Below are 60,948 nucleotides of genomic sequence, written 5' to 3'. Positions count from 1 at the left end.
ACCATTTTATTAAGCTTAGAAAATACCTATAAGTGTCCCAAAAATCAAATGTCAATGAAAATCTATAAGGCGTTTGAAATATCAAGAAAGATTGGTATTTACTTGTCAAATCTAAAGGTAGGGGCAAGCACTCGGTCAATTCAGTGAATTCAATTAATTAACCGTATTAACCAAAAAAATTTGGTTAAAAAAACTCATTAACCATACTGATCAAAGTTTAGAAAATTACATTATATCACCAATTATTTCATTTTATCACATACATTATGATTTTTATTATTTTATATATATTTTTTTAATTGTTTCCCCAAGCAATCAATGACAAAAGAATCATCATTAATTAGCTAAAAAAATAGCGGCCCAAAAAGTGACCAATAATTTTTCTTAAAATTTAAAGTATATTTATCATTGTTCTACGTAAAAAGCCAACACTTTTTCCAATTCTACTTTCAAAAGTATATGCCAATTTTTTGTTAGAAATATTTTTTGATGGCTTTAAAAAAATTCTAACTAATAGAAATATTTTTTGTTAGAAATTATTTTTGCCCTTTGGAAGGTATAATTGATATCATTTAACCAACCAAATTGGCTTAATGGGATCTCATGGAGAGCCAAAATTCTCCATTAATTGTATCAAAACAAATTGAAAAGCATAGGTTATCTTAGCATGGCATTAAAAGAGTGATATAAAAAATGGAAAAAAAAGAAAAAAAAAAACAATGACCCGTTTGATATCGTTGTAAAAAAAATTAAATGCAATTATACCTTTTTAGCAAATTATTTTGATTTCAAAATTCACTTTTTACTGCTCCAATAATAATCCTGTTGAGAAGTGGTGAAAATTTTGAATTATTTTTCTAACTTTTCAAAAATGACAAACCCTAGAAATATTTTAATTTTTGCTTTAGTTTAAGTCACGTGATAATTTTATTGAAAAAAATTACGTGCAAAGTGACTAATTCCCAAAAATGAAATTTAAATATGCATAATTATAACCTTTCAACAGTCATTTACTCTATATGTATTGAAAGCTGATAGTAGGGCTTCAAAATCAAATATTAATTTTAAAAATGTGACAACAATGATAAATTGACAAGCTTGATTGCTATAATAGAAAATTAAGAGTTAAGTTGTGATAATTTGGTTCATACATGATGATATTCTTCTACTAAAGTAAAGTCATTGTATTTCATGACTTATAAACATGCTACTTTATACATCAAATATATCACATCTTAGGTAAGTTGCTTGTTAACTTTGGTGATTCCAAGGTCATGGATTCAATTCCTCCTTAAGAGTCTATCCCGATGAATTATCAAGGGTGCGTCAATGGGTGGACGACTTTCACCCCATCGGGTTTGGTGCCACACGATAGTGTCTAAAGTGGCACGATGGTTGCTAGAGTTTATGAATCCTATGTTAATTTTGTAGACAAATGAACTTTCTTAAATTTTTAGCTTCTTGTGGTGGACTGTGTGGCACTTGGGCATGAAGGATGACTTTTGTTCGATAAAAGTCAAAAGTAAGGTGATATTCACTGAGAGATTCGCCAGTGAATTTATTCACTTTAAAATTTAAGGGAAAAATGAGTGGCTTCTATATGTGGATGGACCCACGACCTAATAACCTTAAACTTTTATATGCATACTTGATAGTTATGCATCGTAGGACATAGTTGAGCTCAAGTCGGACTCACCTCAATGTACTCAATATTTGGACCTCTAATGAGATTTCAAAATTCCACGAGCCTCTTTGAAATTTAATAAAAATAAAATAAAGATAAGCCAATAACGAGGTATATGCTTTACAAAAATTATACAGAAAGGGAGATATTTGAAAATTTTAAATTCATAAAGATAGAATATGAAATATATATATTAAACTTTAGGGATATTTGCGTATTGATTAATAGAATTGCTTTAGAATCGGACAATGGTGAAAATCAAAACAACATTGAAAGATAATGACTATAATAAAACAATTTAAAATGTATTGATTTCAATAAAATTTAATTAAAATATAAAATTTTAATGACTATCCATGAAAGTTACTCTCAAACTTGTCGAAATAGCATATTTACATTTTTTTTAATTTTTTTTTATTGAGGTAGTACCACAAAACAAATAAATAAATCAATAAATAAATACAAGGAATTTTCTCACTAGAGTAACCAAACAAAATCCATCTAGCGCGGCGAAGGCATATGGCCAACTCCCCTTCCCCCAACTGCAAACCAAATGCCCCCACTGAACCCACACTTCAAAAACCGCCCATCTGCCTCATTCACTCTGCGCTGCCCACCCATAAATCTGCCCCGGCCGCCACCGCCTAGGCCTCCTCGCCTCTCTCTTATCGCTGACAAATGCACGTCCATGCGCCAGCTCAAGCAAATCCACGCCCAAATGATCGTCACCGACCGCATTTCTGACAACTTCGCCGCAAGCAGACTGCTTTCCTTCTGCGCTCTCTCGGAGTCCGGCGATGTCAGCTACGCTTTGAGGCTCTTTCACAACACCCAAGGCCCCAACTCGTTCATGTGGAACACCCTCATTAGAGCTCAAGCTGGTGGTCCGAATCCTTGCGAGGCTGTGTTTCTCTATGTGAAAATGAGGAGGATGGGGGTCGTGCCCGGTAAGCACACCTTCCCTTTTCTTCTCAAGGCTTGTTCTAATATTCCATCGCTTGAGTCTTGCAAACAAGTCCATACCCATGTTTTGAAATTTGGGTTAGAATTGGATTTGCACGTCGTTAATGGGCTGCTGCGGGGTTACTCGGTTTCAAGCGAGTTGGGTGATGCCGTCCAAGTGTTTGATGAAGTGCCGCAGAGAAATTTGAGTATTTGGACAACGATGGTAAGCGGGTATGCTCAGAATTTTTGTTCGAATGAGGCGTTGATGGTATTTGATCAAATGGTGGAGCAAGGGTTCGAGCCCAATGGGGCAACTCTGGCTTCCGTGTTGTCTGCATGTGCTCGGTCGGGGTGTTTGGAGCTGGGAGAACGAGTTCATGCGTTCATGGAAGCAAAAGGGATAGAAGTGGGAGTGATTCTTGGGACTGCATTGGTACATATGTATGCTAGGAATGGGGCAATTTCTATGGCTAAGAAAGTATTTGACAGTATGCGGGAAAGAAATATTGCAACTTGGAACGCGATGATTTGTGGGTTGGCAGCTCATGGGCATGCAGAAGCACTTCATCTCTTTCAGATGTTAGAGAGAGAGCAGGTTGCACCAAATGATATAACATTTGTGGGGGTTTTGTCCGCTTGCTGCCACCAGGGTTTGGTTGATGCTGGTCGCAAGGTTTTTTATTCAATGAGACAGGTTTATGGCCTGGAACCCAAGATAGAGCATTATGGTTGCATGGTTGATATTCTTGGTCGAGCTGGGAGGCTTGAAGAAGCTGAGAAGCTGATTAAAGGAATGGCATGGAAAGCTGATGTTGTGATATTGGGAGCTCTGTTGTCAGCTTGTAAGAACCACGGCAACATTGAGATTGCTGAAAGAGTGGTGAAAGAAATTCTGGTTTTAGAACCTTATAATCATGGGGTTTATGTGGTTTTATCTAATATGTATGCAGAGGCCAGACAATGGGAGGATGTTCAGAGGCTGAGGAAGGTGATGAAAGAAGAAAATCTGTGGAAGACGCCTGGGTGGAGCCTTGTGGATGATGATAGTTAAGTTTGTGTATGCATATACATCACAGAAATCATTCAATTGACCAAGATAAATAACAAAAAAGCATATTGTGAGTAATGTTCTGGATTATAATTGATCAACGAGATTCTAATTGAGACTGGTCACAAGATTTTTTATTCAATGAGAGAGGTTTATGGCCTTGAACCCAAGATAGAGCATTATGGTTGCGTGGTTGATCTTCTTGGTTTAGCTTGGAGGCTTGAAGAAGCTGTGGAGCTGATTAAAGGAATAGCATGGAAAGCTGATATTGTGATGGGGAGCTCTGTTAGCAGCTTGTGAGAACCACAGCAACATTGAGATTGCTGAGAGACAGCAATATAAAAAGGGATTAGGTCCAAAAGCAGAAAAGAAACAAACTAGCAACAGAGATAGGGGGAAAGGACACCCCACTAATGGAATCAATCAAAATCTCATGAGATCCATAGGGGACTCAACTAATCTAGTTTCAGCCATACCCAACCCCATGCCGAGATTCGTCATAAAGTCCACCAATCTGTTGCCTTCCCTAGTGATGAAAGAAGAAATATGAGGAAAACACATGGGTGAAGCATTGTTGATGGTGATAGTTATGTTTGTGTATATATCCTCATCATGGAAACCTTTTGATGATTTTTTCAACCAAAAAGAAGATGAAAGGCATATTGTGAGTGATGTTCTGGATTCTAACTGATCTTCCATGACAGGTGCAAGGAGCAAGAGGAGAGATTTCATTCTGATTTGTGCAGTTTAACTTCTCTAATTCCTTGCATTCTTCAGAAGGTGGCATTCTTTATACGGCAGGTCAAATATAGACAGCCTATATGTCAGCATTATGGCTGCTGCAATTCATATAATCTGAATTGCAGTTATCGGGATGTTGAACTGGCTGTCTAAAGAAAAGGGATTGGAAGGGTTTTAAGATTCAATTGTGGTGGAAGGATTTGGAATGTTCATTCATCAACCTTTCATTGTGTTTACCATTTTATCATGGTGCTCCTTTGGTAAATATATAGAAAGTTGGTTGTAATTATTACTGTATCTTTTGGGGTTGAGGCAAGTTGAGGGGCAGTGATTGGGTGGTAGCTTCGCCCAACCGTTCACCTTGTGCATTCAGTTTTATTCATTTATACGTGCTTCTATGTCTGCTTTTTCCATGTACATTTTTGCATCTCCAGCAACTCCATAGACCACTTTGTGGGTGGTTCCATGTCCATATAATGGTATTTTTTTGGTGGAGCAAGAGTGAGAGTTTGGAGTGCTGTAGGTATGCAGCCAATTTTTTAGGTAAACCCCAGGCAGTTAGAAATTTATTTCTCCGGGCTGTGATTTGTGCATATTTACCTTCTAAGAAAGAAGTTTCTAAGAAGGCGTACTAGTTTCATCTTTCATGTTAGAGTCAAACTTTGGAGAGGAATCGGAAGTGGAAGAGACTAAGGGTGAAAGATTGTCTACCACCTGTTGTTTAACCAAACTCATTAACCTCTTTTACCAAAAAAAAACCGAACTCATTAACCTTACACAAAAAAATATCGTAGGATGGAAATTCATTAAAGCAAGGGCCTAACGAACCTTGCACCAGAACTTGCCATTGGTCTTGAGGACCTAACTTGGGTTATATTTATCAGGAAACATAAATTTAAAATCCATTGGGGTTTCACTAAGTTATAAAATTTTGTTGCAGAAAAAATAATTTTAAAAAATAAAAATGGAATGACTTTTTGTTCCTTAATCCTAATATGTAAATTATTCATTCTTTTTTGCATCATCAATTATCTAGAAGAAAGAGTAGCAAAATTCATCTGGGCATAATTAACTCCAAGACAATACAAAAAATGGTATTCTTCATAAAAATCAACCCCTTAAAATATTATTTGTTGACCGACCATCCGGGGATTTTTTATTTTTTATTTTTTATTTTTTGAGGCGTTCTTTACCATGCAGCCAGGCTCGAAGAAAAATTTCCCTTTCCTCTGAACTAGGAGCAGGGTGTTTTTTTTATTTTGACTAATGACTAGATCTCTGAATTAGTTCATTTAAATCAAATGAGCTTTCTACACTGCACCCTCCAAGAAACTTCTTGTAGTTTTGCAAGAAAAAGACCCAGCAGTTGCTTGACTCACACGCCACTGGTGCCCCTCAGGAAACACGCCAGGCACGTGCTGATATAATCCATAACTCAACTCCCCTATGTATGAATGTGATCAGGTCAACGTTCCACTGTTCTGCTCTCCCTCTCCTCTCCAGCCACAATGCAGAAAATGGTTCGACTGCTCCCATTACTCTTCATGGCTATAACAGCATCTGCAGGTAAAATCTGCACTTTCTTGAATTTTTTCCGTTACCCACTTGGCAATTACACCAACAAAATCTTTAACAACTTCTAATTCATCTGTCTAAGCGAATTCCTCCACAGATCTTCTGCAGAACTCAGATTTCGAATCCCCACCATCAAACTTGACAAGAAACTCATCCACTGCCCCGCTTGTGCTGCTGAATCAGAACACCACGGCCATTCCAGGGTGGTCTTTCGAAGGCGAAGTTTGGTATGTAACAGCTGGTCCAAACATCTCATTGCCGGAGGGGAGCAGACATGCCATACAACTGGGTCAAGACGGGAAGATCAACCAGACTTTCACTGCAAATGGTGGCCTCATGGATTACATTCTCACCTTCACTCTTGCTCAGGGTGGTCAGAAGTGTTTAGCCAATGCCACTGGGGTGATAGTTTCTGCTCCAGACAGTATATCAAATTTCTCTTTGAAGCAAGGGTATGGGAAGGAAGCATGGGAAAGCTATGGTCACTACTTGGGCAGCTGGGGTGATGAAACAGAAGCCATTGACCTTGTGTTCCAAAGCAAAACATCAGAATCCGATTCGAATTCAACTTGCTGGCCAACCATCGACACTCTCCTTCTCAAGACGGTCCAAACAATCCATCAAGACAGTGGTATGAAGTTCCTCACTCACCTTGTTCATCTGTATTTTTGTTCCTATTTTGGCAAATCAAATGGCTCAAACAATGTAAGCAGTTTGTTAAGGACCGCCTGAAAGGGTAAACAATGTTGTTTCACTATTGCAATTCTTGTTCATTTGGGAAACCAATGATTTGAATCACAGCTAATCTGTTGGTGAACGGTGGATTTGAAACCGGTCCGGATTTCCTTGGGAATTCAAGCAAGGGAATTCTACTGGAAACAGAACCAATTCCCCCCCAATCTGCATTACAACAGTGGTCAGTGATGGGCACTGTCAAATACATAGACTCCAAGCACTACTTTGTACCGGAAGGGAAGGCCGCTGTGGAGATCGTCTCGGGAGTTTCTTCTGGAGTGCAGACAGCAGCCGTGCTCATGGAAGGGTTGAATTATAACTTGGCGTTCACACTGGGAGATGCAAATGACTCATGTTTGGGAGATTTCCTGGTGGGAGCTCAAGCAGGGTCAGCAATTCAGAATTTCACTGTGAAGAGCAGCGGTACCGGGTCAGCAAAGAAGTTTTCCATGGATTTCAAGGCGGAATCAAGTTCAACTCTGATCAGTTTTATCAGCTACACCAGTAGCCAAACCAAAGATGGGGTGTTCTGTGGACCTGTGGTTGATGATGTGGTTTTGACAGCTTCTTCACGGAGTCATGGGCAGAAACTAGAACCACATTGTTGCTTTCTGGTTCATCTGTTTCTCTTGGGAACCCTTATGCTACTGATGAATGAAAGACTTGATTTAGCACATGTTCTGAGCTAATCGCTATTTGGGAGAATGGAATTTGATACTTCCATTTGGATCAAAGTGATATGTTTTATGAACTCATGTATTTTTGTGTTGAATTGTCTAAATTGACCCAATTTCAAATACAATGTTTAAATTCCATGCTCTGAAATAGAGTGAAGAGTCAGCGATGTTTCATTGTTAAAGATTTTGTTTCGTACACTTCCATTGGGAAGAAAGATTGTGGCTTTTTTCATGCTAAAGGAAATTTCTGAGCAATTTGTGTCCAGCTGAATATTGAACTGTGTATCATAACCACTAGGTCTGACATGGTAATTTACAGATTCTTGTTTTAATTTTAATTAAAACAATTCAAAGTAGAGGATATCTTGAGGTAATGATGAGGATGAGGCCATGAGAATCAGTGGTATGGCTTGGTGTCTGGATATGAGGAAGATTGTTTTCCGGGGGCGAGAAAACATATCAGCGAGGATATTGTGATCGCCTTTTATATGCTTCACGGAGAAGTCATATCTGGAAAACCAGTCTTTCAGTCTGAGAATCTGTAGATCAGGGAGAATCTTGTTCTGAAATTCAAGCATCTTGGGGAAAAATGAGTTGTCCATTTCAACTGTGAAGTGCTTTGATTTGACGTAAAAGTCAAATTTCTGAATTCCATTTTTCACCGCAATTATCTCTTTGAATACAGTGTGATAGTGCTTTTGGGAATCTTTGAATTCTCCACTGGCGTGTCCGCAGTAGGACCTTTTGTTATCCTTATCTTCAAGTAGTAGGGCACCCCAATAATGGTCACTTGCGTCTGACTGGAGGATGAGATTTCCGGTAGATGGAATAGTCAGAGGCGGTGGATCCTTGGCAACTTTTTTGAGATATTTGACAGCATTTGTCTGGTCAGTGCCCCATGGGGGTGGTTTCTTTTTCAACAGCTATGACAGGGAGCTGGTGTGATGGCTCGCATGCGGGATAAAGTCTCTGATGTAATTAATTATGCCAAGAAATTGTTGAATTTCTTTGACAGAAAGATTAATATCTGAAAACTGCAATAATTGTTCTGCGAGATGTGGACCTGGACAGATAGTTCCGTGGGAAATTTTCATTCCTAGAAAATCAATTTCTTTTTGTCTAATCACGCTTTTCTTTTCTGAAAGCATAATCCCGTACTATGATGCCAGCTGGTGGAAATGATCAAGAAGCTGATAATGATCTGCAAGATTTTTTGAGAATAATAATATATCATCAATATAAATCAGGGTACTATGCAGAATAGGATTAAAAATCCTGGTCATCGCTTTTTGAAACAGTGATGGTGCGATCTTTAAACCGAAGGGCAAAACTGTTCATTCGGAATACAGAACACTGTCTTGTATCTGTCATCTAGGTGAATTCCGAGTTGCCAAAAAGCACATTTGAGATCGAACTTCGAAAATATCTGTGCCTCAGCGAGATGGATGAACTGTGTTCTGACTTTTGGAATAGGGAACTTATCATCCCTAATGAACATGTTCAACGGCTTGTAATCAATAACTAATCTCTTTTTTCCTCTGATTTTCTCTGATCTTTTTTCAACATAGAATGCTTGACATGCCCAAGAGGAATTGGTTGGTTCAATAAGACCTTGTTTTAATAAAGAATAGCATTCTTCTCTAGCAAGCTTAAGGTCTGATGGAGTCATTCCCAAATGGGTAGCCTTGGTCGGACTAACATCTTCATTGAGTTTGAAGGGAATGTGGATGAAAAAGTCTGGATTTTTCCAAAGTGGATGATTATGAATGAATTGATCATGACTTTTTGCACACAATTTCAGGAGATGGGCTGAAAATCTGGAGGAGAATACGAAAGAGAATAAATCTTGTTTGTTTGGGTAAAAGGCTTGAATTCTCTTTTGTACTTAATTCCAGTGGGAAGAATCCTTAAGGATTTTGAAAGACAATAAACATCCCATTCCAATAGAACATCTTTTTGAGGAAGTGGACTACCGATAACCTGAGTCCAAATGATGCAATTAGGAAAGAGCTTAATCCCAATTTTCTTTTTGGAAATCAATGTGGTTGTAAAAATTTGATCATTAGCAGCTCTAAAAAATTGAGTATGAGAAGACCAACAATCTGATGGTAAGACTTTAGGATTGATCATGGTCTTATGAGATCCCGTATCAATGAATGCAACAGTAGGAATGGGTTTACCATGTTTTTCTGGAAGGAGCTGAATTTGAATATGAGGGCTGATCTGAGAATCTTGAGAGAAGAGAATGGGTTAGACTGGTTGGATCTGAAGAGTTTCATCTGAATGATAATCATCTTCTGAATCAGAATTTTCTGAATCAGTAAGGACGAGAACTGTTTCTTCAGTCATCTCTTCTTGTTCTAAAAGAACTGATTCTGCATCTGCATCAAGTTCTTCATTTTGTAATTGTTGGGCAAGCTTTGCAGATTTTGTCCTGTTCATCGAGCATTGTTTTGCATAGTGTCTTTTCTTCTTGCAAATGAAATAACGAGGAGATTTGTCATGTCCTCGTTGGTTCTTCTTTTTGAAAAATCTGAACTTCTTTTTCTTTCTGTGATCTTTCTTGGAAAGTTTGTCAAAACCATAGTCTTTCAAATGCTTTTTCTTTTTGGGACTACAGATGCAATCCTTTTCTTTGCATTTGATCTGTAAGTAAGGCTTCTTGCATTGCTTCGTGAACTTATGATTTTGTTTCATCATCTTTGAGAACAACTGATGAGTGCCACATAACTTTTCAAGAGCAGTGAACGTCAGTTGATGAATTTCTCCTAAAGAGATATCTTTGAGAGGTCGAGAGAGAGAAGCAATATTTCTCTGTAAATCTGGCTGGATATCTTCTGGTAGGGAATTAATATAAACTTGTCTGAGATTATCATCATGAAATCCACCAAGAAGATAATACCGCTTGGACATCCTTTGATAATGAAAATCAAGATCCTTTTTCTTCATAGAACAACATCTCATTTCAAAATATTCTTGTCGAACAACATTGGCATGAATATCTGGATCACCAACGAATTCTCTGTAGAGTGTTCCCAAGGCAAAGGAGGGAATCTGGGAATTAATGAATGTTACTTGTCTGAATTCACCAAGACTTTGAAACCAGTCTCTTAATGTTCCAGTAAATCTGGATGTAAATTCAACAAGAACTTATTGTAAAGTGTTCCCGGGCTTTGAGAGTTGGAGGTCAATCCATGCACCAAATTCACCAATTCGATCTCTCCACTTAGTTGGAGGTAATCCATCAAAGGAGAACCATGAGTTTTTGTTTGAATGGTGTGGAACCGAATGGGAAGTAGCCGAAGTGGCTTCAGAGGGTTCTTCCACAATAGGAACTGTGGTGTCGATTTCTTCATGGAATTCTTGAGTTCTGGATGATCCTGGTTCTGTGGGAGATGCCATCATCATATTGGTGAGATCAGTAATCTCTTGATCTAAGGAAGAGGACGATGTTTCAGTTTCAGTGGAAACATTACTGTTGTCTTCAATAGGCATTTCAGGAACAGGGTCAGCAAGGAAGGATGGAGATTGATCAGGTGATACAAACGGGTTTTTGAGCTTTTGATCAACAGGTTCAGGGGGTAAAGGTTTTTCTAGAATTGGAGATCTGCGAGTAATGGGAGCTGATGGAATAAGAGAATGTCTCTTAAGGATTTCAGCAGTGGATTTGAAATGCTTGAAATAGTCTGGCTGTTGGTAGGATGGAGCCGGTGGTGACTGAGGGATGAAAGAGTATGATGGAGCATAGGGAAAGGCTTTAGGTATGTAGGTTGATGAGGGATTTGGACGATATTCTTGTTCAATTTGTGATACTTCATCTTTGAGCCTTCTGATTTCTACTTCTTTTTCATTGAACATTGATCCAAAATATCCCATAGAAATGAACTGTCTGAGTTCAGCATCAAGGCAGTCAATTCTTCTTTTGAGATCAAGGTATGAGGCTTCAATTCTAGAATCAAGGCTGTCAAAATGTTGGTTCATCTGAGCGCCATGATGGATGAGTCTGTCAACTTTGTGATCAATGGCAGTCAACGTTGTATTCTGGGTTCTTGCATTCTGGGTTTGCCAGTTCAGAACTTGTTCAACATGTGATGGAAGCTTTCTGGAACCATCTGGTTGAATTTCAGAGGGTTGGATGAAAGGTCTGGTATGAAGGTTAGATTCTGTGTATGATCTGCGTTCCAAGGGTGGAAATTGTTTATCATAAGGAGAAGCCATGAAACAGGGAATTGGCTGAGATTGGGGTAGGTTGGAAACTGGAGTTTGGTAGGGTTTAGTTTGATATGGTTCTGGTTCAGGTTCAGGTTCTTCTGGAGGAAGGAGTCCTTCTTCACGAAGAATTTCAAGGGCTCTATCATAGATCTACAAAGGGTTTGGTTTTGGATCTGGACGTCGGATGCCTATCCATGGGCTGCTTGGGTTATCAGGCTTTTTGTGAAGAGAAAAAGGTTTACAGGATGGTTTGGTTTCTCTTTTTTGTGATTGGCGGCAAGTGCAATCTGGATCGCACATAGCTGGATCAACGTCCCATATGAAATGTCCTTCAATTTTGTCAGTGTAGATGGGGGATCCGTCTGCTTCAACGTGACTGACTGGAATGTCATCTTTGAAAGTAACAGGCTTTATCATTAATGATTGGAACACCGGAGGAGTGCTGGATGAAGTTGTTTCATTCGGGTTGAACACCGTCTTTACTGTTCCATCTGGAAGTCTTTGGAACTTAGGATCTAAAAGATGGATGGGTGAAGATTGCTAATGAAGTTGTTCATAGCTAGAAATCCATTCCAGAGGAATGAGTTGTTTTAACTCTTCCCTGGGAATCTGTCGTGGAATCTGAAGGATAGTAGGAACATCATCTTCTCGCTCTGCAGTAATCAAGATAGTATCTTCAGACTATCCCGGAAGGGGGAGATCAACAGCATGATCTTGCAGTCTGTAGATGAGTTGATGATGCAAGGTAGCCATATAGGGTGATGAGACTTGTGGAGCGCCGGTAATCTGCAATTGAACCTTTATGCAGTTCCTCAGGTTCTTGTCTCTGAGAGGAATGGTAAAATTGGGAAAGAACGTGAGACACACGCTACCAGCTTGGAGAGTGGTAAGCGACCTTATTTTAATAAAGAATAACATTTTTCTCTAGCAAGCTTAAGGTCTGAAGGAGTCATTCCCAGATGGGTAGCCTTAGTTGGACTAACATCTTCATTGAGTTTGAAGGGAATGTGGATGAAAAAGTCTGAATTTTTCCAAAGTGGATGATCATGAATGAACTGATCATGACTTTCTGCACACAATTTCAGGAGTTTGTTTTGAATGGGCTGAAAATCTAGAGGAGAATACGAAAGAGAATAAATCTTGTTTTTCTGGGTAAAAGGCTTGAATTCTCTTTTGTACTTAATTCCAGTGGGAAGAATCCTTAAGGATTTTGAAAGACAATAAACATCTCATCCCAATAGAACATCTTTTTGAGAAAGTGGACTACCGATAACCTGAGTCCAAATGACGCAATTAGGAAGGAGTTTAATCCCAATTTTCTTTTTGGAAATCAATGTGGTTGTAAAAATTTGATCATTAGCAGCTCTGAAAAATTGAGTATGGGAAGACCAACAATCTGATGGTAAGACTTTAGGATTGATCATGGTCTTATGAGATCCCGTATCAATGAATGCAACAGCAGGAATGGGTTTACCATGTTTTTCTGGAAGGAGCTGAATTTGAACATGAGGGCTGATCTGTGAATCTTGAGAGAAGAGAATGGGTTGGACTGGTTGGATCTGAAGAGTTTCATCCGAATGATAATCATCTTCTGAATCATAATTTTCTGAATCTGTGAGGACGGGAATTGTTTCTTCAGTCATCTCTTCTTGTTCTGAAAGAACAAATTCTGCATCTGCATCAAGTTCTTCATTTTGTAATTGTTGGGCAAGCTTTGCAGATTTTGTCCTGTTCATCGGGCATTGTTTTGCATAGTGTCCTTTCTTCTTGCAAATGAAACAGCGAGGAGATTTGTCATGTCCTCGTCAGTTCTTCTTTTTAAAAAATCTGAACTTCTTTTTCTTTCTATAATCTTTCTTCGAAAGTTTGTCAGAACCATAGTCTTTGTGAATGAGAATCCATGGTTCAAGTTTCCCCTTTTGAGCTATTTGTTCCTTAGTACTTCTAAAACTTACTTCTATGATCTAAACTTATCCTGGACTCCAGGCAAGGACATGGCTCCGATACCACACGAGAGTCGGGAGCCCCGAGACCTTCCAAAGGAAAGCAACCAATCTAGGACCACATCTCCAACACAGGCCTTCCACACGGCCACTCAAACGGAGAACTCGGGTCCTTCAACTAAATGCTTTACGAGAGGAGGTCTCCAAGGACCGTACAACCTTTCTGATGTGCAGGATCCTCCTTAGAGGCAAGCATAGAGCATACTCGGTGCCATGCTATGATCATTCAAGGAACCCATTACAGTTTCGTTAAACCAGAAGTTTGTCTCACCCCACCCCTCAGTGACTCAGCAGGTTATGGATATCCACTGTAAAGATATCCCTCGTAACATCATAGAGACATTACAAGCTCATAGAAGTAAGAGAATAGAAGTCCTTTGGACAAATAACCTTTCAGGGGAAGAAGGAAATTAGAAAGCCATGGAGGATAAGAACACAAAGGGAATTTTTATTTCAAACTAGTTTTTGCTCTAGTCTAGCTCTCCGTGGAGCTCTCTCTCTCTCTCTCTCTCTGCCTTACAAAGGGAAGGCAGTCCCTTTTTATAGAGGTCTGAGACCCCGAGACTTACATGATAATCAAACAACAAGAATGACATAAACCATACTCCAAAGAGACATAAAGACGGACGTCGATATAAAGCAAAGTCGGTGAAGACTTTTGAGGCGTCGACTCACACTTGATAAAGACGACTTAACTACTGATAACAGACATAAATAAAGGTGACAGCACATGGGTGGCTGCATTTGTGCGGGAGTGACCCACCACCTTTAATTATGCAAGACTTTATGCCAACAAACTTGGACTTACACGCAAACTTACAATACACACAGACATAGGACGGCCCACCATTGTGGACTTTAGTAGCAACAATACATAAAGTAGACGTGGCCTGCCATTATGGGCTTCTGTGAGATGGCAAGAGGTTGAGGTCAACGTAGTCTTCATCCGTGATCTGTCCACGAATCGGATGGTAGTACATCATCTGCTTGTATGGATTGTTTTCATCATCTGTATCCATGGGATCTAGATCAAGAGGCTCTTTGTCAGGTGGCTTGGGAGCAGGAATCTCGTCTGGAATAGTTGTGACGAGCTCTGAACAGAACTTTAGGTCATTCAATTCACAGAGGTGGTTCAGCAGTGAGGGCTTGTATCTTGGCCATGTAGAAAGGTTGTGCAGTGTATCCCATTCGTAGGCTCGATTTTGATGCGTATAGTAGAGATCAATGAAGATGTTAGCCCAACTAAGGCCACCCATCCGGGAATGACTCCATCAAACCTTAAGCTTGCCAGAGAAGAATGTTATTCTTTATTAAAATAAGGTCTCATTGAACCAACCAATTCCTCTTGGGCATGTCAAACATTCTATGTTGAAAAAAGATTAGAGAAGATCAAAGGAAAAAAAAGATTAGTTATTGATTACAAGCCGTTGAACATGTTCATTAGGAATGATAAGTTCCCTATTCCAAAAGCCATAACACAGTTCATCCATCTCGCTGAGGCACAGATATTTTCGAAGTTCGATCTCAAATGTGCTTTTTGGAAACTCGGAATTCACCCAGATGACAGATACAAGACAGCGTTCTGTATTCCGAATGAACAGTTCCAATGGACAGTTTTGCCCTTTGGTTTAAAGATCGCACCATCACTGTTTCAAAAAGCGATGACCAGGATTTTTAATCCTATTCTGCATAGTACCCTGATTTATATTGATGACATTTTATTATTCTCAAAAAATCTTGCAGATCATCATCAGCTTCTTGATCATTTCCACCAGCTGGCATCACAGTACGGGATTATGCTTTTAGAAAAGAAAAGCGTGATTGGACAAAAAAAAATTGATTTTCTAGGAATGAAAATTTCCCACGGAACTATCTGTCCAGGTCCACATCTCGTAGAACAATTATTGTAGTTTCCAGATGCTAATCTTTCTGTCAAAGAAATTCAACAATTTCTTGACATAATTGTTTACATCAAAGACTTCATCTCGCACGCGAGCCATCACACCAGCTCCCTGTCACAGCTGTTGAAAAAGAAACCACCCCCATGGGGCACTGACCAGACAAATGCTATCAAATATCTCAAAAAAGCTGCCAAGGATCCACCGCCTCTGATTATTCCATCTACCGAAAATCTCATCCTCCAGTCAGACGCAAGTGACCATTATTGGGGTGCCCTACTACTTGAAGATAAGGATAACAAAGGGTCCTACTGCGGACACGCCAGTGGAGAATTCAAAGATTCCCAAAAGCACTATCACATTGTATTCAAAGAGATAATTGCCGTGAAAAATGGAATTCAGAAATTTGACTTTTACGTCAGATCAAAGCACTTCACAGTTGAAATGGACAACTCATCTTTCCTAAAGATGCTTGAATTCCGGAACAAGATTCTCCCTGATCCACAGATTCTCATATTGAAAGACTGGTTTTCCAAATATGACTTCTCCGTGAAGCATATAAAAGGCGATCACAATGTCCTCGCTGAAATGTTATCTCGCCCCAGAAAACAGCCTTCCTCATATCCAGACACCAACCCATACCACTGATTCTCATGGCCTCATCCTCATCACCTCCAGATATTCTCTATCTCAAAGCCTCTACCCAGATACATTTTCCGCCAGAAATACCTCCAGAAACCACTGATGTCTCCAAAATCAAATTCTGTGCACAGCCCTTCTGCTATCACTATGCTAAGGCTATTGGCCATCACCATACCTTTCCAGCATATCCATTCCTCAATCCTTACGTCATCAAGCCGTCATCCTTTAATACTCATGTATTATGGTATCTTTGGTATCTTTCTGTTTTGCAAGTACATGTTGTATTCCTCCCGCTCCAAGAAGCATACGCTCACCTTGATGATCCAGCCAACCAGAAATCCCTATTCTAGACCTTCCTTCAGCTCTTTGACCCTCTCTTCACATGGAGAAGGAAGCTGACCACCCTCATGGGTAACCACAACCTATGGAAGATGGACTTGACTGAAGCAACTGCTGTACACAGTATCTTTATCCTCCATCGACCGTATTTCTACAATCCGACCAGGAAGCTCTTGTGGTCCTAGAATCGAGCCTACGAATGGGATACACTGCACAACCTTTCTACATGGCCAAGATACAAGCCCTCACTGCTGAACCACCTTTGTGAAATGAATGACCTAAAGTTTTGTTCAGAGCTCATCACAGCCATTCCAAATGATATTCCTGCTCCCAAGCCACCTGACAAAGACCCTCCTGATCCAGAGCCCATGGATACAAATGATGAAAACCATACAAGCAGATGACGTACTACCATCCGATTCATGGACAGATCATGGATGAAGACTACGTCGACCTCAACCTCTCGCCATCTCATAGAAGCCCATAATGGCAGGCCACGTCTACTTTATGTATTATTGCTATTAAAGTCCACAATGGTGGGCCATCCTATGTTTGTGTGTATTGTAAGTTTGCGTGTAAGTCCAAGTTTGTTGGCTTAAAAGTCATAAAGTCTTGCATAATTAAAGGTGGTGGGTCACTCCCGCACAAATGTAGCCGCCCATGTGCTGTCACCTTTATTTATGTCTGTTATCAATAGTTGAGTCGTCTTTATCAAGTGCCAGTCGACACCACAAAAATCTTCACCGACTTTGCTTTATATCGACCTCCGTCTTTATGTCTCTTTCGAGTTTGTTTTATGTCATTCTCACTGTTTGCTTATCATGTAAGTCTCGGGGTCTCAAACCTCTATAAAAAGGGACTGCCTTCCCTTTGTAAGGCAGAGAAAAACCAAACCATCATGTAAACCTTTCTTTCCTCATAGAAAGCCTGATAACCCAAGCAGCCCATGGATAGGCATCCGACGTCCAGATCCAAAACCAAAGCCTTTGTGGATCTATGATAGAGCCCTTGAAATTCTTCGTGAAAAAGGACTCCTTCCTCCAGAAGAACCTGAACCAGAACCATATCAAATTGAACCCTACCAAACTCTAGTTTCCAACCTACCCCAATCACAACCAATTCCTTGTTTCATGACTTCTCCTTATGATAAACAATTTCCACCCTTGGAACCCAGATCATACACAGAATCTAACCTTCATACCAGACCTTTCATCCAACCCTATGAAATTCAACCAGATGATTCCAGAAAGCTTCCATCACAAGCTGAACAAGTTCTGAACCGGCAAACCCAGAATGCTAGAACCCAAAATACAACGTTGACTGCCATTGATCACAAAGTTGACACACTCATCCATCATGGCGCTCAGATGAACCAACGTTTTGACAGCCTTGATTCCAGAATTGAAGTCTTATACGTTGATCTCAAAAGAAGAATTGACTACCTTGATACTGAACTCAGACAGTTCATTTTTATGGGATATTTTGGATCAATGTTCAATGAAAAAAAACAGTATGTTGATCTTGATCTTGATCAAGATCTGATCAACCAATGGATTAGAGAAGGCTATACACATCTGAAGGCTCAAAGATGAAGTATCTCAAATTGAACGAGAATATCGTCCAAATCCCTCATCAACCTACATACCTAAAGTCTTTCCCTATGCTCCATCATACTCTTTCATTCCACAGTCACCACCGGCTCCATCCTACCAACAGCCAGACTATTCCAATCATTTCAAATCCACTGCTAAAATCCTTAAGAGACATTCTCTTATTCCATCAGCTCCCATTACTCGCAGATCTCCAATTCCAGCAAAACCTTTACCCCCTGAACCTGTTGATCAAAAGCTCAAAAACCCGTTTGTACCACCTGATCAATCTCCGTCCTTCCTTGCTGACCCTGTTCCTAAAATACCCATTGAAGACAACAGTGATGTTTCCATTGAAACTGAAACATCGTCCTCCTCCTCAGATCAAGAAATTACTGATCTCACCAATATGATGATGGCATCTCCCACAGAACCAAGATCATCTAGAACTAGTACATTTGTTTTTTTTTTAAATTGTTTTTAAGAAAAAAAAGAGAGAGAGAAAGCACATCCCTCAGATTTATTTTTCAGTCTCTTCCTTGTTTTGCACAGCTTTCAATAATACCCCAAGGCAGCCAAATTGCAACTCGCCCAATTTCCATCCCCATCCTACAGTCTCCTATCACAATTCCAACATTTGCACTTTTTTATCCATAGAGTTCCAAAAGAAGCGTTGGCCTTCTTAGAGAGTTCAATATCTTTTCACCATTATTTTGAGGACACACCAATATGATGCTCTCGCACACTCTTTTCTCCTCTCCACATACCATACATCATATATGAACTCTTACATCTACCTTAGAGCTTCACTCTTCCGAGTGAAAATTAATTCCATTCTTCCTACCAGAAGTCCTATCTTCCCTGTAAATACAAACTGAACCATGAGAACATCAACAATGTATATATATATATAATATAATATAACCTCATGCAGCTCATCTCTAACCTGCTTCAGCCATTCAGTACCCAAAACATTGGGTAAGCACATTGCAACTGCAAAATTATTTCTACTTGGGAGTACAGTGTTGGACCTTTAGATTTTAAAATTTAATAAATTTGGGCAAAACACAGCCAATTTTTTTTCAAATACCACGCAATCAAAATCAAGAATCCAGCACTGTATGCTTCCAAAAATATTAAAAATTCATAGCGTTATCACACAATCCAAATTAAGCTGACTGACCAGAACCCAGTTCTCAATCATAAACTCATCACTGTAAGCAACCACCAACTCTCCCCCCTTCCAGATATAACTTTGCAAACCCCACCAGCTGCGAGGGTGTAAAAAAAAAAAAACCAAACTTGTACAAAGTGTGACAGGCCACCAGCCGCCAATTCACAACTGTGTTCCGCAACGCATGACTCCCACCCTTCAGCATGCACAACTAAAAACAGGATGGAACTCGAAGAGAAAGAATCAGGGCCGCAACACAGCAATGATTGCATCTAAACAGTGTTCTAAGCAAAATTCAATACAGGAAAATCGATAATTTATCTAAAAGGTAGCCTTACTAATTATCTCAGTTTACATGGGGAAATATTCCTAATGTCAAAAAAATAACTGATGGTTGCTACCACTTGTATTCTTTCTTCAATTCTCTACACGTTTCAGCAGAAACCTCTGAAGTGTTTCTCATGTCCTGAGGCACCCAAAACATAAACCAAACACTTGGCTTATCTTGGAGCTGGTGGAGGCACATGAGATTTTGCAAAACCCACCCATGCAACAATACCAACGGCAAGGATGACCCACCCGAATACGTCGTACTTAAAATCACTGCACTTCTTCTTTTTCGCAGTCTGAAAGAGGGAGAAGTGATTCCAGTTCAAAGGGTTATTCAATTGATGAGACTAAGATAACTAAAAAATAACACAGTAAAGAAAGGATTGCACGCTATACAATATAAAGAAAGCGTATCATAGCAGCATGCTAAAATATTGAAGTCAGAAACAAACATATCCAGTGCTTAAAACCGCTATTTAAATCAAGATCCAACAAATTTCTAAATCCAAAACCCAATGATAAAGCAGGACAATTCACAGATGGCCCATCGTTGGTAAGAAAAAGCATTTCATTGCAGGAACAAAGGAAATTAAAAAAAAAAACATGATCGACAAAGCAATAACAAATGTATTCAGCTGCATATCCCCCCACCCCAGAGAACAGCCGAACCAGTACACTTTCAGAGCCTAAGTAAAACAGCATTTGCACTAATCCCATTGTAAGCACAAAAGCACGGCTATGTGATTCAAACTATTTTCATCTATAACCCATGTAAACTTACACATAGGTCAACACTCAGTAGATCAACTGAGCCAAAGTACAGCTTTACCCATTTGTGCTCAACCTCTCAAAGAAAGTTGGCAAAAAAACATCATTTAACACAGGCAAATCAAGCAGGAGAGTTGATGATTGATAGAGCAAGTAACAATTTGAAACAAACATTTATTACAGCAAAACTCCCATACCAAAACAGATGCAAGAGAAAGGAAAGAAAATGTAATAACTTTACCTTTGCACCTGAAGATGTAGAGGGTCCTGATCCCATTGCTTGTTGAGTCAAACCATGCTTATGGATCTCCATGTGGAATTCAGGGGCCTATGGGCATCATAAATAAAAATTTCAGGAAAGGCTCCAAAGAGAGATCAAAATACAGAGTATAGTCCGCGAAAATGAAGTGATACAGTAAGAACTTTTGAAGCTGATAATCATTAGAAGCTCCACATCCATTAGCAGAATAAGATGAACTGGCAAAAGCAACTAATAAATACAACCAGCAATAGTTATTGCCAATTCTTCCATAATTATCTAGGACATGGGCAGTATTTAATTGAAACTAGAGAGATGAACACCATTAATGAATTTGAATCCTCCCCAGGCAATAACAAGATGCTTGCTCAGGCAATTATTGAAGGTAAGCAATCTCCCTAGTGTGTTCCAAGTGTTTGCTTAAAGTTATTTTTGACCAAGTACTGCAAGTAGGTTAAGGCCTAAGCGACAGGCAAGTACTTGCGAGCAATTGCGGGGACACTGCCTTAACAGTTTATTAAAAACTAGGATAGAAGAAAAGAGGGCAGAACAATAATAAGAAACAAATATGCGTGATCTCCCTTGTGTGTTTCAGGTGTTTGCTTAAAGTTATTATTGACCAAGTGCTGCAAGTAGGTTAAGGCCTAAGTGACAGGTAAGTACTTACATTTGCATTCACAAAATTACAAAAGCCCAACCAATTGTGGGGACACTGCCTTAACAGTTTATTAAAAACTAGGATAGAAGAAAAGAGGGCAGAACAAATACTAAGAAACAAATATGTCAAAATTAACAAATTGTAGGGAAAATAAGAAAAAAAAAATTGTGAATCAACATTCTTCAATAATTTACTGAGGTAACGTATCAAAATGCATCAACTAATTAAGCCCAAATTCACCAAATCCTGTAAAACCTTTATGCACTTGAGGCTTGGTGGTCATGGTGATGGTGGTTGTTACTTAACAATAGAAATACAAAAAATTCCATTGAAGCAAGATCAGAGAAAATTTCGGAGTAGGAAGATAAGGCATCCTCCAAAAAAAAAAATAAATAAATAAATAAATACCATCAACACTGCTTTCCAGTCCATATAATATTGGACAGCGAAATGCCATCAAAACCCCAAAAGAATGAGCCCAAATAAGAAGCAAAGAAAGTGACTTTCTCCCAAAGCAAGTTTGGAGTGGTCTTCTGGTCTTAAAAAATTCTAGCATTCCTTTCAAGCCAAAGTTTCTAGAATGTATTAGCTTCTTTCTCCTAAATAAACTTTAGTCTTCTAGTCTCTAAAAATTCTAGCATTCCTTTCAAGCCAAAGTGCCCAAAATGTAGCAAAAACTACACAATTCAAAAAGTTCTCCTTCTTCCCTTTCCAAAACCCCCAAAGAAGTTCATGCTATAAAATTGTGAACAGCCTTTGGAGTCACCCAAACCTCACCAAATCAAGAGAATAAGTTGTTCCACAAAAATCTCGCAACCCTTCAATGCAGAAAGTAAACGATATTTAGTCTTGTTTTCCTCACGACACATCACGCATACTAGTATGAAGCATACATCTAGCTTGAAACCTCACGAGGCCCACTTGTATGAAGCAAGTCATTCGTATTAATCCAGTTGAGAACCAAAGTCCAAATGAAAGCCCAAATCTCAAAATGGACTTTAGCCTTCAACACAAGTTTGTCTAGATAGAATGGCCTAAGATTTAAAGACTTCGTAAGACGAATAAGAAAAAAATAAAAAAATAATAAAAATAATAAAAAAAAGGGCAGCCTGTACAAAGCTCTCGCATATGCGGGGTCCGGGGAAGGGGCGGACCACAATGGGTCCATAATACGCAACCTTATCTTACATTTTTGTAAGAGGCTGTTTCCACGCCTCAAACCCGTGACCTCCAGGTCACACGACGACAACCTTACCGTTGCACCTAAGCTCCCCTTCATAAAAGGGCAGCCTGGTACACAAAGCTCCCGCATATGCAGGGTCCAAGGAAACCCTTTGAAGAAAAGGGTGCCAAAGAGTCCTCAATCCAAAGCTTAGCATTCCCCTCACATTTGGATTAAAAAAATTCAAAACACTCAAGAGGCAAGTGAGCTCATCAAACTCTCTCTCTTTCAGACTCCTAAAGAAGTGGAAGTCCCATGGAACAAAACCCACCCTCAAAGAATAAAATTCAAAAATAGGTGCATTATGGATGGAAGACAATTTATGCACATGCAGCACTGAAGACAATTTATGCAAATGCAGTACCAAAAATCCTAACGAAGTCTCACCCACCCAAATATCCTCCCAAAAATGAACTCAATCACCAGTGCCCACAGTAAAACATATGAGGGGATAAAAATAGCAAGATACCTAGAAAACAAAGACTCACATAAGTGACAATGCTACTCCGCCTAGTCTTCCACCCATTCCAATGAATACCATACTTGTTCCTAATTACCTTGTGCTATAGAGTTAGATTCTAAGGGTAACCTCCATAAACATTTACCTATTAAGGAGATGTTCTAAGAAACCACATCACCAAGCCCCAATCCCCCCCCCCCCCTCTCTGATTTAGGTCTCATGACCACCCCCCATCTAACATGGTGATCCCTCTTGTCTTGCCCATAACTGGACCGCAAGAAATATGTTAGAATCTGTTGTCCTTCGTTAGGATCTCTATTAGTGTTCCCTAATCAAATCTCTAATTGCCAGCCACTTTTGTGGGAATTTTCTACCACCAGCTTGAACAAGGAGAATTTGGGTACCCTTCTCTTAAACCCTTGGAAACATACTTTTAGAAATGCATAATGGACCGTTACAGCCATTGCAAATAGCATCAATGGCTCTAGGAACCCTAAACAATTCAACAATCACTGACATATTTGCTTAACTAAGGCATCCTCTAATCCATTTGTCTCACAAGTCACAATGACCCAAACCCTTTCCAACCAATAGTATCAAGGACACCCCAATTAAGCATGTCATAAGCTTTCTCAAAATCTAATTTAAAAACAATTCCCTTTTTACCCCTTTTTTCACGTCCTCAACTACCTCATTTGCTACCAAGACAACATCTAAGATTTGTTTCTCTTTGACCAAAGCAAACAATGCCATACATACCGTTTCCCCTCACACCTCCTTGAGTCTCCTCAAAAAAGCCTTAGTAAGGATGCCATAGATGCTAAGTCATCCCTTCACCCTCCTAGACATCTCCTTTTTAGGAATGAGAGTGATAAAAGAAGTAGAATTAGTGCGCTCTTACACACAACTCCATTCCTATGGAATCACCCACAAAACCTCATCACATCATCTTTCAGCCCTTCTCAGCTATCCTAGAAAAAAGCCATTGCAAAACCATTCAGTCCCAAGGCTTTATTCCGATCCATATCAAACACAACCCTTCTAACCTCCTCCATATCAAAAGGCCTTTCTAACCAATTTGCAATCTCCTTGACAATGGGTTTCTAGTTAAGCCCGTCACCATCACTACATTCCTGCATTCCTCAATGTAAAGCAATTCATATAAATTAGTAATCCCCTCCCCAATCTGTGTATGATACTCATACGAGCTTTCTAAATCTAACTCCAATTCTTCAGTCACTCTTACTCCTCCTCAAATAGAAAACAACAAAAAAGATATACAACCAGTCCGATAAAGCCTTCCACTCACTCTTAACACTCTCAAAACAAAAGGCTTAATTTTTTCATTAGAATTAAAAGGCCTTCAAATCACACTGAATATTCTCGAGACGAAAACCATTAAAATAACTCACACTAAAAGCCCAAAGGCAAATATCGCGATCTATCCCAAATTAATGGCAACAACATTCTCTTGCTTCCAATCAAAGTAGAAGCTCTCATACACAATTCCATTGCTATGAATCCCCCAAAAAACCTAATGACATTGTCTTTCAACCCCTCTCAACTATCCTATACAAGAAATACTCAAAGCTCCTCCACCAACGCACCCAATCCGCCTCCCAAAGAAACAAAAAAAAAACTCAACTCCACCTGTCCCAAGCAACTAAACAATGCAAAAATAAATGGGAAACAGTCTGCGACCACCAAAAACTAAGCTTAGACTCCCATTAGATGGGATCAGCTACACAAGTCATCTCCAACTATTCCACACAATATAGGGCAATATCCTCATAAGGATGAAGGGCTGTCAAATCCTTACTATCTCGATCCAAGTTGTTTTAGGCATCCCTCCCCTCATACAGCCACTAACAACAGTCAATTCACCCCACCTCAACAATACGAGGTAGATAAACAATATTTTTTAAATAAATTGCAAAATTTTTAAAACAAACTGAATTTCCCAATCAACATTGTCAGAAAACTAAACTTTTAAAAGCCACTTATTGCTACAGTGATCAATTACAATGGCAGCCAAGCAGCGGCAGATCCAGATATCATGGCCAGGGGGGCCAAATCATATATGTATAAAAAGTTTATTGACATTGCTTAAACATGTTTGTAATTGTTATGACAATTGTTAATTTTTAACTAAGTTATACACTTTACTAAGAAAAAATAAATTTAAAAAAAATTATTTATTAGAATCACACATAAAGACATCTCAACAATAGTAATAGTAAAAAATATATGCCATTTTGAGCATGACAGACACAAAAAATTATTCTAAAAGTTCAAATACTTGAGTAATGACCCTATAATTGTGTTCGTCGCTTCTTTCATAAAATAAAAATTATCAATTATCAAATTATTATCAAACTTGCGAGTAATTTATTTCTCAATGTATATAATAAAGTAATTCATAAGATACTCATCTTCTCTCTTCTTGCAAGCTTAATTTTTAATAAGATTTATAGCTGAAAAGAAAAGCACAAATTTTAGAAATAAGGATTGTTAAAATAAGTTGAATCAATCTATCAACAAGAAGATGGATTACTGATTTTCTTATTTTCACCAACTATTGACATAATTTTAAAATGATTTAAACTTTTTTAGAACTCTAAGCACTGATAAATATCAAGCTTATAATGTTGTGCAACTAATGTCTCAAAATTTCCCTTTTCAAAAAGGTTCTTTGGGATAAAATTAATAATTTTTATGCTGAATATTTTCTAATTCTTTAAGATTTTTCTTTTAAGAATCAACCGATTGTTATATGCACATATGAACCTATTCTATATATTGGGATTAGGAATTCTTAATTTTTAACTCTTGATTTAGATTTTTACACCATTTGACAACAAAATTTTCACTATATATTTATTTTCAACATGATTTTTAATACTTTTAATATGTTCATGGCATTCCTGATATAACCTATCCTCTTATCTATACAGTTTTTTTAAATACAAAAATAAGAATAAATGTAGTAATTAATTTTTAAATTATAAGATAAGAAACTTAGGGGCAGCATGTTTACCTTTAAAATAAAAATATTCATATAATTGGTATAAAAGAAAATTGTAGTCATATCTTCATTATCATTAATTAATTTAATTTTTTATATAATTTATGTAAGCTTCTCTCTTCTTTTTTCTTTTGGAAAACATATGATGGAAGCTATATATATTATAATAGGTGGTGGACTTATTAAATGAAGGAGCTTTTTGCAATGGGAGTGGATCTCCTGAAATTCGTCGAGGGCCTAGGGGCAGGGGGAATTGAAATGGCAGGTGACTGAGTGACTCAAAGGCTCAAAGCCCAAAGTGGAAAAAAGAAAAGAAAAGCCTGCCCCCTCCAGCCCCACCTGAGATCCGCCACTGCAGCCAGGCAGAGACCACAGAAGCTTAGGCCTTGACTCAAAATCTAAAATTCTCATTTGACATTGCCACGATGAATTAAGACAACCCTGGGAGATTTTCTTGTACATTATAAAACTTATAACATCATTTTTCTTAGGCTATCTTATTTTAGTATGTTATTTTTTTTGTTTTTTATAGTAGGGGCATGCTGGTGATTTGCCCTTAGCTGTAGTAATGGGCCATCAGCTTAGGAGTTGTTTCGTATCACTATGAAAAATTAGAGAAATGAAAATCAAAAGTTAGAAACAAAAACTAAAAACCAAAAACTAGTAGCATGTTTGGTTAATATTTACAAAACTAAAATAAATTAAAAAATAATTAAAAATATTCATTTTTGTCTTTAAATCAAATAATATTATAAAAATATGATTGAAATAATAAAATTGCAAAACAATGCATATTATAAAAAAATATTATTAAAAAAATAAATATATTATAATTACTTTACTTAATTGTTATACAATCAAAATTTATTTTACAATAAAAATTTTATTGGGCATGACAATTGAAAAATAGTAAAAATATTTTGTAATTGGCTTTAAAATATTTTTCAGTTGGCTTTATTATTTTTTTGAAATTTATGAATATTTTTATTTCAATTATATTTAATTCATACGATCATTTTACGTTAATTTTAATTTTAAAATGTATAAAATGAATGATTTAATCCAAAAGAACTATTTCTGGATATTAAAAATCTGGCAACAAATTGCCAAAACAACTGAAAACCATAAAATCTAGTTTTCAATTTTTTCACAAATAGCAGAAAACCAATAACAGAAACAGAAATCAAGCACATAAACAAAGCATTTTTATAATGTGTTTCTTCATTATGCAGACACATAAATAAAAAACATAAAACAACAATGATACTAAACAGACCCTTAGTCTTTTAATTCAAGCCTTTCATTGCAATTTGGAGCAAATATGATAAGTTCAATAGATGCAAAAAAGAATCCAATTCTAGAGAGAAAAATTAAGGCTTGGGCCCAAATTTACTTTGGCAGTGAGACAATTTGTCTCCAAGTTTTTTTTAATAAGAGAAAAGAATTATGTTAAAAATGAACCCAAAAGTACAATGAGGGGAGAACAAGAAGCCCTCCCAAGGAAAAAATGAAATACAACCAAAAACAATTACATAAGCGCTACTTGCCAATCTCTAACAAGATCAGGCAGCAGCAAACCTCTAAAGAACCAAAAATAACCAGCCCAAAGCAAGTCCAAAAATACTAATCTATACCACTACAAAACCGAGGAGGTAATGTGATCATTGAATGTTCTCCCATTCCTTTCAACGCATAAGAACAACTGAAAACCATTAAATCTGGTTTTCAATTTTTCCCCAAACAGCAGAAAATCAACAACAGAAACAGAAAACAGGCACTTAAACAAACTCATTTTTATAATTTGTTTCTTCATTGTGCTGAAACAGAAAATAAAAAATAGAAAACAACAATGATACCAAACAGAACCTTAGTATTTTAATTCAAGCCTTTCATTGCAAATTGGAGCAAATATGATAAGTCCAATAGATGCAAAAAAGAATCCAATTCTAGAAAGAAAAATCAAGGCTTGTGCCCAAATTTACTTTGGCGGTGAGACAATTTGTCTCCAAGTTAGATTTATGTTAAAAACCAAAAAGTACAATGGCGGAAGAACAAGAAGTCCTCACAGGAAGAAAAAGAAATACAACCAAAAATAATTACATAAGCGCTATTTGCCAATCTCTAACACGATCAGGCGGTAACAAACCCCTGAAGAACCAGAAATAAACAGCCCAAAGCAAGGCCAAAACTACTCTATACCTCTACAAAGTTGGGGAAGTAATGTGAACATTGAATGTTCTCTCATTCCTTTCAACACAAAAGGTCCACAAAATGGCAAACACTTCACCATGCCACAGCACTTCTCCTTTTCTGCTTTTTCCAAAACACCAAAATCTCACAAGAAAAAACTCACCCACGGTCTAAGGTGGCATCCAAGCTTCACCAAAATAGGAAACGAGGGAACTCCAGAGATGAACTACAACACCAAAATGTAGGAAAATGATGCACACTCATTTCATTGAACTTGTATCACATCACGTGCATATCATGTGACTTTTAAGGCCTTCTAATTCTGAAACAAATCAAGTGTGTTAACCCTATTTAAAATCATTGAACAAGTACAGGTTTGAAACTTTGAATCTTAGATGGAACTTTAGCCTTCAAAATTATGTGGCCCCATGGGAAAAAATTTGGGTGAGGGATATTTTAGAAGATGTAGAAAAAAGAATTTGGTGGAAAGAAGTCCTAATGAATCACCCTACCACACTCTTTTCATCTCCCCTTTTGGACAGAACAAAGTGAATCAAGGTATTACGTGGTAAATTCAATAACCTCTTTCATTTAGATTCCTAAAAAGGTGGAAATACCAAGAAGGAAGACCCCTCCCTCACAACAAAAAAAGACACTAATAAGTGCATTGTAGAGGGAAGAAAGTTTAAACAAGAAACGCACCAACTCCAATGGAGCATCTCCCAAACTAATGATCCTCCAAGAAGCAAACCAACCATTGACAAACAAAACCACTTCCTTTAGAGTCCCAACCATTTTGATGCGCTCCACACTTATTTCTCAATTAAAGAAATGTTTTTGGAAACCACATTCCCAAGTACCAAGCCACTTCCAATTTGGGTCTATTGACAACCTCCCAACAAACAAGGGGGTCTCTACTATTCTCCCTGAATTCTATGAAAGAAATTCATGCATCATCCTAATCCCAGACACTCTTGGGCACCTTGAAAAGAGATGGAAAATAAACAATGACGCTAGAAAGGGCAGCACTAGTGAGGGTGGTACAACCCCTTGAGGAAAAGTACCCCTTTTTCAAACCCTCCAACCTTCTCTTAACCCCAATTACAGGATCCCAAAATCCCATAGAGTTAGGATTTCCTCCAAGAGGGAGGCCTAGATAGGATAGCAAGGACCCCGCAATACCGCAACACACCATGACATTAACCCCCCTCCAAAACCTTGCTTCTCACATTGATGATTACCGCTTCCCCACTCTTTGACAAGTTGACCTTCAATCTAGAAATTCTTTCAAAAATTTTTAATAAAATTTGAGCCTTTTGAAAGTTCTGAACATTGTCCTCTAGAAACATCATGGTATCATCAAAAAATTGGACATGAGACACCTCCACCTCCTCATCGCCTACAAATAGTCCCCTAATCAATCCCAAGTCCTGTGCATGTGAGAGAATCCTAGTATCCTACTTGAGGGAGGGTTTTATTTTTTTTCCAATAAAATGAACTTTGGGGCTAAGGGTAAACAAAAACAAATACAGTGGGTCCCTTTTGCTTAAGCCCTCAAGAAGCTCTAAACCACTCCTAGGATTACCCATTAACAACAGCAGAAACAATGGCTAGGCTCAAGCACCTCTCATCCATCTCCACACATCCCCATTCCCAAATCCTTTCCTACTCATAAGTAGACTTCATCCAATCATATGCCTTCTCAAAGTCTAGCAAAGAAAAGCCCCTTCTTGCCTGTACTACTCACCTCAACCACCTCATTAGCCACCAAAACTGCATCGAAGATCTATCTTGAAGGCAAATCAAGTCGTGGACACCATCTCTCTCAAAAACTCTCTCAAGGTTCTTCGATAAGAGATTAGAGCACATATACATACCAAAAATACCTCACCCTCAAAGATCTCACCTTCTTTGGGTTGAGGACGTAAGAAAATAGAATTCACTCTATTGCCCACTGCATATTTCTACGGAATTCCTCAAAAATCCCATAATATCCTATTGCAATGTCTCCAATTTTCCTAGAAAGAAGGCAATGGTGAAATTCTGGGGCCTAGAGCTTTCTCTCTAAACAAGTCAACACTATTTTTTCCCCAAACGTGGCTACAATCTCAACCTCACCCAACGCCTGCTCCCACAGCCCGTTTACATATCCAAAATATTTACTAAACTAATGATTTGAAAATAGAGAACAAAAGGTTCTTTTTTTTTTTTATTTGAGGAAATCCCAATAGAATTATACTATTAACAAAACAAAAATGGGCACTATAAACCAACTCTTCTTCTTTCCCTACTTCTCTCTCTTTCTCTCTATATATATCTCTCTATCTCTCAAAACCCACACAAAATCTCTATTGAGTGGGCAATGGTGGACACTGTTTTTGTACTTTCATGTAATTTCAATCTCCTCCTCCTCCTCCATATGCGCATAGGCAGCTCATGCATTTGTTTTCTTCCCCTGCACATTCTACTCTACTTCTCTTTCTCTCTCTTTTTTTCATTCCTCTCTTCGAGCTTTGGTTGCAAGCCAGGCTGATACTATAGCTAATAACTTATGAAATCTTACTAATCTGTCCTGATCTTAATAAAAACCAGATCACATAAACAAAGATACCTTACATCCAAAAAAATAAATAAATAAATAAACTAATAAACAATGAATTGTGTGATTGTCTAGTCATAACTACAACTTCAAGTCTTCTTCATCCTCTCATTTAAGAAAACAATTGCAGACATGATACCAAAGTTTGCAAGAAAATTTCAAATAAAATATACCTTTAACAAACAACTAGAAGAATAAACTAAGCCTTAAGTTCCACTAAGTGGGGCCGGCTACATGAATTTTTTTTCATCAATTTACACAATCATAAGCAATTTCCTCCAACAATTTCAAGGCTACTAAATTTTTACTCACTATCTCATTCAAATTTATTTTAGGTATTACCCTACCCCTTCTATTTCACATCGCTATAACTAGCTCACTCTTCATGGTGCACTCTTTGACCTATATTGCACATGCCCAAACCATCTGACTTGTCCTTCCCTTATTTTACCTTTTATATGAGTTACGCCTAACTTTCCACGAACATGTTCATTCCTTAATTTATCTTTTTGCATTATACCACTTGTAATTGAAATATTGAAAATCATATTTAGCAAAAAATGACCTGAATTGCATAAACAACTGTACCTTAGCGGCCACATCCAAAGATTTTTGGTATATCTCATTCCCAGGATCCTACACAAGAGAGGGGGAAAGAAAAAAGAAAAACTTATCATGCCTTCACAGTCATACAATAACCGTAAGCAATGCATGTGCATGGGCATTTATATTCTGTACGGTAAAAATACCTCTTCGACAGCTTGCTGAAAGTACCGATTGGCCTTGTCAAAATACTCCCTAGCCTCATCCTGATCAGGAGTAAGAAACGCGTGGGACGTGTGAGCATTTCCCAGGCACCACAAAGCATCATGTTTTTTGGGATTAATCGTCAGTGCCTCCTCCAGCTTTGATATTGCATCTGTAAAACAAAGTCAACAACCCATCAAAACCAAGGCCTTTAAAGCTCGCTCGTCACCACAAAAAAAATTCACTCATTTTCCCTCAAAATCGAACAAAATTAAAAACAGTACCCTTAATCATCTTCTTCGATTCTGAAACATTCTGGAACTGCGATAACTCCATCAACGCCCCGCCCCACCTCGTCAGGTTCTGCAAAAACAAAAAACAATAAATAATATAAAAATATAATTCGTGGAAGGAGATCAACGAAAATCGATTGAAGAAGAAGAATAATAAGAAGAAAGAGATGATACAGACGTCCGCATCTCCAGGGTTTTTGGCGTAGACCGACTCGGACGTCTTGCGAGCGTGCTCGAAGAAGAGCAGACGGTCCAAATCGTTCTGCATACCCATGTCCATGGCGATTGATCGCGCCTTGTACGAACTACCGGCGCGCTAAATCTAGGGTTTGCTCTGTGAGGAATGAAGGAGCGTTGAGTCAGGTCGAAGTAAGGAAACTGCTTTAGAGGAAGGAAGGCGGCTCGGCGGTGACACGATATGTCCAGTCGAGTGGAATTTAATAATTTCTGTTATGAAAATTATGCTTGTCCATCCCTTCATCTTCTAGTCCATCATATTTCACTCCTTATCTTATAAAAGAAGGAAGATCAAAGATGGGAGATATTTTATATAAGGTCACTTCTAATATTTTGTAGAAGATCAATTTCATCTTCTAATTTCTCTCAAAATAATAAAGTTTTTTATCTCGTTGCTTGTGGGATAGATATAGTCAAATCACATAAATTTATGTCTTATCTATATTTATTTTTTTACATATTTTATAACATATTATTAGCATAAGACTCTAACTATCTAAAATATTTCTTTAAAACATATTTAATTTATTTTTGGTATATTTTTAATTTAATCACCATAAGAGATGGTAAATATTTACCTCTTAAAAAAGGTATACTTTTAACATCCCGAAGAGATATTAAATTCGACCTCTTTAAGAGGTGAAACGTTTATCCCCTAAATTATGTAGTATATAATTTTCTAGAAGATGTGGTAATTATTACTCAATTTAATATTGTAAATTGTAATCACACTCCTGAAAAGTACATATTGATCCTATGGGTCATACCCTATTTTGATTATGACAAATATTTAGGTATTTAATATCTGTCGAGTTGATGTGTAGGTTTATCTTGGTAATATCATATGATGGCATTCAAAGATCCAAAGGAAAATGAATACCTTAATTGATATTTATTTGTGTAATTTCTATTTGGGTATGTAATTTTTAATTAAGAAAATGTCAGTAATAATGCATATCATGCATGAAGGAATTAAAAGCTCAAAGGTTTTAGAACGACTCTAGGTTCCTACACATCACTTGTAAATCAAATGACCTTAGACAAGACTTCGGTCGACCTTTGGTTGACCGACGCCGAATTTTTGGGCATAGTTGAAAAGTCTTAGCCATTAACCTTAGATTGACCCTAGGTCCCTAATCATCACATGTAAAGTCCCCCATAACTTAAAACTTATACCTACATGAACAAGGTGACTTCTAATAAAGAATAGGACCAAAACTATGAATTGAACAATGTTTCAGTCGACCGAACTTTCACAGTGTAAATTGCTTGGTCTACCGAACCATACGGAGGTCAACATTTTGACCATAGGTCGGTCGACCGTACGATGCCAAGTTCATACAACTTGGTCAACTGAACTCCCACACGGGTCAACATTTGACTCCTTGGTTGACCGACCAGATTTATACGGGCAATGCTCTGGTCAACTGAACCCCCGCGTGGGAGAATCCAACTATCCGGTCGACCAAACTACATAGTTCAAAATCACCTGGTCGACCGAACCGCGCAAAATTGAAAAAATCACCCTTGAGACCCTTAGTCCAGTAGACCAAACTTTCAATTCATTTCTTGCACGGTCGATCGAACTCTGTCACTTGGTCAACCGAACCTTAAGTTCGGTCGACAAGTGCTTTCGGGTTGGAAATTTTTTTACCGAGGTTAAAAGTTTTTAAATGAGGTTAACTTTACTAAATTGTTTTAAAACTTTCCTAATAATACCCTATTTGTCCTAAACGGTCATAATTTGGTCTTGGTCTATAAATATGAGTTCATTTGTGAAAATTAGTTAGAGATTAGGAAAAATCATTATCAAAAATCCTCTCTATTTCCAAAAGTTCATATTGCCCATTTTACTTCAAAACACTCTCAAATCTTCATTCCCTTGATATATCTTAGCTTTGTGAGAGTTCTATATTGGGTTATTGATTAGTATAGATTGTTTATACTCCCATTTACTTGACTTGATTGTTTGATATTATTTTGGAGAGTTTATTAAAGTTTATCCCACATATTTGAATATAGTAAATCTTGTGTTGGGATTAACTCATATGCTTAAGGATCTTTACATTGTTATTGTAAGATTCCTATAGCTTTGATTTTGTTGTGCAAAATATTTTTTATACAAACTACAATATTTTCAAACTACTCTTGTGTATTCATTTCATTGAAGGAAATCTTTTGAGATAATTTGAATATCTGATTAGCAATCTTTAAAACCCTACTTATGGTTTATTTATATATATATATTGTTTCAAAGATAAATTACAAACACACTCTCACACTTGGATTGCCTAGTGACATTATCTTGAGAGTTGTAGTATTATTTACAATGAGCTTATAGTTCCTACATTATTGATGTGCATTGATTGATTGATTATACTGAGTTTAGTGGTACATATCAATTTGTGTAAGAAGCATTTCCGTGTACGCAAAAATTTATACAAATTTGTTGTATTTCAGGAACGGGCCTGAAGAGGGAGACTAGCCCTATTGAATAGTCTCGGATTGGCTTAGACCCAGTTAAGAAAGCTAAGTACACCATCCTAGTAAGGTATAGGTTGAGGTCAACCCCGCTAATTGACCTGGTTGTAACTGATGCCGCTCCACCCGTGAAGTGAGCTTATAATGGAATCTTTGTGCTGGTGAGTCAAGGCGGGGACGTAGGCATAGTTGACCGAACCCCGATAATATATCGTGCGTGTTCTTTATATTTATGCAAATTTATTTTTCGCACTTTTATTTTCAGCACATGTATGTTGTATGTTTGATTCATTATATGTAGTACATGTGTTGTTTGAGTTTATAATTGTATAGACAAACCCTAGGTTGTGTAATACTGCTGATTTGAATAAACTTATGTAGGACAAAATTTTAAATACCCAATTCATCCCCCTTTTGGGAATACACCAAAGCTAACAGTACAAATTGAGAAAAATAATATAATGTTCATGAAGAAAAATATTTAAGTATCCCAGAAGGGTGGAAATAATATTATATTATTATCTCAGCTTTATTTCAATTTTTACATTTTGTTTTCTAAATTGTCTTATTATTGTTAAGTTATTCAGATTTCGAACCTAAGTAAGGTCAAATTGCCATTAATTATTTAATGGCAGAATTTGAAATGAAAGATTTAAGAAAGACAAAATATTGTCTTGGCCTACATATTGAATATGTAAATGGCAGAATTCTTGTTCATCAATCTAAATATACCAAAAAGATATTAAGACAATTCTTTATGAACAAAGTTCATCATCTGGGATCTCCAATGATGGTTCGATCACTTGATGTTAAGAAGGATCCACTTCAACCTCGTGATGAGAGAAGGAATTACGTGTGTAGAGACCCGGAAAAGTTAATAACAATAAAAATGATAAAGGAAAAGGAAAAAAAATAAAAAGAAAGAAAAGAATAAGGAAGAGAATTTGAAAAGGCAACACAGTAGAGACTCGTCAACGAGTGTCCTATTGTCGTCAACGAGGAGATCTTGAGAGCCAGGAAATCTCAGATTTAATAAACTCGTCAACGAAACTATTGTTCTCGTTTGACGAGTGTCCTTCTTTGACTCGTCGACGAATCTTCTGTTCTCGTCCACTAGTACACGTGGACCTACATTTTATAAATATGTTGTAAGTCATTTTTTTCAACGAAATTTCTCTCCCCTCACTCTCTTTAGGGCTTCGACCTTCATCCCTTCTCTCTGATTATAGCCCAATTTGACTATCAGAAGCTGCCACGAGATTCCAGAGGCGATTCTTTGCAAGTTAATCGGAGCAGATTCTTAGTTTGGGGTTTCCAGGCACCACTCCAAAACTAAGGTAAGGGTGTTAAATTTTGGTTTAATTGGTTATTTGGAGTATATAAGCCTTGGAAATGTGAATGGGATTATTTTTCTGGGATTGAGTTGATCGAACTGGAGAAAATGTGAATTTCAGGGTTTTGAGTTCCGTATGCTGCAGGTGAGGGTGTAGATGTAGTGACTTGAAGAATAATAGTATTATAATAATAAAGAGGGAGGAAAATGGAAACAGGAATAGAAAGAAGCAGTAGACTTCGTCGACGAACACAGGGATTCGTCAACGAAGGTCTTCAGGATCTCGTCGATGAGGTCCCATTTCGTCGACGAGAAAATACCGAGTGAGGATTTTGGGCTACTCTAAGTTTTGTTGACGAATGGTAAGGTTCGTCGACGAATTTTCTTAAGGACTCGTCGACGAGATGATGTGACTCGTCGACGAATCCCGCAGTATAAATAGCCCTAAACTGATTTTTAATTGCAGAATTTTAGCCGAAACCTTCTCTCTCTCTCTTCTCTACGGCTCCTCCTTCTTCCTTCGATTTCGACTCGTTAGTCATCGGATCGACGATCTGAAGCCACCACGATGCTCCTGACGGAGTTCTCTTCAAGTCTGCCGGAGCAGATCATTAGTGAAACGAAATTGGAATTCATCCCAAATCTAAGGTAAGGTCCTTTATTCAGTTTTTGGCTTCCTGGCAGTTGTAGGAAATGATGTAGGCCAAGAAATATTGATGTTTTGTTATGGGATTTATAGTTTTCAGGGTATTGAGTGGAGAACCCTATGGGTGTTGGACCCGTTATAGTAGGGGATTTTTAGCAAGAAACAGGTAAGGGAAATATGCTATGCTAGGTTATTAGAGAATGTTTTCAGTATAAAATTATAAATATTTCACCAGAGTATTGTTCTACAACAGAGATTTTTGCAGTTTATCAAATATGATTAATATGTTTTAAAATTATTGTGTGGCTTGAGGATATGTATATAGTATAGAAACATGTTTTACAGTATTTTCATAGATGTATTTTACAGAATATATAGACAATGAATGTATTTTACAACAATTAAAGAAATACCATGATTATATAGATTTACAGTACCATGACATACAGATTCATAGTTAATTACAGAAACACAGTTGATATAGAGATACAGTTTTCTACAGCGTCATGGTTTATACAGTTATTACAGAATCATGGTAAAACAGATAGTGGTATATAGAGATGTATTATATAGTATTAGACCCTATTGGACCATACAGTTACAGAGCACGGTACCGTAGTTACATACAATTTATAGAGTGCAACCACCTATTCAGATAATATGTGATATAAAGGTCGATCGCATAGAGCCCACAAGTGGATAGACTCCCCATCAAATATGGGTTGAGGGGGGCTGATCAGACTATGGAGTATAGTGATTTATTCCTGGTTGGCCAGTCAGGGCAAATCCCGCCTACGGGCCGTACAGCCCTATCATGAGGGGTTAAATCACGACACACAGTTATCTACAGGGAAGTTTACAGTTATTATTATGTTTATACAGCTTTACAGAAACAGAAAATATATACATATATTAGCAGTATTTTGAATAGAAACTTAAAGTACAGAAATGTTAAGCAATAGAAAAAAGATAAAGACTATATTTCTAGTATTGTACTTTACAAATTCAGTGATACATGATTAGATGAAAACAAATTTGTATAATATTGTAACTCATTTGCCACACACTAGTAATAGTATATTTCATCTTACTGAGCGTTAGCTCATCCTAGTGTTGAATCATTTTTCAGGTGATCCAGATAGGTGAGCAGACCAGGCTCGCAGATAGAGGGGCTTCAGTACTGCCCTGACAGAGAGAGTGAGTATATTTTTGGGAGTGTTTTTGTATAGCCCTCATCGGTTGAAGATATTGGGGAAACAGTCATATATGTGTATTTTGGGAAACCTATTAGCACTCTGGTATTGTATTGTATATAATTATATATGGATATATTTATTTGATTTCCGCTTCTTGCTGCTTAGGTTAATGATTGGGTTTACCCCAGTATAGTATCAAAGCATGTAGAATATCATTGTATAAAAAAAAAAAACATGGAAATTAAGCAGGTCGTTATAGTAGAGATTTTTAGCAGACCTCTCAATAAGCAGGAAAGGGGAATAAATTATAAAAGATATTTTGAGAAATTTACTAGTTGATCAAAGTATGCGAAAATGAGAATTCGATATATATAGTTTTGGAAAACTATAATATGGTTATTTTTCTGGTGATTATTTTATTGTGTATAATAGTATGAAATTGTGTGGCATGAGGAATATGAAATAACAGCTTTACACTGGGAATGTGATGAAACGAGATATACATACATATATATATATATGTATATATAAATAATGGTATATGTGAAATACTGAATATGTTTACAGAGAAATGATGAAATGTGATATAAAACTATGTTTTATAGAGAAATGATGTAATGTGTTTTACAGATATGCCTTACTAAGAAATGATGATATATTTATGATATACAGATATGTTTTTTACAGAGATATGATAAAATGTAAATACAGATGTAGTAACTCGAACCTGAAAATAAAAGGAAATAATTATAAAAGAGAGGAATAAAGGAAAATCAAAGAAAACGAAGGATTTTGGTTTGCTAGAGCCCAAATCGTCGACGGTTTCACAGAGCGTGAGAAAAACCGTCGACAATTTTCGGTCAGCTGGGCGAGTCAACTGCCAAATTGTCGACGGTTTTATGGGTACAGGGAAAACCGTCAACGATTTTATGGGTACAGGGAAAATCGTCAACGATTTTCTCCTCGGCTGCTCACCTATAAATAGATGTGAGTTCATTTTTTTAGAAAATTCAAATTCCTCTCTTTTGCTTTGCTAGGGTTTCGAATTTTAGGGGTTCTATAGGGTTTCTCTCACTTTCCTAAGGCCACTCGAAGTACATGTATACGCTTCAGGGGCGGTTCTTTCATTTCGGCTCGTAGGAGCTCGTTTTCGACCAATTCTGTAACGTCCCTCAATTTCTAAACATAAAATATCACATAACAAATGAAATGGTCAACCCGAACCCGTGGGTAGCGGGGACATCTATCAAACACAGTGGAAAACCTAGCAACAGTAAACATAAATCTCAACATCCAATCATAAAACATAATACCAGAGCTTTCTATTAACATCAATATACTGTTTATATGTACAATCTCCCAAAAGTCAAAATAACTCTAGGACTATGCAACAAAATCTCCTAGTCTTAGCTTAACGCTTACCCTTTTAGTGGGGAAGCTCCACTTACTCAACGGCGGCCTTGACTCGCCGGTTTCTCTGGGTTTCTTGAAAAATATATTAATGTTGGGGGTGAGACACTTCTCAGTAAGGGAAAATAAACTAAATACAGCCGTGTAGCAACATGAACATTTAAAGTGCTTATACATATACAGTACATTTCATAATTCTGGAAATAATCATACTGGATAATCATGTACTTTTATATTTGTCAATAAATCATAACATACATAAGCATCTGTTATCACTGTAATAACATACATAAAAACATATGTTGTAACTGTAGTACTGAAAATATACCCAAGATGAATAATTAGCTAATGTCATGTATTACCCCCCATGACGGGTTGTGCAACCTGAAGGCGAGACCCGACAATGGCTGGCCGACCACTGCTGAATCAAATATGTCTGTAAGTACGATGGGCCCACCACACCCTAGTCTGGACTGCCAGGTGGACGTCCACACTCTACTGAAAGCCACATCGACTATCCATCTCCCATCCCCTCGTGGGACGGTTAGCACTAATCTGAAGTAGATATCCGATCTACACATATAGCTACGGTACCAAGCCCTGAACTGAACTAAACTAACATCCTAACTGTAATAACATATAATACATGAACATACATAATATCATCACAGCCTCGTGTCGAAAACATAGATACGGCCTCGTGCCGAAATCATACATATGGCTTCGTGCCAAAATCATAATAAATATGGCCTCGCGCCAATAACATAAAAAATACGGTCTCGCGCCGAAACATAAATACGGCCTCGTGCCAATAACATATATGTCGCCTCGCGCCAAAATCATTTCAGGTATTTATATTCTGAAAACAACTCATTTATCATATATTCATCAAACTCGGTAAAACATAATTCGTCTTTTCAAAATACCTGAAAATATGTTTTGCTCGTAAAATCATTCATATCATTATTCGCTTCACATAAAAATAATGTTCATGCCACACAGGTGCTGTTAAGTCTTACTTCATATTTTAAAATCATCATTTTTGGCATCTGATACATACATATACATTTTCATCACAATAGTAGTATTTTCCAATCATACCTTTCATATATATTATACAAAGATAGCATAGGCTTTTCTGAAAATAAATGTGCTCATAATTAATAATAATATGCATGGAAAACTACTGCTTTAGTTTATTCCCTTACCTGGCTACTGAGAAAGCCCCTTAAATTTCCTAGCCTGACCCCCGTAGGATTTCCTACTCAATACCTTGAAACTCAAAATTTCCAATATTAAACATCCGTATTTTCATGCGTACATCAATTTCTATAACTACCATAAAGTCTAATTTGACTTAAAAAGTCTTACCTCAACTTAGGGATGATTTCCAACGTCGTTTTCCCAATGATCCACTCCGGCAAACTTGTGGAGAACTTCACCAAGAGCGTCGTGGTAGCCTTAAACCTTCGATCCGGCGTAAAACTAGCCCAAAATCGAAGAGAGAGAGTGAGAGAGCTGAAGAGGAGAGAGAGAGAGAGAGAGGAAGCTTCATATGAAATAAAAATCAAAATTTTCATATATATAGACAGCGGAATTCGTTGACGAGCCCGATCTTCGTTGATGAGTTCTTCATAAATTTCGTCGATGAGACCCTGTATTCATCAACGAAATTCAAGCTGCCTCAGAACCCCTCTCGGTATTTTCTTGTCGACGAAGCCCTGGGGTGCGGCGACGAAGGGCGAAGACTTCGTCGACAAACCCTGTGTTTTCCGACGGGCGTGGCAGCAATTCCTCTTGATTGTCTTGTTGCCAGTGCCCCTTTGCTTGGGCACTTAAAATTCCATTTTTAATGCGAGTTGTTCCAAATTCGGAAAAGTTATTGTCTTTTTTGTTCGGTTTTCGAGCGTCTCGAGTCGTTTTTGGGAAATAGGTAAGGGGATTATATTATGTTAGCTAACCTTATGAGTTCTACCGATTGAAAAATTCAAGATGTGTTTATATGTATATAGTTATGGCTTTTCTAGGGTTTCCGAGCCTAGGGTTCAGTTAACCAATGTTATTTTCAAAACCAACCGATTCAATTCGAATATGATTTTTTTGGATTAAAGTACTGGGATTTCTGAACGTTTTCACTTGTTGGAATCCTTAGGCGTGTTTTAATACAAATCAAAGGCAGTAGGATTGATTATCTCTGTTTTTCCTGTATTTAACTACGTATCTATATTTTAGTAAAATAACAACTTGGAGATACTCATAACCCTATTTTCAGCACAGTGTCTATTTTCTCAAGCAATATTTTATTTATGATTTACCAATCAAAAGTTGTGTGGCTGAGTACACCGTTTTAATTGGCACGAATGACAAAAGTTGTGTAATACTGAATTGTAACGCTAGATAATTGCCGAGATGTTATTATGATGGCTATACGCTGCAGTCTGATATACCGATTTACTAAGTTTAAATGTTTCTATACAGTTTAATGAAAAGGAAATTATATTTCAAGCTATTTACTTATGTTAATTGCCACATATGATTTTAGAGCCCTGTGATTATAATGTTATGTTATGAGCACGGTACCGTAGCTATATGTTGGGAGATAGTGCAACCACACGTCTTAGATAGACTGTGGCATTGGATAGTCAATTAGAGTCCTAGGAAGTACTTCCCGATGTAGAATTCTGGGACCCTATCCGATGTAGAATTTCGGGTGACCCTCCGATGTAGAATTCTGGTTATGGGGTAGGCTCAATCGTACTTACTACTTAGTTTGACTTAGCTATAGTCGACCGGCTACATACTAGGTCTAGCCTATGGGTCACACAACCCGTCATCGGGGGAAGCATGTCATAGTAGTATGTGATAGCTTGACGACGCAAATTTAGTAGTTCAGGTTGTATCTTCTAGGCATATATGGGCATATTTACTATAGAACGGGCTATATTAAGTCAGCAGTACATTACTCATAAATTATCTATTTTCAAATATACAGTTCAGTACAATTTTAAAATTCAAGTTAAATGTATTTAAATGTTATTAAATATATGTTTGCACGAAATCTCTTAGTAGCTTAGATAAAACAAGGTACACGTTTAATTTTGAAGGAGGTAGCCTGAGAGTATGTAGAGGATCACTTGTAGTGATGAAAGGGGTGCTAAAGAATGGGTTGTACACTTTGGTAGGAAATACGGTGATAGGTGAGGCTTCACGTATCAATCACAAGGTAAAAGATCAGGTTTCCTTATGACACAAGAGGCTAGGACATGTTAGCCAACAAGGCCTAAAAGAGCTGGAGAAACAGGGGCTACTTGGGGATAAGAAACTTGAGGAATTGTCATTTTTTTAGGAGTGTGTCTTGGATAAGTCTACTAGGGTTAGTTTTAAAAAATCCACTCACACCACAAAACAAACTCTTGATTACATACATTCAGACTTGTGGGGGGCTGCTAAGGTTAGTTCTTATGGTGGTTTTAGGTACTTTCTATTAATAATAGATGACTTCTCTAGGAAAGTATGAGTTTATTTTTAAAAACATAAAAGTGATACTTTTAAGAAGTTTAAAGAATGGAAAACATTAGTTGAAACTCAGGTTGGCAGAAAAGTTAAAACATTGAGAACATACAATAGATTAGAATACTTGTCAAATGATTTTTCTGAATTTTGTAAAGCTGATGGAATTGCTAGACATAGGACTGTTAGGGACACTCTTCAACAGAATGGATTAGCTGAAAGGAAGAATAAGACCATTCTTGAAAGGGTAATATGTATGCTAGCTACTTCAGGTTTGCCCAAGACTTTCTAGGCAGAGGCTGTGGCCTTTGCTGTATACCTTTTTAATAGGTGTCCTTCCTCAGCTCTCAACTTTAAATCCCCTCAAGAAATCTGGTCTGGTAAGTTAGCGAATTATCAGGGTTTTAAAGTGTTTGGGTGCATAGCCTATGCCCACATCAAAACTGATAAATTAGAGTTTAAGGCTATTAAATGCATTTTTTGTGGGATGCCCAGAGGGGGTTAAAGGTTATAAACTCTAGGTTATAGAACCTGAAACAAAGCTGCATTAGTAGGAGGGATAGAGTTCTTGAATGAAACACTGGCACATAATGGGGAAAAGCCCAAAAAATTCAGATGAATAGTCTATTGTGGTCTCATTGATACCAGTGCCTGCAGTTTGAGGTGACAACCCTCCCTTCCTCATAGCTATTGATGAACAATGTCTGCAATGCTGAGGTGCCAACCTCAGAAACTGGAATCTCTAATAATCAAATTAAACCTAAGCTACCTTCTAGTAAGGGATAGGGATAAAGAGGGTCGTCCATAAGACCTCCTCAGAGGTATGGAAGCTGATATGACAGCTGTTGCTCTTGTCTGTTACTGAACAAAATTGAGTGGAGTTTGAACTTTTTAGAGGTCACATGGATAGTAAAGAGGCTGAGAATGGAATCTTACAATGCAAGAAGAAATAAAGTCTCAAATAACATAAGAAATGGGTGATGGGCTCTAGACTTAGAAACAGAAACTTGTAGGATCCAGTGGATTTTAAAGGAAAGAAGGGAATCTCTGGATTGAAACCACCTAGGTTAAAGTTAGGTTATGACTAATCGGATTTTACCAAAGGGAAGCGGTAGATTATATGAAATATTTTCCCCAGTTGCGAGGCATGTTCACCAGAATTCCTATTTCTTTTGTACTATAAATATTGCATTTAGAACAACTAATGTTAACGCTGCTTTCTTTGTATTGTAATTTAGAGGAATAATTTATAGGGCGTTTCTGCATACAGAAATGAATTTAAAGATCATGTATGTTTTTAATTTAAAGAACTCTTTATATTGACCGAAACATCACCTGACAATGGTAATAAAAGATTTGATTCTACATGATTCAAAATGATTTCTGTATAAGCAATTCGATATTTTGTCTATTATATCGCTGTGATGAATTTCATATCTATTTATTCTTATAATTGATGACATGTTAATTGCTCTGAAGACTGGATCTGTTAAATCAAAGTTTAAATGCAGCTTAAATCTGAATTTGGAATGAAAGACTTGCCTGCTAAAAAGACTACTTTGGCATGGGAATAACTGAAGACGGTGATTAAAATCTCTTCTACTTGTCCAAAAGTCTATATGTCAAAAGTGTTAAAAAGATTTGGAATGAGTCATGTTAAACCTTTTTCTGTTTCTGTTGCACAACATGTTAAATTGTCTAGGAAATAGTGTCCTCAAACTGAAAATGAGTCACTGTTTATGAATAAAATACCGTATACTAGTATGGTTGGAAGTGTAATGTATGCTATGGTATGTTCTAGACCTAATTTATTTTATGTTGTAAGTCAAGTGAGCAAATTTATGAGCAAACCTCGAAAACCACATTGGCATGCTTTGAAACAATTTTTTCAATACTTGAAATAACAAGGATTAAATATTTGGAAAAAATGATATGCATTATGAAATAGGGTCAAAAGGATGTGTAGATTCTGACTATGTTGGAAATCTAGATACCAGGAAGTTCTTTGGGTCGGGTGGATGGGTGTCTGTGGTTTCTTTTTTGTTGTTTGGTTATAGGGCTATTAGTTGTAACTCACACCCTGTGGTAGTCTGTGTTGTTGTTATTTCTTGTTTGTTTTACCAAGAGGTTGAATATATTGTCCCATGACTGAAGCTTTTAAGAGGCTATATGGATAAAAGGCTGTGTCCAGAAATATATATTTGCGTATGGTGGAGCTGTCATAGCTTTATTTGTGACAATCGAAGTACCTCATTGGGGATAAGATCTGTTTAACAGAAAGGTCCAAACATATAGATGTTAGACTACTTTGTGAGGGATATTATTTTTAGTGGTGAAATAGAAGTAAGGAAAATTCCAATATAGATATCCCTCTGATTGAAATTACTAAGGCCAGTACCAAATCAAGTTTGAACATTGTTCAAACTTAATTAATTTAGGAAGTTGCTAGTGTTGTGTTTTGCAGGAACAGCCATAGGTGAAGCAAGGGAAGAGCAAGGATTACAAGTGTGCCAAGGTGGAGTATTGTTGAAGAGTGTCAAGCTGAAATCTGAGCCGTTAAATGCAGTTGAGATCAGATGACTGCAAGTCAGTTTGTCATTTAGGGCAACTCTGTAATTTTTCAGTCACTTGTATTTTATTATTTGATCTCCAACGCAGGTTCTAGAGTCTTCAGCCAAAAACATATTGCGATTATTTTGGGGAGGGGGGATTTTGAGAGAGTCGGGAGAAGACAAGAGAGAGACCAAGAGAGTCCTTGGCGGAGAGACAAGAGTTAAGGGTTCTTGGGCTGATTTTTGGAGGAGATCAAAGAGCTTCCGCATGTTTGATATGTGTACTTGTAAATCATTTTCCACCGTTAATGAAAGTTGATCCTAGGTGAGGTTCCTACCATGGACGTAGGCCTTTAAGGCCGAACCGTGTAACTCTCTTGCCTTATTTTCTAGTAGTATCGTTGGCTTCCAAGTCTCAACATGCATATGCAGTTAGAACATAAGGTACTTGACACTAAAAAAAAAAAAAAAGTGATTCCCTAATTCAATCCCCACTTTAACATAGTTGACCTCAAGCTTTAAGCTTACCAAAAGTATACAATCTGCTAAGAGTTAAAAACTAGTAGATGAAAGAATACCAGGGAATAACTTTCTTAAACCAAATAATATTGCCCAATCAACTTTTTTTTTTATTTTTTCTCTAGATTATTTATAAGTAGAATTTGTAGAGAACTCTTATTTTTTTAAAGATAAAATTCATTTAATCAAATCAGAAACAAAGAGCATTTGGACTAAAGTTAATATTGGGATTCATTCAATTTGATTTTTTTTTAGTTAATTAATTTATTATTTTATATTTTATATTTTATATTTCTTTCATTTATTTTATGCTTATTATATTATCCTTTAAACATAAAAAGAGGGGAGGACCACTAATTTTTGTGGTCTGATTTATTTCTATTTCTCCAAACTTTGACTAGGCAACCTTTATTTTAATTGCAAAACCACATATTATTTTTCATTTTCTTAAAAAAATATAAGAAAATAGAAATATAGAAAGGAATAAAATTATGCTTTTCAACTTTTTTTATAGAATTTTTAAATTTTGGAAAATAATATGCCTTTTGATCCTTTAAAAAAATTTAAAACGAAAAATATAACTGTTTTTCAAAGTGAATAGTCTAAAAAAAATCATACAAATATTGCAATACGGAAAAATAATTTAAATTTTTATAATTATGTTAAAATTTTAAAATAAAATAAAATGATCTTTGTAGTTAAACTCGTCATGATTATTTTTGTATTTTTATGACTTTCTTTTTCAATCACTAGATTTTGTAACAAGCCCTCGTGTCTCATTATACTTTAATCTAGTAAAAAATAATTTTCTAACAATCTAAAAACAGAGTTGGTTAATTTTACAAGCGCAATGCATCCTCGAGTCCCTAGCATCGCCATTGTGCTTTGAGAGCTGCGTTCAATCTACCAACATAAATTTTGACTAACAATGGGTCAAATTTAATCAATTGTGTAAGATTTCAATTTTAGCGTATAAACTGTTATTCTAAGTATACGCAAAACTGTCTACTATTAATTTGAATGATTCATATTGACTCAAACCAAAAAGCTATGCTAATGAATGAATTTGTCTTTGGTTTGAATCTTAAAAATACAATAACCATATGCTTGGAGAGACACTGGATTTGAGTTTGTATTGAATTTTGATAAAATGTAATATAAAATTGTATTAAAATTTGTTTAAATTCATTTAAATCTAAATTTAAGGTCTCAAATTCATGCTCCTAAACGCAACATAAATATAAATGTGAAGCATTAGGTGGACTTTACACTTTACCTACTAGCTTTAGGGACGTTCATGGTTTGAGAAATCGAATCAGGAACTTAATCTAATCCTAATTTAAACCAAAGCAACAAAATTAATTGAGTAATTAAAAACTCAACGACCGAGTAGAATGTTCGTCTATTATGTTACTCAAGAGACCATAGTTGAGTTGTAATGTTTTAGGAAATTGAAATGGAAAATAAAAGCTGGTTTTCACAATTAAGTGGATCGAGTTTTTCAAGCGACCACTCACCTCTTTCTCTCCACAATTTTTTTTTGTAAGCTGAATAAAGAATGTAAAAATTTATAAATCGCGAAAGAAAGTAACGATTAATTGAAATTTCAATTTGATTTGATTTCGATTCTCGGGTTACATTTGATTCGCCTGAATGCCTAATTCTAGTAATTGATCAGTTATAATAAGTTAATTATAATCAGTTATACAAATAAATATGTAGTTGTTACAAATCAAATAATAAACTCAAGATTTTATGAATCCCTAAGAATAAATAAATAAGAAATAACTATTTTTAAATTTTATGAGAGTATTTATTCTTTTATTATAATAAAATAATAAGAAAATATACAAAAAAAAATAGTTATTTTCTCTACACTTCAATTTTTTATTTGTATTTTTTAATCTAAAAATACATATTTGATAAACCAATTTAGGTATTTTTTGAAGAGCATACACAGTAGGCAATCACAAGGATGATTATGCATATTAGAAAAATTTTATTGTCTGCAGCTTATGAAACAAATATTTTATTTTGACAAACCTTAAACTCGGAGAGAAAATATGAAAAAGGAGAAAAAGATTTTTGTTTGTTAGAAAATATCTCAAAGGTTAGAACTCGAAACTTTTATATCAAATATATTGAGTTTGAATGTTAAAAAATATATATACAATGATTTGGCTCCTTCACAGTTTTGTACGCTCTAATGCTAATGACCTAAATGTGAGCTCCGTGGCAGACAAATACTCATATTAATAGTCCATTATCAGTGAAATGAAAAAAAAACCTTAATATTAAGTTAAGCAACCTAATAATGTCCCATTTTATACAATTAATCATGTCCTTAAATTTTGAATTAAAAAATTATATGTTTAAGTCAAATTATTGTGAAATAAGTCACCTTATGTTTGGTAGCATAGAATTGAAACCTTAAATTTGAATTTTACGTTATCTTTGGAAACATAAATTTCAAACTTTGGATTTGGATTTAGATGGATTAGAACAAATTTCAATATAATTTCACATTATTTTATCCAAATCCAATACAATTCTAAATTCAAGGTATTTCCAAACAAAGGGTTAATATATTTGGATAACACAGAATATAAAATGGTGTGTTTAAGTCAAGTCGAGTCGATACAGTAAAATACTCGAATTATACTCGACTATAAATATTGAGTTTGGAACTCGACTCAAACTCGATCGATTTCATAATTGTTAAACTTGAACTCGATTCGACTATAAGTTTATAAAACTCGAGTTAGACTCAATTAAGCTCGTTTCGATTATAAATTAATATTAAATACATATATAAATATATATGATGTATATATAATATTAAATATATTTGTAAAATATATAGTATATGACACATATAATATAAAAATGATAAAATTAAAAAACTCGATTAGGCTTGAAAATCGACTCGAGTACTATTATTGAGCTTGAACTTGACTCTTTAAAATACTCTAGTAGCTCAAACTCGAGTAAAATCGAGTGAATTGAGTTAGGAGACAAGTCAAGTTCAAGTAGGTCGTGAATAAGTTTTGTTGGCCCAAAAGTCGAGTCTAGAGGGGGGGGTAAATAGTGTTAAAGTTTGATAAAAATTGTTGGCCCACAACCTAACAACTTAAGTTTTTAAGTAAAGTGGTAATCTAACATGATATCAGAGCTAGTTACCATGAGTTCCTGAGTTCTAGTTTTGCTGCCCGCAATTTAAAAAAAAATTATTGCATTCTCTATTATGGGTGCTATTTGTCATATGTTTATCTCTCCACGTGGTGTCGGGCTGTACGTGCGGTGGAGTGTTAAAACTTGATATATATTATTGGCCCACAACCTAACAACTTAAGCTTTTAGGTAAAGTGATAATCTAACAAATAGACTCTTTTGCAAATTTGTGTTTTTCTCTACAAAATATTAAATATTAGTAAGATACAAATGATTATATCACAATATACTTAATATAAACCATGCATAAGATATAATTTAAAAAGTAGGGAAGAAAAACCTCAACAAGCAATATTAACGTGATTTAGCCCCTTGCCTACATCCACGCTTTGAGACGCACTCTAGAGTTCTCAAATCCACTATACAAACTCATTTGAGGACGGACAAGCCTTTACACCACAGGGGAACAAATCGCTTTACGCTCACATAGAGCCTTTCCAAATGAACAACTCCCTTAATGCTCACACAAAGCCTTCCCACGGGAACAAATCTCTTTTGCTCACACAAAGACTTTACAAGGGAACAAATCCTTTAACACTTGATTTACAAAGAACCCTTACAAGATGAAGATGATTTACAAAAATATATATTGTAGCAAACAATGCTTATTGAATGAGTTGATATCTAATACAATGAAAACCTCATACTAATTTCTCATGTAATGAATCACAATAAGATTAGATCAAGAGAGAAAGTGAGTACTTGAATGATGAACTAAAAATGCAAAGTGCTTATAAAAGTTATTCACTATATGTAAATTACTAAAATCAATCATAGAACAAGTCTTTAGTCTTGTATTTATAGGCTAACTTGAGTTCTAACCGTTTTATGACCGTTGAGCTTAGAAAATTATTTAATACATTGAAAGCTAGTTGTTTATAGCTGTTGGGTTTTGAATCCCGATACAAACCATTGACGGATTCAAAAAATCATTGACAGTTTCCCCCAAACCGTGGACGGTTTGCTAAAGCCGTGGACAGTTTCCTCCTGGCCAAATTTCAACTTCTCTCTGCCTGAAACCGTTGAAGCACCTAAGCCAAATCGTCGACAATTTGCCCGATTTCTTCAGAAACTTGATATTTAGGTGCATAATCATGGTTTTAACCCAACTAGGACCAAATATATAAAAGTTTACAACACTAAAATCATTTAACACTTGTCCTATATATTAAAACACAGTTGAATATAAGATATTTTCGTAAAGCTCGTTGTTTTATCTTTGAAAACTCATAAGTATGAAACTTATGATTTAGTGAAATCCTATATACTAGTATGTATATGCATTTGCTTAACTCTTACTCAATAAACTTGCATGAATTATAACTACAAGAGTTACAATAAATACTATCTCAAACACTTCCCATTACATATGATTTTACATTTGCTTCCATCAGCATGTGCTTGAGATCTCAAAGTGAGTGTCCACTTGATCTTTGCCTATTTGAGTGTCCACTCGATCTTTGCCTATGAGAATATTTGCTTGATTTTTGCATTTAAACCCGTATCTGTATGATTTTGCCACTTATACCTGTCATAGTTTAGTATGTAAAGATTAGTTTAATTTAGAACCACTAATGAGTTATTATGATCAAAATACAATAATTAGAATTATGTAACCACTAAAACTAACGAGTTTGAGTCACTTATACCCCTTATATAAAACTATATTTCATTTTTTTTCAAATGCACACAAATCCAAATTAAAATTTCGGAATCTATGTTCCAAAACACTACTTCAAATACCATTCAAAATCCAATAATACAACTAATTATTTAAAGCATGATGTAATTAGGTGACCTAACTTAATAATTTTCTCTTCACAATAATTTTTTAAAATGATTTACATAACAAGTATTAGGGCGTTAATAAAGGTCTATTACTCTTTAAATTTTCTACACTACAAAAAAAAAAAAAAAAAAGAGATTAAAAATTTATTTTGGTAAATCTGAAAAAGTATATGCTTCATTGAAAATCATTATGAGGAGAATGGAGATGGACTTGCTAACTTGTAGGCATGTGAAAATGAGAATTGCCAGCTCATTGTAGAGCAAGAATGTAACACCCCGACCCCGAGGGGCCTGGGATATTAACTTTTTACTTCTGATTTACAGCGGAAGCAAAATAAACTCAATTTTTATTAAACCAGAGCGCTAATTATTCATGTTACAATCACTTATTTCAAAAGAAGAAAATTACACAAACGTAAATATCTGAAATCATACTAATGTTTCTAATTAATCTTTATTTTTCTAATCCCCACCCGCATGCTTGCTAAGCCTGATTTCCGACATGTCCTTCAGAGTTATCTGAAATAAAATATGATTGGGGTGAGACGACGCTCAGTAAGTAAATAAGATTATTATTAGTGTGTGGCCAAAATGAGCTTTTAAAGAATTTCGTAAAACAATATTTAATACTATAACTTCAAAACTGCTTTTAGAATAAACACAAATTTAAACATTCCTGCATAAACTTTTTCATCAATTTTAACAGTAAATTTTTATAATCATATACTATAATTGATAAATTAAACTTTTAACTTTAAAACTGTAAAAATATTTAATGATAAACATACATATACTTTTCCTTGTACGTTTTCCTTAGATCGTCATTTAAGCACCAAAATGATCCTTTTCACGTAAACTTACACTTTTCTTTCAAATCATCAGTAACTTTGTACACGTAATTAAATATGTATAAACATATATTGTAAAAACCACCCTTAGGCCTGTTTGCCATAAGTCATGTTTACCCCCATGACTGGGTTGTGCGGTCCGAAGACTGGACTTAGCTGGCTGGCTGACCAAACTAAATCAACGTACGTAAACTTTAAGTGAGATTTTCCTTATTAAGTCCTGGACTTAAACCAGGTGTGCACTCAGGAGAAATCCACTAACATAAATAACCACTCTGTAAACAGTGTGGGTGCACTCTGATCCGTATAAACTTTAAGCTGCGGTACCGAGCATCTGTAACTTTGAACTTTCGTTGCCATAAGGGGTTTTAAAATCATCTTATTATAATTTATGCAATTTAAAATAATATCGTGAAAATCTCATCTTTACTCATATTTTCATAAAAAATGTAACGTAAAAATAAACTCATGCCACACAATTTTTGTGTTAAAAATATATATAATTTCATTTTTGAATAGAAATAAATGTTGAAAATTTACCCGAGGGGATTGGAACATTTCTTAACCCAAAAATAGATGCACGTATATTAAAGATAGAACTAGTATAATTAAATATGTGTAAAAATAAACTCATGGAAATTTTGTGGAACTAAGTAACATAATTAAAATTTACGTACATAATAAACTCGGGTATGAATTTAAAATAAAAAGAAACTAACATAATCAAAATTTACTTACCTTCTTCTTTTACCGTGTGCTACGAACACAATAATTATCTTTAAGAAATGAGATCGGAAAAAGTGGGTGATTGAGAATTTATTCAAAAATTCTCTCTCCACCACAAATTCTTTCACTCACTAATCCTTCTCTTCCTTGGAAAATTGTTGTGAAAAATGAAGGTTGAGAGCTCCCTATTTATAAGAAAATTTTGGGGAAGAAATAGAATTTATAAAAGTGTGGGGAGATGGGTGAAATTATAATTTTGAAAATTTAAGAATGGGCAAAGAATGGGCAAGGTATGGGTTGAGTATGGGATGGGGATGGAGGCCATGTGGGAGTGCTTGCCACCATTCCCATTAAATAAATTCTTAATTTATTACTTACCTAATTAATTAATCAATTAATTATTTTATTATTTTTCTTTATCATTATTATCATTATTATTCTTATTATTATTACTTTTAAACTATTTTTAGTAATCATTTATTTTATTATTTATTTTTGAATAAGAATTAAATTTGAATTTTAAAAACTCATGTGGGCCCCACACGGTCTTGTGGGCCCCACACAACTTCGAGACCCGAATGGATCCTACGTAACTCGAATAATTCTTATACGATTTTATGCTTTGAGACTCGTGTAAACCTCCATACGGCTTCGGGACTCATGTGGGCCCCACACAGTCTTGTGGGCCCCGCATAGGATACCTATATTATTATTATTTTATCATATATTTCTACAAATTATATCAGTTAAAACATTATTTTATGTACTTATTTACGTATATAAACAGTGTCTTGTGGCTCCGGGACTCATGTGGACCCCACATAGTCTTGTGGGCCCCACATATGATACCTATATTATTATTATCTTATTATGTATTTCTACAAATTATGTCTGTCAAAACACTATTTTATGTATATATACTTATTTACGTGTACAAATAGTGTCTATCCTGTTTATCCTATGAAATTCCATTTTGACCAGGCCGACCTCCAGGGAGCGACTGAGCCGCAATGGTCTCTGAGCACTCGCTAAGACAAGGTCTTTCTTAGGCATCAAACATGGAATCAAGGATCCTACAGAAAAACACTTCTGTATTGATATTAACTTAATGACTATTTTTATTATTTTATTATTATTGTACTTTAATCATATATATATATTTTTGGATCATCACAAAGAACAACTTCGATTAATATAAAATTTTAATTAAAAATAAAAATCATTTTACAATATTACCCCCAAAGTAATTTTGAAAGGCCGAGGCCCGTGATTGGTGGTATTAATTGGCTCAACTTTTGGGTCAGCTTGGTCCACTGAATTGTGCAAATAAATAATTATTATTTGGACATATTTAAATAATTAAATTGAAATTGGCGAGTCAAATTAATTGAATTGACCTATCTATTGATTTAACTTTAAATTAGTTATATATTTTAAAAAATATAAAAGAGCAAAATCTAGTCAAACTTATTAAAATTAAATTTAATAAATTTGTGCATGATTTATTTGAAAAAAATATTTTCTATAATAAAAATTAGAGCCTATTTAGTGATGTTTTTTAATTATAAATTTTAAATTTTAGAATAATTTAAAAAATCAGCTTATTTTCATTTTTGCGTATATAAAAAATCTTAAAATAATAATAATAAAATTCGACACTGGTTTCACTTGCGAAAAATAGTTATGTTTTTTATTTTAAAATTTTAAAAATAATATGAAAATGTCATTTTTTTTTATATTTTTCATTTCTTATATGATTTTGAGAATTTTAAAAATAATATGTGATTTTTAATTATTTTAAAATCTAGAAAAAAATATTTTTTTACATTTAAACAAATCATTTACATGTACATTTTTAATAAAAACATTAGAAAACAAAAAATAAGGAGCTGTTTTTATAATTATTTAGAAAAATTTAAATAAAAAATAAAAACTCTTTTTAACTTTACAAGTCTTTACTATTTGATGCAGAATACATGGGCCTAAAATCTTTGTGCTTATGTTTTTGCCCAAAGTCGAAAAATTATTATTTCATTAAATAGTTCAATCCTCTCGTATTTTGAAAAATTATTGAAATAATTAATTGTAAATAAGTTTTGAGTGATAATTGTTCGTTTCAACTAAATTTATCAATCGATCTTTACAATTTAGGTTTTTGTTTAGATTACGAATTTGAAGATTTAGATTTGTATTTGTGCAAATTTGATATAAAAATAATACACGATTTCTCAAGTCTACACAAATTCTAACTTGAGTTCTAACATTAATGTAGGATACATTTATCTCTTATGCTACATTTGGAAGCTTAAATTTAAAAGCTTTGTATAAATTCATACAAATCTAGATAGAGTTTCAGCTTGTATGGAGCCCAGTAAATATCAGAGTAAGGAAAGAAAAATAGGAAAGATTTTATTTTTTTACATTTGGTTATCAAGGAAAATAAGAAATAAAATTAAAAAAAATTGTACAAATTAATGAACAAATTTTAAAATTTACATATCCTTAAAATTATTTTTATTTATTTTTAAATGCACAAATTGACAAAATATTATACTAATTTTCAGTTAAATTTGTTATCAGACAACATTTAGATCTAGTTTGAAATTTGAAAAATAACAGAAAAAGGAAAAAAAAATATAAAGGAATTCAATTTCTTATATTTAATTATCAAGAAAAATAAAAAAATAGAATAAAAAATAAATCAAACTAATGAACAAAAGTTTGGTTTTCAACATTTTATTTCTAATTTTTTTTAATTATATTAAAATATATTTTCATTTTTAATAGTATTTATTATAAATAGAAAATTACAATAAAAATGAGTTTTTTCTTCTTTTTCTTTTTTTTTCTCTGTCAAAATTCTTGATCCCCATTAATTGGTGAAATGTCATTTTCTAATTGGTGATTTCAAGCGGGATATACAAATATTTTTCATTTAATTAAAAAAAATACTGTGGGCTTTTGCAAGCCCGGCCCACGAAATAGGTTTGCACGTGGGATCTGAATTCAAATTCAAAAGGAGTTCGTGAACCCAGCTCATTGCCCACGCACCAACCGTCATGATATTTTTGCATCATGAGATCCAACGGTCCCAAATAAAATTGTCAACGACGTACGTAAGCAAATGGCGTTGACTTAAATACAAAAAGCTGCACCAGTGGCGCGTGGCGGCACCGCTCGCATGCAATCCACAAGCGCGTGTGCCGTTTCGGTCACAGCGCCCTCAAATAAATTTTTAAAAGCTGGCATGGGCGTCACGACCACGACAGACCCCCTCGCCCCACCCTTTTTTTTAAATAATTAAAAAACTTAGTTAAAAGTCGTTTGGATTAAAAATTTTATTTAAAAAAAAAAAACTTATTTTTTACTATATTTTTCTTTTATGTTAAGTACAATTAGAAATAAAATAATATTTTAATACGATTGAAAATATGAAAAAACCAAATACTAATAATGAGTAGAATTTAAATTTTATTCATGAATTTGTTGTGTTTTTTTTTTTTTTACTTTTTTAATAACAACAACAACAAAACCAAATCTTAGTCTCACTAAGTGTGGTCGGCTATATGAATTATTTTCCGCCAATTTATGCGATCATGAGCCATTTCTTTTGATAGATTTAAGGATATTAAATCCTTAGTCACTATATCCTCTCAAGTTATTTTAGGTCTACCCCTATCCCTTCTACTGCTCCCCACAATAACTAAGTTACTCTTCCTCATAGGTGCACTATAAGCCTATGTTGCAAGTGTCCATACTATCTGAGTTGTCCCTTTCTTATCTTATCTTGTATAAGAGTTACACCTAACTTACCACGAATATGTTTATTCATTAATTTGTCTTTCAATGTTATATTACTTATCCATCTAAGCATTCTCATTAATTATAAAATATTATATTGATATTTAAATTCAATAATCATGTAAGGCTCATTTTGTTGGAGATGGATGCCAAATTATATTTTCATTTGAAAGCGAGAGAAATAATTATAAATCAGATTTGAAATTCAAAATCGTAAATTTTAAATTAAAAATTATTAAAATGATGTAAAATTTATATTAGAAGGATTTGTGTTAATTATATTTTATTCTTACGAATTTGAATGTTGAAGTAATTTTTTTTTATTGATAAATTTCAAATTTTAGATATGAATATTAGACCCTTTAATTTTTTTTTTATTTAGGCACAAATGTCAAAATACATATTATTAATAGTAAGTTTCAAAGTGCTAAGCAAATGGAAGCTTTTTTTTATTTAATATTTAAAAATTGAAATGGCAGAAACGTAAATTATGCTGAAAAGCGCGGGTATTCTGAACCACCTGCCATCTATAAATATTGAAATGCGTGCCTTTACTCCTCCTCTACAGCGGCTCGCGGCCTAGGCGAAAAAGGTGCTCTCTCTCTCTCTTCCCCAAATCTAGGGTTCGTTCAGTTGATCTATCAGATCCAGCGCGAGTTCTCGTCTTTTTGACTGTAATTCTAGCTTTTTATGTGCGGCGTTAATTCACTTGATTGCCGTTTTCTTTTTTTCCCCTACCACATCTTAATGTTGTGCTGCAAGTGTTCCAGAGGAAAATGTCGAAGATGCTCAAGAAAGGAAGCTGCTTTCTGGCATTTTCTCTTCACTGTTGTTTTTTGTGTCGAGAATCTTAATTAGATTTTAGACTAATTTGACACCGGAGCTCTTTCTACAAAGTGGTTTGTTGGAGGATGAAATCAGTCATTTGATGAATGGAAGTTCAATTTTTCATTTCTATTTGATTAATGAAATGCTCATGTTTCTTTAAATCTGGTTTTTTGATTTACTGTTCAATCGGAGATGATGCACGAAAAAGTTAGGTAATGACTTTGTTGAGTTGATATCTATTTACAGAAAAGCGAAACACGATCTTGTAATTGTTCGTGTTAAGTAGTTTAGAGCCTGTTTGGTTGTTAAAAACAGATTTTATTTTCTATTTCGATTTTCTTAAAAAAGAATTATAAAAATACCAGTTTGTTTTCCAAATTGTAATTTTTGAAAATTGGAAATAGAAAATAACAATTATTTTCACAGCTAAACAGGCTATTAGTGTGTGTGCTACTGTGCTCAAGGTTTCTCGAGGTGATTAATTCATGCTGGCTTGATTTGAAGTAATGCTGATCTCTTATTAGTAAAGTGAGGGGATTAAAGGAATACTGGATGATCTTTAAGTCATGTTGACTTTGAGGTGCTTAATATTGTTTTTCACTTTTTCCTCTCAAGCGTGTCAACAACATATTACACATGCCGTAAGTATTTTTTTAAGCCTATCTGGTTGGCTTTAGCCTTTAGGATTTGTCCCCCCTCCCCAGAGAAAAGGGGGGGGGGGGGTTTCTTTGTGCATGTTTATGTTCCGCTCATGTAGCCATAAAACTTTATTCCATTTAATTTTTAGTTTTAACATTTCTTCAAATATCCATGTTGTGATGTACCCATGACTAACTGCTGTTGTGATGTACCCATGACTAACTACTTATTTGATGATCAAATATCTTAGAGTGCTTTTTCTTATACATGCTCTTGGAATGATAACCAAACTTGTTGAAATGGTGAAATCCTTGTATTAAATCTGAATATCTAATGCTATGTAATAGGTAAAAGCATAGATGTCCCAATAAACCATGTTAGCATTTTGATGATACCCCCCTCTCCCCCCAAAATTTTTCGCATGCTTTTTGCTGCATCCATTGAAATGACTTTTTTTATCCCTGTTTACTTTCCAGAAAAAACGTTGTACTGTTTTCATAATACGTTTTGTTGTATTTGTCATTTCATTAGGTTTTCCAAGATGGAAAACATTCATAGCTTTTGGCAATTGGGCGATGAACTTCGGGGGCAAACCAAAGTTTCCGAGGATCACAAGTGGTTAATGGCTGCATCTAAACTGGCTGAGCAGACAAGGTCAAAGGGCGAACGGATGAATAATCTTGTTCTTTCAAAGGGACAGGCTGAAACAAGGCCAAGGGACAAAACTGGATTTCAAGAAGATAACAAATTTGAAAGCCTCAACTTCAATTTTTTGAGCTTGGACTCTAAAATGAATGAGAATGTAAGCAAAAGTTCTTTCAGGAATGGAATGTACAATGTGAATGCAGTTTACCAAAAAAGCAATGGAAACGGTTTGGGAAATTTGGTTAGTAGCAAGTATAGTGGCAATAATCACAGCAACAAAGAGCCCAACAACAACAGCAATAACAACAACAATGAAAACTCCAGTACAAACAATGCAATTGACAAAAGGTTCAAGACTTTGCCTGCTGCAGAGACACTCCCAAGGAATGAGGTGCTGGGAGGCTACATCTTTGTGTGCAACAATGACACAATGCAGGAAGATCTGAAACGACAACTATTTGGTAATTTTTTCTGCTCCGTGAGCTTGTCCCAAATAATACTTGAGGTGCTTGAGTGAGCATTTTCCGCATGTGTAATTCATTGTGGGTATATGACAACATAGGATCAGTTTAATATTCGATATTATTTTTCAACCTAAAATTGATTAGGGACTGGGTCCCTTTTCTTGAATGTGGAGTAATAGAGTTTATGATGGTTGTACTGCTTGGCAACATTACTATTGGTAGCATGTGTGTGTTTGTGCTGTGTCATTTTCTTTTTTATCTATTGTTTTCAGTGTTAGGCAAAATTTTTTTTATATAATGTGTTATTTTAATATTATAACTATCTGGCAGGCCTGCCACCGAGGTATAGAGATTCTGTTCGGGCAATAACACCAGGATTACCTCTCTTTCTCTACAACTATACAACGCACCAATTGCATGGCATTTTTGAGGTTTGTTCAAAACCTTGTTTATTTGCTCAATTAATTGGTTTCCTTCACATTTCTTGAAGTACTATTATAAGTATTTCTAAATCTTCTTGCTGTATCTTTTTTTGAGTTATAGGTTTAATTAAGATCTTCTGATAATTGGATTGAGAGAATATATCTTTAAACAGGGTTTCTCTGAGATTATGTTTTACCTTATTATTTTTTATTGCAAATGAGACTAATTGCATGTTTGGTACATAGGAAAGGAATAGAATCAGAGGGTGTGAAATCAAATTTATGACTTGATTTGGTCACTCTCCATTTAAATTTTTATTCCCTTCCTTTCCTACCCCATTCCATTCTGCAAAGCAAACACTTCATAAGAGGAGAGTTGTTTTCTTGAAAGTTATCCACAGATAGCCTATATTCAGAAATATTTGTTAAATTAGGAAATATGTTTTTCTTTATATGCAACTGCTATCAATTAGCAGTATTCATATTTTCTGGTTTATTTTTTTGCTTAGTTTAATAAATGTGGTGCTTAATTTCCAAATGTGTTGCTTCATTTGAGATGGGAATAAAACTGCTAGCATTTGTTGGCATTTTATTATCTAGTTACTCTAATATTTGTTTAATTTTCACAATCAATTTTTATTTTTTTTTTCAAATTGTTTTGTGCAGGCAGCCAGTTTTGGGGGTTCTAACATTGACCCAACTGCTTGGGAAGATAAAAAATGTAAAGGTGAATCAAGGTTTCCTGCACAGGTAAAATGGATTTGAACATTTGCAGTACCATTTTTGTTTTTGTTTTTGTTTTTTCTTTTTCTGGTCCTTCTGGAAAATCCCAGTTTATGAACTTATCTTTCTTTTCCATTTTTATTCATGAATAGGTAAGGATTTGCGTGAGGAAACTCTGCAAGGCATTGGAAGAAGATGCTTTTAGGCCGGTGTTGCACCACTATGATGGTCCAAAGTTTCGTCTTGAACTGTCAGTCCCAGAGGTATGATGCAAATTTTTCTTCGTCCTAAGGCTACAAATGAGCCAAGCTGTTTGCTAGGTACTTGGGTGACTGGATTGATAATGGCTTATTTAAGCTCATTCACTAAGATAATTAAGTCAAAAGCTTGAGGTTATGTTTGGAACTTGAAAACTAATGAGTCAAGCTTGAACTGGTTCTTACTTGGATCGCCGAACTTGCAAGCTAGCTTATTTAATTAGCCCACAAATGAGTTCATTATAAGCTTGACATTAGATTTTCTTTTCAAGCAGGCTATCAGTTAACTCACTGTAATTCAAATTTTGGTTCTTATATAGGCTCAAACTTGACTCATCTATTGGCTCATTAAGAGGTTCTCTTATAAACTTCTTTTAGAGCGTATATAGTTTAAAGTATTCTATTTCTTCATTTCTAATCACATCTTTTTCTTTATCTTTTAAAATTCTTCACAACATAAGAAGTAAAACACAAATAAAAAGTACTGCATCTAAGGTTTATTTGTTAGTTTACATTAATGATCAATTTTAGGTTTAATTTTAAAGCTTAATAAACGAATGAAATTTGAATAAAATTATTCTTTTTTGTTTAGGCTTGTTTAATAAATGAACAAAACATGAGCAAGACTAAGCTCAACTCTTTAATTAACGAGCTCAGTCTGGAAATGTTAAAAACTTGGTTTGATTCAGTTGCAGCCTTACTTTTCTCATGTATAAATATGTTTTGCTCCTGTGCTATTCTTTTCTTCTCCATCTCCCCTTAGTCTTAAGGTTGCCATTTGGACCCTTTGAAAACATGTTGACATGAAAATAATATGAAGGAATTCCCTTTTTCCATGTGTGGTTATTAAGGCTCCATTTAGAACTTGGAAAATGTGAG

The 60,948-nt window shown here is 35.6% G+C and overlaps 4 protein-coding genes across 4 annotated transcripts in view; 3 read left to right on the top strand and 1 right to left on the bottom strand.

Moving 5' to 3' along the window:
• The first annotated feature begins 2,177 nt into the window (after window positions 1-2,177).
• On the top strand, window positions 2,178-4,831 carry LOC131168256 (pentatricopeptide repeat-containing protein At5g06540-like). Its single transcript, XM_058127559.1, has one exon. It carries the CDS (start codon window positions 2,238-2,240, stop codon window positions 3,678-3,680), a length of 1,443 nt encoding a protein of 480 aa, XP_057983542.1. The 5' UTR covers window positions 2,178-2,237; the 3' UTR covers window positions 3,681-4,831.
• Window positions 4,832-5,671: 840 nt separating this feature from the next.
• LOC131168257 (protein DUF642 L-GALACTONO-1,4-LACTONE-RESPONSIVE GENE 2) lies at window positions 5,672-7,660 on the top strand. Its single transcript, XM_058127560.1, has 3 exons — window positions 5,672-5,984; window positions 6,091-6,624; window positions 6,795-7,660. The coding sequence occupies exons 1-3, from the start codon at window positions 5,927-5,929 to the stop codon at window positions 7,415-7,417; spliced, it is 1,215 nt and encodes a 404-aa protein (XP_057983543.1). The 5' UTR covers window positions 5,672-5,926; the 3' UTR covers window positions 7,418-7,660.
• Window positions 7,661-19,191: 11,531 nt separating this feature from the next.
• Window positions 19,192-32,328, bottom strand: LOC131168255 (mitochondrial import receptor subunit TOM20-like). The gene is made up of 6 exons (XM_058127557.1): window positions 31,992-32,328; window positions 31,805-31,883; window positions 31,523-31,692; window positions 31,362-31,409; window positions 20,602-20,688; window positions 19,192-19,888 (listed from the first exon to the last, which is right to left on the bottom strand). Exons 1-6 carry the CDS (start codon window positions 32,091-32,093, stop codon window positions 19,763-19,765), a joined length of 612 nt encoding a protein of 203 aa, XP_057983540.1. The 5' UTR covers window positions 32,094-32,328; the 3' UTR covers window positions 19,192-19,762.
• A 24,315-nt stretch (window positions 32,329-56,643) lies between these two features.
• The window catches only part of LOC131167981 (B2 protein), a 5,459-nt gene continuing 1,154 nt past the window's right edge, over window positions 56,644-60,948 (top strand). The window contains exons 1-5 of the mRNA XM_058127095.1: window positions 56,644-56,683; window positions 58,090-58,664; window positions 58,998-59,098; window positions 59,756-59,839; window positions 59,965-60,075. Coding sequence (XP_057983078.1) covers window positions 58,100-58,664; window positions 58,998-59,098; window positions 59,756-59,839; window positions 59,965-60,075 — 861 coding nt within the window. The 5' untranslated portion in view covers window positions 56,644-56,683; window positions 58,090-58,099. The remainder of the gene's footprint in view (window positions 56,684-58,089; window positions 58,665-58,997; window positions 59,099-59,755; window positions 59,840-59,964; window positions 60,076-60,948) is intronic.

The sequence above is a fragment of the Malania oleifera genome, chromosome 11 (genome assembly GCF_029873635.1).
Source record: "Malania oleifera isolate guangnan ecotype guangnan chromosome 11, ASM2987363v1, whole genome shotgun sequence".
Taxonomy (NCBI): domain Eukaryota; kingdom Viridiplantae; phylum Streptophyta; class Magnoliopsida; order Santalales; family Ximeniaceae; genus Malania; species Malania oleifera.
The sequence above is the reverse complement of the archived record's forward strand: the minus strand, read 5'-3'. Positions and strand labels throughout refer to the sequence as shown.

Coding starts and splice junctions, on each gene's coding strand:
- LOC131168256 (XM_058127559.1), top strand. CDS start 2,238: ATGCCCCCACTGAACCCACACTTCAAAAACCGCCCATCTGCCTCATTC.
- LOC131168257 (XM_058127560.1), top strand. CDS start 5,927: ATGCAGAAAATGGTTCGACTGCTCCCATTACTCTTCATGGCTATAACA. Junction 5,985..6,090: donor GGCTATAACAGCATCTGCAG/GTAAAATCTGCA, acceptor ATTCCTCCACAG/ATCTTCTGCAGAACTCAGAT. Junction 6,625..6,794: donor AACAATCCATCAAGACAGTG/GTATGAAGTTCC, acceptor TTTGAATCACAG/CTAATCTGTTGGTGAACGGT.
- LOC131168255 (XM_058127557.1), bottom strand. CDS start 32,093: ATGGACATGGGTATGCAGAACGATTTGGACCGTCTGCTCTTCTTCGAG. Junction 31,410..31,522: donor TTCAGCAAGCTGTCGAAGAG/GTATTTTTACCG, acceptor TCTCTTGTGTAG/GATCCTGGGAATGAGATATA. Junction 20,689..31,361: donor CTTTGGATGTGGCCGCTAAG/GTACAGTTGTTT, acceptor TGATGCCCATAG/GCCCCTGAATTCCACATGGA.